The 72,089-nt window shown below is 38.3% G+C and overlaps 1 pseudogene; it reads left to right on the top strand.

The window, feature by feature from the left end:
• The first annotated feature begins 25,611 nt into the window (after positions 1-25,611).
• Positions 25,612-28,401, top strand: LOC150001859 (actin-related protein 2 pseudogene; annotated as a pseudogene).
• Positions 28,402-72,089: the final 43,688 nt, after the last annotated feature.

The following is a 72,089-nucleotide window of genomic DNA, read 5'->3' as shown; positions in this document are numbered from 1 at the left end:
GCAAAGGGGGAAAAATTGGAACTATTGTAACAACATAATCAACAAAATATACTTAAAAAGTTAAAAATGGAACTTCCTTTTGACTCAGCCATCCCACTTCTGGGAATATATCCTAAGAATTCTGAAATACTAATTTGAAAGAATATATTCACCCCATGTTCACTGCAGCATTATTTGTAAAAGGCAAGATCTGGAAATAGTGCAAGTGCCCGTCAGTAGATGAGTGGATAAAATTTTTTTTTGGCAATTTGCACAATGGAATACTACATGGCCAAAAAATAAAAAAAAATCTTACCTTTTGTGAAAACATGGATAGACCTGCGGATTATTCTATATGAAATAAACCAGTCAGTGAGAGACAAGTACCATATGATCTCACTGGTATGTGGAATCTATTGAACAAAATAAACTGATGAACAAAATAGAAACAGAGGCATGGGTACATGGAACAGACACACAGTTGTCAGGGGAAAGGGGGAATGGATGAAAGAAAGTGAAGGGATTAGCTAAAGAACATGTACACATAATTACCAGAGGGATGAGAGGTTGGAGACTGGGTGGAGATTGGAAAAGGTGGGAATGGGGCTATCTGTAATACTGTGAAAAATAAAAATGAAGTTAAAATAAATATATAAATAAAAGTTTTTTAAAAAGAAGAAAAACTAAAGAAAAATATACAAACTAAGATACATAAAAATAAAAAATTATTGCACAGCAAAGAAAACCATCAACACAATAAAAAAGACAATTTATTGACTCGGAGAACATTTTCACCAATAATACATCTGATAAGTGGTTAATACCCAAAATTTATAAATAACTTATAAAACAACACCCAAAACAACAAGCAATTGAATTGAAAAACAGACAAAAGACATGAATAGACACTTCTCCGATAGACATGTGACAAGTTGCTTAACATCACTAATCATCAGAAATGAAAATTTGAAAATTAAAACCACAATAAGATCACCTACCCCTGTCAGAATGACTAACATAAATATACAAATAAACAAGTGTTGGTGAGGATGTGGAGAAAAGGGAACCCTTGTGCACTGTTGGTGAGTATGCTGACTGGTATAGCCAATGTGGAAAGAAATATGTAGTTACCTCAAAAAATTAAAAATGGAACAGACTTGTGACCCAACAATTCCCCTTCTGGGAATATATCTAAAGAAACCTGAAACACTAATTTGAAATAACATATGTGCCCCTATGTTCATTGCAGCTTTATTTACAATAGCCAAGATTTGGAAGTAGTCCAAATGCCAATTGGAAGATGAGTGGATAAAAAAATCTGTGTTACATTTACATAATATTTATAAAATGGAATAATATGCAGCCATAAAAAAAGAAGGAAATCTTACCTTTTGTGATAGCATGGATGGACCTGAAAAGTATTATGCTAAGTAAAATAGGTCAGTCAGAGAAAGACAAGTTCTATATGATTTCACTTATATGTGAAATCTAATGAACAAAATAAACTAATAAAAATATAGAAACAGACCGATAGAAACTGAAAACAGACTGACAGCTGTCAGAGGGGTGCAGGGTTGGAGGCTGATTAAAAAAGGTGAAGCCAGAGAATCTGGTCAAGACGGCAGTGTAAGCAGATATAGCTTGCCTCTATGCACAACCACATCAAAATTACAATTAGCCCTGGCTGGTGTGGCTTAGTGGATTGAGTGTTGACCTGCTAACAAAGGGCTGCTGGTTTGATACCCATTCAGGGCACATGCTTGGGTTGTGGGCTAGGTACCCAGCTGGGGGAATGCAAGAGGCAACCACACACTGATGTTTCTCTCCCTCTTTTTCTTCTTCCCTTCTTTTCTCTCTCTAAAAATAAATAAGTAAAATCTTTTTAAAAATTACAACTAAAATATAGAACAACCATCAGGTGGAACCATCAGAAATCAAGTTGATTGGAAGTCTGACAACTATGGAATTTAAGAAACCACATCCATCAAGATGGGTAGAAGGGACACAGACATGGAATAGGCTGGTCTTACATCCATGTATGGTAAATAAAAATTTGGGAGGGATATCTTGGGAATGAGAAGTCCCAGCTCCACACCAGCCCCCCAAGCCCAGAGTTCCAGTACCAGGAAGATAGTTCTCCACAACTTTTGATTGCAAAAACCAGTGGGGATTGTGTCAGTGGAAGAAACTGTTGGAGCCCAAAGCAGTTCCTCTTGAAGAACCCACACACAGACTCACCGAATCAGACTTACTTCCTCTGAGCTCCAGCACCAGGGTAGCAGTTTGAAAGGCACTAGTGGTATACAGAGAGAAACTGAAGTGTCTGGCATCAAGGTGAGCAGAGGCCACTGTTCCTGTGCTAAAACCTCCCCTCCACAGAGCTGGCAAGCTGGTGCTATGTCTGAGACTCCATCAACCTGGCTAACATTGTTTGACCTGTCTTGGAGATCCCCAGAGACTCTGCCCACCCAACTTAAGGGCCCACCCAAGCTGTTTTTTTCATATGAATGGCAGGTCTTTGTTCATGCTTTACAACTTCCTAAATCATATCAAACAAGCAACAGCTGACCTCAGTGGGCCCTAGTTCCTTGCACTACCAGAAGACAGCTTAAATTCACAGCTTGGCTTTGCCTGGGAATCTCCAAGCCTAGCCCAAGTAGCATCCATCTTAGATTGCTTTATAACTCAGGTAGGGTGCCCTGGGAAAAACACAGGTTGGGGATGACCTTGGTCTACACCACCTGGGAAGCCCCAGAGCCAGCACACCACGTTGGAGTGCCACCAGTCTGCCCCTGTATAGCTGATGCTCCACAGAAAGCAGATGTTGTTGGTGGTCAGTCGTCACAGCTAGTCCTTGCAGCTGAATGGCCTGGGTAAATTCCTTCCATTGATCTGCCAACAGCAACCAAGGTTCAACTACAAAAGGAGGATATACTCAGGCCACACAAAGGGTGCACCTCAAGTACTGAGCTTGGGTGATAGGGGAGGCTGCACCACTGGGCCCTACACAACACTTACTACATGAGACCGTACTACCAAGACATGAAGTCAAAGCAGCTCTACCCAGTACAAAGAAACAAACACAGGGAGGCTGCCAAATTGAGGAGGCAAATAAATATGGCCCAGATGAAAGAACAGAACAAACCCCAGAAAAAGAACTAAACAAAAAATGGAGATAGCCAGCCTATCAGAATGCAGAATTCAAAACACTGGTGATCAGGATGCTCAAAGAACTCATGGAGTATGGCAAAAACATAAAGGAAGAAATGAAGGTTACACAAAGTGAAATAATGAAAAATCCACAGGGAACCTACAGTGAATGGGAGGAAGCTGGGATTCAATCAACAATTTGGAACATAAGGAACAAATAAACATAGAACCAGAACAGAAAGAGGAAACAAGAATTCAAAAAAGTGAGGAGAGGATCAGGAACCTCTGGGACATCTCAAATGTGCCAACATCAAAATCAAAGGGATGCCAGGAGGAGAAGAGGATGAGAAAGAAATTGAAAACATATTTGAAAAAATAATAGAAGATAACTTCCTTAATTTGGCAAAGGAAATAGACATACAAGTCCAAGAAGCACAGACTCACAAACAAGTTATACTTAAAGAAGAACACATCAAGACCCATAATAATTAAAATGCCAATGGTTAAAGATAGAGAGTGAATCTTAAAAGCAGCAAGAGAAAAGCAGAGAGTTACCCTCAAAAGAATTCCCATAAGATCAGCTGATTCCTCAAAAGAAACTTTGCAGGCAAGAACAGGCTGGCAAGAAGTATTCAAAGTTATGAAAAGCAGAAACCTACAACTGAGATTACTCTATCCAGCAAAGCTATTATTTAGAATGGAAGGGCATCACCAAGCCATTATTATAGGAAGTAATAAAGTGACTTATTTAGGAAAAAGAAGAAGATCAAAACCTCGAACATTAAAATGACAACAAACTTACAACTACCAACAACTAAACCTAAAAAAACCAAACTACTATGCAAACGACTAGAACAGAAACAGAGTCACAGGTATGGGGATCATTTAGAGGGTTATCAGCTGGGAAGGGAAATGTGGAGAAAGGGGAAATGGTGCATGGATCAAGAAGCACAATTGATAGGAACAAAATAGATGGGAAATGTTAAGAATAGTATAGGAAAGGGTGAAGCCAAAGAACATACATTCATGACCCATGGACATGAACTAAGGAGGGACTGCTGGAGGGAAGGGGGTACCAGGTGGAGGGGGATAAAGGGAATATAATTGGGACAACTGTAACAGTGTAATCAATAAAGTATTATTTAAAAATGCTGAATGGGTTAAGGAAAAATGTAAAAAACCTCATAGACACAGACAACAGTTTGGTGATTACCAGAGGTAAGAAGGTATGTGGGGAGGTTGAAGAGGGTAAATGGGGGATAAATGGTAATGAAAGGAGACTTGACTTGGGGTGGCGAACACACAATTCAATATACAGATGATGTATTATAAAATTGTACACATGAAATCTATATAATTTTATTAATATACGTCACCCCAATAAATACAATAAAAATAAAAAGGAAGTATAGTACTATTTCCTTCAGCACTCTGAGTTAGGAAAGATAGAAACTGGTCCCTCAAGCAGGACCCTGAAAATCTGGCATATTACATACACACCATTTTTTTCTCCCCCCGCCCCAAGAGAGAAGTAAAACATTCGGAAATTTCTACTGATTAAACTGTTGTGCCAGGGATGAAAGGGTTATAAGAAGCAAATGCAATGAATTTTCTTTCCTGTTCCAATGCAGCTCATCTTGACTTTTTGCTTGCCTGTGGTTTTTCAACCATTTAACTGAATTCTGCAGCTTTTACTAAGGCATTTTTGCCTATATATTAATAATTTTTCCAAGTGTAAATGAGGTCCTGGGACTTATTCCACCACCTTGCTGACATTGCTCCCAAGTTATTCATAACTTTTGCTATCCAAAAGGATACATGTCACATTTAGGTATGCCACATTTAATAAGATTATTAGCCCTAGGTTACAATGTAAATGCTATAGTTTTACAATGTACTTTTAGAAGGAAAGTTAATACTGATTGTTAGCTATAAATATTTGGCAATGTGGGCTCCTCAAGGACAAGGATTATCTTATTGTTATCCTTATCATCATGCACAACAGCTCATACATAAAGTTCACTATCATGTAAACATGCTTAATGAATCTTCTAGTAGGAGTTATGAATACTTGCCTAAAGAATAAAATTATTCATTTTCACTTTTAAAAACTTAAAATAATTTTTAAAAAGCCACTTGTGATCTGTACATACCCAACCAGATTCTGTTTGTTTAAGAAGCAATATTAAGCCTCCAATATAACATGAATTCTTAATATTTTATTACTCTTTTATGCTCATTAAAAAAATTAAAGCCTATATATTTTTCAAATTTTATTAGTTTTTACATGACGTGCTTTTTCTGTTTCAGGATACTACACCATAGTCACCATGTCTCCTTATTTAGTTTCTTCTCAAGTTGGAATATTTATCTAGCTTTCTTGGTTTTAAATAACCTTAGCAGTTCTGAAGAGCTCTGGTGAGTTATATTCTAAAATGAGCCTCAGCTTGGATTTTTCTGATGTTTTACTCATAATTAGATTGGAGTTATGTGTTTATAAAAAGGGTAATGGACCATTTTCATCACATCATATCAAAGGTACATGCTATTAACATGACATCACTATATTATGTTCACTTGGCTTAGGCACTGTCTGTCTGCTTTCTCTAGTGTAAACTTAGTCTTTTCCCCTCCTTTACATTAGAAGAAAGTCACTACGTACAGGACATTGTTATCCTGAAAAACAAAACAACTTAGCTTTTTATCTTATAGAGCATTCTACATTCTAGTTTGTTTGATTTTATTATTTGGTGTCACCTTTATCTCTATATTTCCTGTGAACTGAAAGTTTAATTTATATCTTAATTATATGATTGATGCCATGTACATCATACCAGATAGCTTGATGTCAGAATAATCCATATTAGCAGAGATCTTCATTGTTAAGGGAGTTTTATGTGGGACATACTTTGTAATCTTGTACTTCATCCATGGACATCTATCGCATGAGAAATACTATACAAAGGTGATGACCTCAAAACTCCCCAATCACTTCAATATTCATTCGTCCATCTATACATTCAACAAACATCCACTGAATGCCTAGTAAGTTCTAGGAGTGTTTAGGTTTACTTGTGCTAAAGAAAAGTATCGTGAATTTCAAAAAAGTGTGATCAGTCTACACTGCTGTTAACCATAAGGAGCTTTCTTTGGTGATTTTCATTATAATGTTCACCACACTTTTTTCATATAGTAAATATTTTCCATAGCAAATGTCAATAAAGAGAGTCTATGATTTAAAATTAATTTAAGTCTCTTCTTTCATTTTTAAACATTTTAGTTAATTTTAATTGCTTCCATAGAGGGACTTGTCCAGTTACTATAAAAACATAAAAATCTCTGGCAGGCAAGAACAAATGTGAATGCATCAGAGACCTTAAGAATTGAATTCAAACCTCCATTTCCCATTTAGTAGTCATGTTACCAGCTTTGTGTCCTGGCACAAACAATTTAACTTCTATGAGCTATGGATACCTATCCTTAAGCTACAGAAAATACCTATCTCTTAGGATTTCTAGGGAATTAAGCAAAATAATATATGAAGTGCTTATCAGAGTTCTCAGGTTCCTGGCATATAATAAATATTATAAATGGTGTTCCTCTTAAAAAAACAACAAAATAACAAAGTATGAATATAAAACAATTAATTACTCTAATCTGAACATTTTTCCATTAGTAATATAAATATCACATGAATAAAACTAGAGTATCATGATACTACCATAGGTGAATACTAATTCATATTTTAATTCAAGTAAGAGAAGCTAAGAAGTCTCACACAAAAGTTTGCAAGATGGCCCTTCACACATCCCCTTATATGTGCCTGTATTATTGAGAGAGAAAAGTGTTGAAATCCTATTGGACCAGTAGTATATCTGATATGGGGTTAAACTTTAAAGGCATAAAGATGGTACAATATCATAGAAATCTTAGTGGCAGCAACTCTTAGTAAGATGGTCTGTGTTTTAGACAGAAAGAACATACAACATCTTTCTGCTCAGCCAGCTCCCACAGGTCCTGAGCTGCTGCCCAAGACAGCGTCATAGGATATTCCACAAGGACATGGTTGCCAGCATTAAGGAACTGCCTTTGGAAACAAGAGACAAATACAGAAAAAGGAAAAAACACACACACTTCAAATAAGCTTCACTAAAATGCCTTGTATCACAAAGTACAAAAAGTTATAAATGAGCAAAAGTCTCTGTGTATAAATGTGCCATGGGGATAAGAGTAAAATGAAGTGGATGAGGATTTCTACTACAAAAGAATGACTTTCTAGTTGTGTTAATTTAAACATTAATTTATTCATCTACTCACATACTCAACTAGGTACTATTTACCAGTTATTATGGAAAAGAAATAAAGACACATTAATGGCTAAATTACTTGTAACCACATGATAGCTATAAATGAAGACTACAAAACTCAGCTAGCTCTGTCTGAGGCAGTGTGAAAGGATTTCACTAACAACTGAACTGACTCTTAAATTACGAGTAAACATTTTCCATGTGCAATGCAATGAGCATATTTCACTTTGAGCAGTATGCAGGGACTTGGGCATTTTGTGGGGCTTTGTTCAGTTGAATAATAATAAGAATTTCAGCATAGCAGAGGAGCGGGTTATAGTGAGTGGAGAAAAATGAAGTCACAATAATACTGTGAACCTGAATGTGAAATACTTAGAATGCTGTGCTCAGAAGTTTGTATTTTATTCTCTAGATATTTCTTTTTTTTAATGTGTTTTATTGATTATAATGTTACATTTTCCATTCCCTCCTACCATGCTCCTTAATTCCTATATCACCTCCCTCCCTCTCTCCCTTCCCCCTCCCTGCTGACCTCTTCCCAATATGCTCCCCATACCTACAGTTCTTTTTCCACTCTTGTTGCCTGTTTAGTTTGCCTTTGTTTCAATTCCCTAGCTTCTGTTGTTGGTTCTTGTGATGCAGTTTTCATTTTAGTGTTCGTAGTTTTGATCTTCCTTTTTCTAAACCAGTCCCTTTAACATCTCATATAACAGTGGTTTGGATCTAATGAACTCTTTCAGTTTTATTTTGTCCTGGAAACACTTTCTCTGCCCTTCTATTCTGAATGACAATTTCGCTGGATATAGTATTCGTGGTTGTAGGTTTTGGATTTTCATTACTTTGAATGTTTCTTGCCAGTCCCTTCTTGCCTGCAGGGTCTCCCTTGAGAAGTCAGCTGATAGTCTAATTGGGACCCCTTTGTACATGATTCTTTTCTTCTCTCTTGCTGCTTTTAAGATTCTCTCTTTATCTTTAACTCTTGACATTTTGATTATAATGTGTCTTGGAGTGGTTCTCCCTGGGTCCAGTTTTTTTGGAATTCTCTGTGCTTCCTGGACCTGTACATCTATTTCCTTCCCCAAGTTTGGGAAGTTCTCCTTTATTATATTTTCACTTAATTTTTCAATTTCTAGTTCTTCTTCTTCACCCTCTGGCAATCCGATAATTCGCATGTTCAATCTCTTATAGCTGTCCCAGAGGTTTCTGATCTTCTCATCATTTTCCTTGCTTCCCGTTTTTTCTCTCTGCACTGGTTGACTGTTTGTTCCTTCTTTGTGTTCTGGTTTGTTGATTTGAACTCTGGATTTTATTTCCTCACCATCTGTCTCATATGTAGTTTTGTTCCTTTCATTATGAGTGTTTTTTGATTCTTTCTCATTTTTTCCAGATCTTTTGTTAATTCTGTAAGCCACCTGATAACAATGGCCCTGAACTGAGCATCTGACAGGTTTCTTATTTGTTCATCTGTCAGATTCTTCATCTGTTGCCTGGTGAGCTGTGCTACTGGGATTTCTATAGTTGTCTGCCTCATTTTGATAGATGTGTTTTGTTTTCTTGGGCCGGCTATAGGGGGCGGTGCCTGTGTACTCATCACAACCCAGCGACCAGCGCCAGCGCTTTGTTGTCACTGCCCAGCGACCAGTGGCAATCTGCAACCTATTTCACAGCCCTGTGGCGGTTTGTGTGAGGGCGGGGGTCCAAGATGGATTCACACAATTATTCCACTAGGAGACCGGGATCCATCCTCCCGTCCCCTGGGCCTCACTGTTCGAGGCGATGTGCTGGCTGCTTCTCCCAGCGTTGGGGTCGTGAGCCGCCGGGATTTGACTGCAGCCGGGATTGTCCTCCCTGCCACTGGGATTGCTCTCCCTGCCTCTGGGATTGCTCTCCCTGCCACTGTCCCTGGTGCGACCGCAAACAGCACCGCCCCCTTTCGCTCTTACCTTCCCAAAGAGCGTCGCTGGTTTATAACTTCATACGTTGGGCTTCTGTGTAGTTTTATTCTCTGGAATTTCTAGTTATCTTTAGTTGTATTCCTCTCTAGTTGTAGAGGGAGGCCGAGCATGTCCGTCTAAGCCTCCATCTTGGCCGGAAGTCCTCTGAGCCCTTATTCTCTAGATATTTCAGAGTATAAGCACCTACTGTTGACTCTTGAACAATGCAGTGGTTAAAGGTACCAATTTACCACATAGTCAAAAATCTGTGTATAACTTTTGACTCCCCCAAACTTAACTATTAAAATGTATTCTTACAAAAAATAACTAGAGAAGAAATGTTGAGTGATGTCAGAGGAATGACAGCACAGGAGATCCCCTTGAAATTTCAACAGTTTGAACAGCTATAATTCAATAAAAGATTCTCTGCTTAATGAACAAACACACTTGAGAGATCCACACATTGAAACATCTAGAAGTGGGAAAGTGGGAGCAAACCAGAGAAGCAAAAAGGGGCAAATGCTGTCAGGCACGGATGCAGCCCTATAGCTGGCAGTTCACAAAGGGGCTCAGCCAGGAGAGGGGAAGAATTAGGTTGTGGCTGGCAGTCCATTCAGCAAGGAGGAGCAAAGAGTATTATTGGGCATTCTTACAGAAGTGGGACGTACAAACTGGGTCTGAACCCTGGGCCCTGGGCAGGGACACAGCACACTGGTGTGGCTACAGTTGTCTGGCAGTCAGCATTCTGGACACAGAAAGAAAGCCATATAGCTTGGCTGCCTTTTAACCTCCCAGAGTTCTCCTCTCTTCAGCTAGGTGTCAGGTTGCTGAACATATCTGAAAACCAAAGAAATGGTACTATAGAATCACTTTCTCCTTGAGCTAAGAACACACTCTGTGACTGGTCATAAAATTGGGGTTCACAGGGGACTCTGGAGGTCTGAGGTCACCATTATGGAAAGGACAAATCAACTTAGAAGATGGCCATGTTATGCCAGCCAACCCCATCCCTATTCATCATTGCTACACTGACAGAAGCATCTGCTGCAGAAAACAGCACTGGGAATTCAAGGATTGGAACCCAATTATCTATCATATTCCCCTGCAGGGTTGGTCTCCTGGGGCTGCAGCAACCTCATTTTCATCCACACCAAGGAAATCTGAAAAGCCAGAGAAGTACAAGAGAGAACTAAAATCAAAACAAAAAACAAACAAACAGAAAATTACTTGTGACTTAATGCCATATATGGGAAAATAAAAGAAAGACTTCTTTATATCAATCTACTAGAGAAGTGCTGCTCATACATTGATATGTCTAGACAGAAAATAAATCCATCAAATACCATGAATAACCAAGGTAACCAGGCAGCTCAGAAAGAAAATAAATAATCTCTAGAAATCAAACTTAAAGACATGAAAATATGTGATTTAAATGAGAGAGAATTCAAGATTTCAGTTCTGAAAAATTCAATGAAATGCAAGAATACACATATTGGCAGTTTAATGAACTCAGAAACCAAATCAACAAACAAAATAAGCACTTTACCAAAGAAATTGATATTTACAAAGAATCGAACAGAAATTATGGAGATAAAAGCTCAATAATAAAGATCCAGAAGGAACTAGCAAGCATAGGTAATAGACAAAGGAAAGGATTAGATAGCAAAGACAAACAAATTAGAAATGATGCAGAAGAAAGAAGAGACTTGAGCATAAAAGCAAATGAAAGAGCTCTATGAGATCTGACTCCATCAGAAAGAGCAATATAAAAATAATAAGTATACCAGAAGAGAGGTAGAATAAAACAGCTATTTCAAACAAAGAGTTGATGAGAATTTCTTGAGCCTATGGAAAGAGCTAGATTCTCAAATCAAAAAAGGATAGGGAATATCAAATTACCTCTATCCAAACAGACCTTCTCCAAGGCATATAGTATTAAAATTGATAAATTAATGACAGAAAAAAGTTATCAAGGCTGCTAGGGAAAAAAAAAAACTAACCTTTAAAAGAAAGCCCATTAGATTATAATAAGACTTCTCTACAGAAACTCTACAGGCCAAAAGAGAGTGAAACCAAATATTTAAACTACTGAAAAAAAAGAAATTACCAGCCAAGAATAATATATCCACCAAAGTTATGCTTTAAATGTGAAGAAAAAATAAAGACTTTTACAGACATACAGAAGCTAACAGAATTTATCACCAGAAGGCCTCCATTGCAGAAAATACTCCTGGATGTTATTTTAACTGAAACACAGAACAAAAAAAATCACAAAACTAGGACTAAGATCACCAACAATGTATGGCATAAATAGGGATAATTTGTGACAAAAACTCAAAAAGTGTTGGGGTAGGAATTTGAATTTGCAAAGAATGATAGGGATCGGTCATATTCCAAGGAAAAAAAGACTACTGTATATATTAAATTTTTTTATAATCCTAATGGTAACCAAACACACAAATATGATACTAATAATAACTCAAAATAAGAGGAACCATAAAAAAGAAGTATTGCATACCACCAAATGAAAACAACACACAGAAACACAAAGAAAAAGAACCAGTGGAGGCACAGAGCTACCAGAAACAGAAAAAATAAAATGGTTTTATAAGAAATACTCATACATTCATAATCATCATAAATAAATATGGGCTGAATTCACCAATATAAAGAGAGTAGCAGAATGAAAACAAAAATAAAAACAAACATATGTGGCCTTCAATAGACACATCCAAGCTGCAAAGCCAAAGATAGAATTAAAGCAAAAGGGTAAAAAATGAATCTCCAAGCAATAGCACCCACAGAAAAATAGGTATAGCCATACTTATATCTGACAAATAGATCTCAAGATAAAGGAAAAAATAGACAAAGATGGAAATTTTATAATGATAAACAAGACACTACATCAAGAAGATATAACACTTCTCAATATTTATGCACCCAATAAGGGATCACCAAACTAAGTAAAGCAGCTACAGACAGAAATAAGGGGAGAAACATACAAAAACCCAATCATAGTAGTAAACCTAAATAACCCATTGACAAATATAGATAGATCTTCCAAACAAAAAATCAATTAAGAAAAATATACATAAATGACACATTAGACCAAAGAGACATAATTGACATTTACAGAGCCTTTCATCCTAGAACATCAGATTATACATTCTTCTCCAGTGTACATAGAACATTTTAAAAAATAAGCCTTATGTTGCATCACAAAACTAGCTTCCACAAATTCAAGAAGATCAAAACACAGCAAGTACATTTTGTGGGCATAATGCTTTGAAATTAAAAATCAACTAGAAAAGGAAGTAAAGAAGCCCACAAGTATGTGAAGATTAAACAACTTACTACTAAAAAATGACATGGTCAAAAAAAAATTAAAGGTGAGATTAAAGAATATATAAAGACAAATAAGAATGACAAGATGACATATCAAAATATCTGGGATGCAGCAAAAAGAGTAATAAGAGGGAATTTTATATCATTACAGGCCCATCTCAAGAAACAAGAGAAATTCCAAGTAAATAACCTAACATGACATCTTAAAGAACAAGAAAAAGAAAAACAAAGGCAATCCAAAGTTAGAATAAGAAAATTTACAACAAAATTGAATAAAATATAGAACAAAAGATTATACAGAAAAGTAATACAACAAAGAGCTGGTTCCTTGAAATTATTAGTAAAATTGACAAACCACTGGCTAGACTCACTAATGAAAACAGAGAAAAGACTCATACAAACAAATCAGAAATGAAAAAGGAGAAGTTACCCCAGACGTTACATATATACAAAGGATCATACTAGAATACTACAAAAGATTATATGCCACCAAATTCAATAACCTAGAAAAATTAAGTTCCTAGAAATACTGCAGATAACTTTTCCAAACTGAATCATGATGAATTAGAAAATATAAACAAACCAATCAACATTTAAAAATTAAAACAACCATCAAAAACCTCCCAAAAATAAACTCAAGAACCAGATGGCTTCACTGGTCAATTCTAAGATTTGATATCTATTCTTCTCAAACTCTTCCATAAAAATGAAGAAAGGGTCCTGGCTGCTGTGGCTCAGTGGAGTGAGCATTGGCCTGCAAACGAAGTGTCACTGGTTCAATTCCCAGTTAGGGCACATGACTAGGTTGCACGCCAGGTCCCCAGTTGAGGGTGCATGAGAGGCAACCACACATTGATGTTCCTCTTCCTCTCTTTCTCCTTTCTGCTCTCTCTAAAAACAGATAAATAAAATAAAATAAAGTAACCTTGTTAAAATAAATAAATAAATTTTTTTAGAAAATGAAGAAAGGGCAATATTTCCTAACATTTTATGAAGCCAATATAACCCTGATACCAAAAACTGACAAAGATATCACAAAAAAGGAAACAACAGACCACCATCTCTGATGAATACAGATGCAAAAATCCTAAACAAAACACTAGCAAATTGAAAACAATACCCTAAAAAATTAATACATCACATTCAACTGGGGCTCATTTCAGAGGAAGAAGGATGATTCAACATATGCAAACTGATCAGTGCAATACACTACATTAAGAAAACAAAGAATAGGACTTCTGGCCAAGATGGAGGCCTAGACAGACACACTGGGTCTCCCTCTACAACTAAGAAAAAATACAACTATCTCAAAACCAGAGACAACCAGAAGTTTCAGACAATCAAGTTGCATGGAAGTCCAACACACAAAGATATAAAGAAATATTCATCCAAACAGGTAGGAGGGGCAGAGAGGATGCAGTGGTGTGGTGACAGCAGCAGTGGCAGAGGCAGGCTGGCAGAAAGCGCAGTTACACATTTTAAAAAGTCAGGAGGGACACCTGGGGAGCGTTCCCAGTTCCTGACTAGACCCCACAGGTCACCACCCCAGCACCAGGGAAAATCAAGCCTCGTTGCTTCTGTCTGTGCAAACCAGTGGGAGCTGGGGCAGAGAAAGAAACTGTTAGTCTCTCAGCAAAGTCTGCTTGTTTAAAGGGCCCCCACAGTCCTAGAACATCCTCAGACCCACCCACTCTGGGAACAACAGGCAGGGCAACAGCTAGAGAGGCGCCAGTCCCATACAAAAGTGGGAGAAGTGCCTGGAAAAGGGGCAAATGCGGATCAAGCAGTATTGTCCCCTTTCTGATCCCTCCCCCATATACAGCACCACAATGTGGTGAAATGGGTCACCCTGTACTAATACCTAAGGCTCTGCTCCCTATAACGTAAGAGGTGTGACAGCCCTTGCCCAAATCACAGAGGCAAGCATAGAAAGATGAGGAGACAGAGAAGTACATCCCAGAAGCAGGGGCAGATCAAGATCCCAGTGGCACAACTAAGCAATGAGCAGATAGCACGCCTAATGGATGAGGAGACAGACATCTTAACAGAAGCACAGTTTAAGGCATTGGTGATTAGGATGCTTACAACTCTGACAAGAAAGATTAAACAGGACAGGGAAGAATGAAGGCTATCCTGGCTGAACTGAAGGAAAATCTATATGAAACAAGTGGTGAAGGAAAGGAAAACAGGGTTCAAATCAACAAATTGGAACATAATAAAGAAACAAACAGTCAACCAGTACACAAGGAGAAAGTGAGAATTTTAAAAATTGCGGAGAGGCTTAAAAACCTCTGGGACAGCTATAAATGTGCCAACATCTGAATCATAGGGTTGCCAGAAGATGAAGAGGGAGAGCAGGAAATTGAAAAATTATGTGAAAAAAAAAATGAAGGAAAACTTCCCTAATTTGCGGAAGGAAATGGACATACAGGTCCAGGAAGCAAAGAGAGTCCCAAACAAACTAGATCCAGGGAGGACCACACCAAGACACATCATAATCAAAATGCGAAAGATTAAGAGTAAAGAGAGAATCTAAAAGCAGCAAGAGAGGAGAATTACTTACAAAGGGGTACCTATAAGACTGTCAGCTGATTTCTCAAAAGAAACTTTGCAGGCAAGAAGGGACTGGCAGGAAATATTCAAAGTGATGAAAAGCAAGGCCCTACAACCAAGATTACTCTATCCAGCAAAGAAATCATTCAGAATGGAAGGACAGATCAAGTGCTTCCCAAAGTAAAGCTGAAGGAGTTCATCATCACCAAGCCATTATTATATGAAATGTTAAAGGGACTTATTTAATAAAAAGGATATAAAAACTATGAACATTAAAATGAAAACAATATCAAAACTCCGTCGTCGTCGGCAGCCGTCTGTCTCGAGAGACGATGGCGTAGCTTCTTGAGAGTCTATCTGCACCGCCGAGAATGGCTGTGCAGTCCGACTCGGGAGTGACAATCCCTGCCACACTTGTTACAGGTGAAGGCAGATGGCTGTTGTTGCTGCTGTTGACGCTGCTTCCGCCTCGATCTTTTCTGGACCGCCTCCTCGTTGCGCGCAACTTCTGCGCGTGACGTACCTTGCCTGACCGCGAGCCTCCAGGCTAGGCGGTCGTCTGCTTGAACTTCCCATGTGTTGAGATTGATGGAGCATTGTGTCATATCCTTTTTGCAGATGTCTTTGAACCGCAGTTTTGGGCGCCCTGTCATCCTCTGGCCTTCTGCTAGCTCGCCGTAGAGGAGGGCTTTGGGAATACGGCCTGCATCCATTCTTTTGACATGGCCGAGCCACCTGAGGCGTCTCTCACTAAGAACTGCATGCAAACTGCTCATGTTGGCTCGCTTCAGCACCTCGGTGTTGGGAACCTTATCCTGCCAGGCGACATGCAGGACGCGTCGCAGGCACCTCATGTGGAAGCTGTTGAGTTTCCTTTCGTGCCTTGCGTAGGTGGTCCACGTCTCGCTGCCATAGAGGAGAGTGCTGAGCACGCAGGCTTGGTAGATGCGCAGTCTGGTTTTCTCAGTGAGGCTGGAATTGTTCCACGCTCGCCGGTTCAGTCTGGCCATAACTGTGGCTGCCCTGGCGATTCTCCGATTGACCTCCAAGTCGACTGACAGAGAGCTTGAGATGGTGGACCCGAGGTAAGTGAAATCGTTGACAACCTCCAGGGTGTATCCGTCGATGGTGATGCATGGGGGAGTCCCCGTGCCTTGAGCCATAACGTTCGTCTTCGTCAGGCTGATGGCTAGTCCGAACTCATTGCATGCGTGGGAAAGGCAAGTGACTAACTGCTGGAGTCCCTCTTCGGAGTGTGATGTCAAGGCTATATCAAAACTATCAACAACAGAAGCTAGCGAATGGAAGAAAGGTATAAACTAAGCAGACAACTAGAATGGGAACAGAATCATAGGCATGGGGAGCACGTAGAGGGAGGGAAACTGAGAGGGGGAAGGGGAAGAGGGAGGAAAATGGTGTAGAAATTAAGAAGGAAGGTAGGAGGGTAGGGAATAGACAGGAGTATGTTGAGAAGAGCTTTATGCACAACCCATGGACATGGACTAAGGGTGGAGGACTGCTGGAGGGAGGAGAGCAAAGGGAAGAGAAATTGGGACAACTATAACAGCATAATCAATAAAATATACAAAAAAAGGAATAAAGTTCTAAATCATGGGAAAAAAACAAAGAATAAAAAGCACATTCTTCTCAATAGATGCAGAAAAAGCATTTGATAATATACAACATCCATTTATAAATAAAACACTCAATGAAGTAAGTATAGAATGAAAGTACCTCAACACATATTTGCCAATGACACATTGGACAAGGATTTAATTTCCAAAATATATAAAGAACTTATACAACTCAACACCGGGAAGAGAAACAATCTAATTTAAAAAGGGGAAAGGACCTGAACAGATACTTTTCCAAGGAGGACATACAGAGGGCCCATAGGCATATGAAAAGATGCTCAACATCACTAGCCATCAGAGAGACACAAACTAAAACCACAATGAGATAACACCTCACACCTGCCAAAATGGCATCATTAATAAATCAACAAAGAAATACTTGCGAGACTGTGGAGAAAAGGGAACCTTAGTTAGTAGGAATACAGACTGGTGGAGCCAATGTGTAAAACGCTATGGAATTTCCTCAAAAAATTGAAAATGGAAGTGCTGGACTTCTAGCTAAGATGGAGATGTATGTAGACATGCTGTGTCTCCCTCACAACTAAAAAGAAATTTACAAACATTTCAAAACTAACAACAAAAACAAACAAGCAAACAAATAAACAAAAAACCCCAGAAGATCCAGAAAATAAAACTACATGAAAGTTCAACAAACAAGTAAATAAATAAATATTCAGCCAGACAGGTAGGAGAGACAGAGCTGGGACAGAGAAAATGAGTTGCTGTGCTGCAGCAGCAGCTGTGGAGGTGGTGCTTGGTGGCAGCAGCTGGAGGTATGGCTAGTGGCAGTGATGGCTGATTGCAACAGCAGTGGCACAGAAACTGTAGCTGTGGCAAAAAGCACAGTTATACATTTTATACATGGGAAGCAATCCCAGCCCCAGACCAGACCACGCAGATCATGGTTTCAGCACTGGAGAAATTAAAGCCACATTGCTTCTGACTGTGAAAACCAGTGGGACATTGGGGTAGAGGAAAAAACTGCTGGTCTCTCAACAGAGGCAGCTTGTTTAGTGTGGGGAGGGCAAGGGGGAGTGCCTGGAAAGGGGGCAAGTGCAGGGTAAGTATCACTGTTCCCTCTCAGACTCCTCTCCCAGATATAGCATCACAGTATGGTGAAAGGGGCTATTGGCACTGATGAGTACCTAAGGCTCCGCCCCTTACAACATAATAGTTGTGACAGGTATACCTAAAAGATAGAGGCAAACACAGGAAGCTGTCAAGATGAAGAGACAAGGTATAGGGGCACCAAATAATCCCTGTAAAAAGTTTCAAAGGCCTGCTAAATATGTAAATATGTAGGGGCTTCAAATGTTCTTTGTAAGAAGTAGCAAGGACTTGCTAAAAAGCCTTGGAAAAAGGAATGTGGAAAAAAAGTGTTGTAGCAATTGGTATTTATACAAGCTAAAAGCACCTCAGCCGCTATCACCTTGTGTCTGGTTTATAAAATTTGTGAAAGTTATTCTTTACAGGATATCTAGCCCTTTGAAAATAAATTGCTTCACAAAGAATTTGTCCCTGGCTAAAAAGTTATGCTGCTTCCGGAGATAACCTTATAGCCTTGTGAATTTCTGTTCCTGTTACTGCCAAGACATTCCTACAGTCCTGCCCTGAACCCCCTCTTCCTAAGGCTGTTTCCCACCAAAGAAGAAACAAAGGGGTATTACCAGTATATAAGCCCCTGCTTTAAAAACTCAGGTTGTCAGAGTGTGTTAGAGACCAGCTCAGGGTCTGCCCGACTTGCTGGCAATCATTAAAATCCTTTGCTTACTTTCTACACTGCTTCAGAGTGTTTAATCTTCCCTATTTAGCCATAACAAAAGAAGTACGGCCTAAAATGGGGGCCAGATAAAGGTTCCAGTGGGAGAACTGAGCAAGGAGGAGATAGACAACTAAAGAGGTACAGCTCAAAACGCTGGGGATAATGATGCTCACAGACTTGACAGAAAAGATTAAACATGAAAAGGAAGAAATGAAGGCTATACTAAGAGAAATGAAGGAAAGTACACAAAAACAGCGATGAAGGGAAAGAATCCAGGGTTCAGATCAATGAATTGAAACATAAGGAAGAAATAAACAGTCAACCAGTACAGAAGAAGGAAAAAAGAATTGAAAAAAATGAGGAGACACTTAGAAAACTCTGGGATAACTTTAAACGTGCCAACATCTGAATCACAGTGGTGCCAGAAAAAGAGAAAAAGCAAGAAATTGGAAAATTATATGAAATAATAACGAAGAAAAACTTCCCTAATTTGGGGAAGGAAATAAACATACAGGTCCAGGAAGCACAGAGAGTCCCAAACAAACTAGACCCAGGGAGGACCACACCAAGACACACCATAATTAAAACGCTAAAGGTTGAAGATAAAGAGAGAATATGAAAATCAGCAAGGAAAAAGAAGAGAGTTACCTACAAAGGGATACCTATAAGACTATCAGCTGATTTCTCAGAAACTTTGCAGGCGAGAAGAGACTGGTAGGAAATATTCAAAGTGATGAGAGATAAGAACTTACAACCAAGACTACTCTGGCCAGCAAAGCTATCATATACAATAGAAGGAAATAGGAAGTGCCTCCCAGACAAGTAAAGCTAAAGGAGTACATCATCACCAAGCCATTCTTATATGAAATGTTAAAAGGACTTATTTAATAAAAAGAAGATAAAACTATGAAGATTAAAATGACAAAATTACAACTATCGACACAATAATCTAAACATAAAAACAAAAACAAACTAAGACAATTGGAATGGGAACAGAATCATAGGTATGGGGAGCATGTGGAGGGATATCAGTTGGGAGAGAGAAGGGGAGAGAAGGGGGGAAATGGTGCAGGAATTAAGAAGCATAACAGGAGGGTGCAGAATAGACAGGGGTATGTTAAGAATAGTACAGGAAAGGGTAAAGTCAAATAACTTATATGCACGACCCATGGACATGAACTAAGGGGGTGGGATTGTTGGGTAAAGGGGGGTAATGGGCAGAGGGGAGCAAAGGGGGAAAAACTGGGACAGGGACGGGAGTGTGGAAACAGTGCACAAGAGGGCAAAAACCATGGTCTGCACTCTCCAAGCAGAGCTGCTGGGCTAGCACCTCTACTGCACTGCATAGGGTCAGCTGCTGACCAGCTCATTAGTGGGGATCTGCCTGGAAATGGCGCTCCCATTGTAGGAACCCTGTCCAGTGATGTCTGGAAGGGAGCCAGTGAGAAGGTTTGGATGAAACTGTCAGAGGTGCGGGAAGACAGAGGCCAACCCTTACAAAGAGACTGTGAATTTTGGAGGAGGGGAGAGCACGGAGATCAGGGCCCACAAGGACTGGTGCTGAAGCATGGGGGCTAAACTGACAATCTTTTAGAAGGAAAGCTGTGGCGCGACCGAAGCTTGGTAGTGACACCGGCTTGCCGGTATAGTAGCACTGCTAAACAAAAACAAAGAGGGCTAGAGGATACCACAAGACCAGTTGGGGGTACCCAACCCAATGCAGCACACAGCAGAGGAAAGGTTGGCAGACCCATGAGCAAGAGAGTAACAGTCTCCCTTTTAAAACATACAATGTAAATTTTATTTACCGTTTTGCATTGCCTGACCCTACTTGCTACTATTATTGCTCTTATACCTCCCCTCTCAAAAGTTATTTTTCTTACAATTAGTCAACTCTAATCTGTTTTCCCTTTAGTATAATAGTCTTAATCTCTTCATATCTATATTAATACAAGCTCATTTGCTGTTGATAGTGTGATTGTGGCTGGGGGATATTTTTCAGGGTGTGGGTTTTTTGCCTGGGCTGTGCATTTATGTTTTAACATACTTCCACAAGAGAATTCAAGATGTGCAGGGTAGAGTGACTAAATCAGCTAGCCAAAATAAAAGTCCCACCAAAGAGCAACAAAAAAACAACCAAGACCAAAATACAACCAGACAGCATAATAAATGGCATAAAAGGCATACCAAGAGCATCAAGCTCAGGAGATCAAAGAGACTTCATCACTGAATCCCACAGGTCTCCTATCACAGAAGTTCACACCATGAAGACAAAAAGTCAAAGCAGGCAAATCTAAGAAACAAAAACAAACAAGAAGAGTCACCTTAAATGGAGAGACAAAGAATCAACCTCCCAATGAAAAGAAAGGAGCAATCCCCAGAAAGCATGCTTGATGAAACAGAGGCAAGCAAACAATCAGACATCAAATTCAAAGTAATGCTTATAAGGAAGCTCAATGAACTCACAAACTCAGAGAAAACAAAATTGAACTCCAGGGGAATTACAGAAAACTCCAGGGAAACTACAAAGAACTCCAGGGAAACTTCAAGGAACTTACTTTGAACTACACCAGCATTAAAAAGGACATAGAAAGTATCAATAGGAGCTAGGAATATATGAAGAATACAATTCCTGAACTGAAGAACATGGTAGAAGGAATAAAAAGCAGGCTATATGAAGCTGAGGATCAGATCAGTGATCTGGAGGTTAGCATAAAAAATTTGCAGACAATATAACAAAATGAAAAAAGACTGAAAAAGAATGAAGAGAGCTGCAGGACAACATGAAACATAATAATATCCATATTATAGATACCATAGGGAGAAGAAGGGGAGTAAGAGATAGAAAACCTGTTTGAAAGATGACAGAGATCTTTTTCTCTCCTGACTTGAGGAAAGAAAAAGTCACACAAGTAAAAGAAGCATACAGGGTCCCAATGGAGATAAACCCAAAGAGGCCCACCCTATGACACATCATACTTAAAATGGCAACATTCAAAGACAAAAAGAGGATCCTAAGGGCAGCAAGAGAGAAGTAGCAAATAACATAGAAGGGAGTTCTATAAGGCTATCATCGGATTTTTGAACAAAAACACTACAAGGCAGAAGGGAATGGCAAAAAATGTTTCAAGCAATGAAAAACAAAGGCCTACAACCAAAACATCTCTACTGAGCAAGGATCTCATTCAAAATAGAAGGTGAAATAAAGAGTTTCTCAGACAAATGAAGGCCAAAATAACACATTTCCACCAAACCGTCATTGCAAGAGATGCTAAAGGGACTGCTTTAAGAAAATGAAGAAAAAGAGAGACAGAGAGAACACAGGTACAAAGGGAAAAAGTCACAATGAATAAATACCTATCAATAATAACAAAAAAATGTAAATTGATTACATGCTCCAATAAAAAGGCATAGGGTAGTTCAATGAAAAAGAAAATGTGACCCATATATATGATGTCTACAAGAGACCTACCTCATAACAAAAGATCTACAAAGATTGAAAGCAAAGGAATGTAAAAAAGTATTTCAAGTAAACAGACATGAAAAAAAAAAGCAGGGGTACCAATACTTATATCAGATAAAATAGATTCCACAATGAACTCATTAAAAAAAAGGTAAATAAGGCACTTCATAATACTTAAGGGAACAATCTAGCAAGAAGATATAACCCTTATAAACATATATGCACCCAATATAGGAGCACCCAAATATATAAGGAAAATGTTGGAAGATTTCAAGAAGGATATCAACAGCAACACACTCATAGTAGGGGACTTTAACACCCCATTGTCAACAATGGACAGATCTTCAAAGCAAAGAAACACCAAGAATATGGAGGCATTGAATAACACTCTAGATCAGATGGACTTAGTTAATATATATAGAACCTTTCACCCAAAAGAAGCAAAATATACACTCTTTTCAAGTGCTCATGGAACATTTTCAAAGATAGACCACATGGTAGGACACAAAACAAGCCTTAACAAATTCAAGAAAATTGAAATTATTCCTTCTAGTCAAGGAATTATATGAATGACAAATGGACATGGACAACTAAATGAGGATGGACTGTGGGAGAGGGGTGAAGAGGGTGGAGCAGGGGAGGGCAAAGGGGGAAAATGGGACAACTTAATATAAAAACAATAAAAATAAATTTAAAACAAAAACAAAGAAACATAGACAACCTTCAACAAATTTGCTCCAGCATGTTTCTTATGCATCACCTTCAATGTACCTTTTCCACCATGTAACTATAGGATTCTGATTTTCCAAGCAATTTGAAAGTATGAAGAACACACATGACAGCTTGCTACCTCTATGTCAGCAACACCTGTTCCTTTTCCTGAAATTCACTGCTCCCTACTGTCCACAGGTGGACATCTTCAAAGGTATCAAGACTTGGGCATCTTCTCTAAAAATTCTAGAAAAAAACACAGGCAGTAAAATATTGAACATTTCATATAGCAATATTTTTTCTGATATATATTCTCAGAGAAGAGAAACAAAAGAAAAAGTAAACAACTGGGGCTACATCAAACTAAAAAAAATTTCACTACAAACAAAACAACCAACAAAATGAAAAGACAACACACTGAATAGGAGAATTTACTAAACAATGATACATCTGATAAGGGGTTAATATCCACAATTTATAAAGGACTTATACAACTCAACAACAGTAAAAAATCCAATTAAAAAAATGGGCAAAGGACCTGAATAGACACTTCTTCAAAGAAAACATACATATGACCAATAGGCATATAAAAAAATGCTCCATGTTCAAATCATTAGAGAAATGCATATTAAAGCCACAATGAGATATCAACTCACACCTGCTAATGTGGCTACCATCAATAAATCAATAAACAACAAGTGCTGAAGAAGAAATAGAGAAAAGGGAACCCTCATATACTATTGGTAGGATTACAAATTGGTGCAGCCATTGTGAAAACAGTATGAAGTTTCCTCAGAAAATTAAGACTGAACTGCCTTATGACCCAGCGAATCCACTTCTGGAAATATATCCAAAGAAAGTTGAAACATCAATTTGAAAAAATATATGCATTGCTATGTTCACTGCAGCAGTATTTATAGTAGCCAAGATTTGGAAGCAGCCTAAGACCCCATCAGCAGATGAGTAAATAGTAAAAGCTATAGTGGGAGAATTCAAATATGGCTGCATATTAGGTGGAAACTGTGCCTACTTGCTCCCAGCCCCAAACCAGATTTACAGCTAAATTACAGAACAATCAACCTGAAAAATCAATTGAAGCCTAACTGATCTTAAATATTATAACCAAAGGCTACAGAAGATACACAGAGACTGGCAAGAAGGACAGAGAAACAGAAAGGGAGAGCCCTTGCATGCAGGTGCAGTTGGCAGCTGAGAAGCCAGAGGAACACAGTGGCTAGAAAAGTCCCTCTTCTCAAGAGTAGTGGGTCTCAATCCCATGCAGGGATCCCCAACCCACAGTAACAGGGGAACAGGGACCTGCTTAGCATCTGGCAGTGGAAATAATTTTGGATTCAGTACACCTGGGAGACTCGTCCCACAACCTACCAGGGACAACTATCCTATTGTTATAGCACTAGTCTGGGGAATTCATGGTGTGAACTCCAATTGCTGGGTAGGCCAGGCTGCCATACATGGGTCCTGTGAAAGTGGGTCTGCTGGCTACACCCGGCAATGGCTTTTAGGGACCCTCTATTTTCTGGGAAGGCTTTTGGCAGAGACCCAGATGGTACTAAACTGTGGTTTGGGAAGGAGGACCCACAACCAGTGCACAGCTGGCACCCCTCCCCCCATCTGTTGAGCCACTCAACCTGCCTTGTACTGCGAGTTCGTCAGCACAAGGGAACTGCACAAGGCAGAGACTTTTGGCCTCATCCCGCTTGATTTGGCAATGCAGGGCAGCCAAGCAGGACTGGGGCTTTTAGCTCTGTACTGTTGTGTTTGGATCCTGTGTGGATCTGGAACTTTCTCTCACACCATGCAGAGACCAATCACGGAGAGAAAGTGGAGTGCCAGGCAATGTTGATATTTGGCCCTGTCCTACTTTGTTTCATGGTGTAGTGAGGAGTCACACAGAGCTGAGATTTTTACAGTGTCTCCCAGGAAGGATTCTGTCCGGGAACCAGAAGGGTGAGTGCTGGACTATGTGGCTACATCACAGGGAGACAGATCTATGCTTCCCTGTGAGTTCAGCTTGTACTACACCAGGAAAGGGAAAAAGTGCCCACCCCACCCCCTCTTATAGGCTTGCATCACCTCCAGTGGAAGACTGGATCAACTCTGCCAAATGTTGGATACCACTGCAGGGTGAAGTTCCACATGGGGATGAAACGGGTGCTCACAGTGGAGACATTCAAAGTGTTAAGACCCTCAGATGCTATTGTCTGAGATGAGGATGAAGTGCATAGTCTGCTCCTGCAAGATGGGCCAACATCATCCCCAATGGAGACTTTTTGATTTATTTCCTTGAGATCAAGGCACCTGAGCTTGTTCCTGCAAAGGTGATGGCTGACTATACAAACCCTGAACCAGAAGAGAGCACTCCTAGAAAGAACTAGCACTGGAGACTGTCAGAGACTGAGGGGTTTGGCCTTGAAGCAGGGGCTACTTTCACCTCATTGAGGGCTTGACTGCATGATCCCCAAGTAGGACACCCGCTAGCCCTATCTTGGCTAGCCTGGGCTCATTCTACAGTCTCTCTTGGGAAGGCTCTGGAGAAAGATCAGGCAACCTCAGGGTCAGGCAAAGTACATGACAGGTGAATGTGGACCTCAGAGAGCCTCAGTCCTTTTACAGATGTGCTCCCAACTCTAAGCTAGAAGAAGCTGACTCTTTTACACAGTTTGGCCCCTCCCATGCACACTCAAGTCCAGTAGATGCAGAAACAAACTGTGAAGGGCATGGTAGCTACAGACAAGTTAGCCCTAGTACAGTTATGTCTGACAGCAACCTGTACTTGAATCCCTCCCAAGTGGACCCAGAATTAACACAACCAGTGGTGGATGGACTTCAGACCACACCAGAGCTCAACCCGATTATCCACACAAGCGACAAACCCAAAAGGAGATTCCAGCAGGCACCAGAACCTGCTGGGAACAACTATGTCCTGGGGGAAGCCCCTGCTCATTTCATATAGTATGAATGAGATTTATCCTTACAATCACCTAGCCTAAAGGGTTAACACAACCAACAAAAGGGCCAACAGCATTCAAGCCTCAAATACAATGAAAGGTGCACATAACCCACAATAAACATTTCTTGATCAAAGAAGTCAGGTGATCTGGAGGATTCTGCCACTGAGCCCAACAAGACACCTTCATCATAAAACCATCATAACAAGTTTTGGACTCATAGCAGATCTATCTAATACTCAGAGACAAAATAGGGAGACAAGGAAAAATGCTCAAGAAAGAAGAACAAGAGAGATCACTAGAAAAAGAATGAAATGAAAAGGATAAAATAAAAGCAACCAAAATAGCAGATGCACAGTTTAAAATACAATTATAAGGAAGCTCAAAGACCTGATGGGAAGACTGAATGATCTCAGTGAGAACTTAAAAAAAGAGACAATGAGCATTAAAAATATAAAAAAGAACCACTCAGAAAAGAATTTAATATCTTAAATGAAGAATACATTAGAAGGAATCAACAGTAGGTTAGGTGAAGCAGAGAATCAAATCAGCAAATGAGAGGACAAGATAATAGTAAGAACTCAAGCAGTGCATGAAAAATAAGAAAAGAATTAAGAGAAATGAGGAAAGTCTAAGAGATCTCTGAGACAACATCAAGCATAGCAACATCCACATCATAGGGGTACCAGAAAGAGAAGAGCGTGAGCACAGGATAAAGCACCTGTTTGAAGAAATGACGGCAGAAAATTTTCCTAACATTGTGAAGAAAAATGTCACCCAAGTTCAGGAAGCACAGAGTTCCAATCAAGATGAACCCAAATAGAACCATACAAACACACATCATAATTAAAATGGCAAAGATTAAAGACAGAGAGAGAATCTTAAAGGCAGTAAGAAAGATGGGTAGTTACCTGCAAGGTTATCATAAGGTTATCAGCTGACTTCTCAACAGAAGCACTTCAAGCCAGAAGAGATTGGCATTCAGTATTCAAAGTGATGAAAAAGTAAAACATGCAACCAAGACTACTCTATCCAGCAAGGCTGTCATTTTTTAAAAAAGGCTAAAGAAGTTAATTACCACCAAACTAGTATTGCAAGAAATGTTAAAGAAACACCTTTAGAAAGAAGGAGACAGGGTGATGGAGTCTCAGATATGGCACAAACTTGCTAGTTTTGTGGGGGGTGGGTTTAGAAAAGAGAAAATGCCCTCTGCTCGCCTTGGTGCCAGACACTTCAGTTTCTCCCTGTATACCACTGGTGCCTTTCAAGCTGCTACCCTGGTGCTGGAGCTCAGAAGGAGTGAGTCTGAGTAGCTCTATTCCCTGAAAAGGCCTACAAGCAAGAGCACATGACGCCATGTTCAAAAGTGTGACCCACAAGGACCTCCAAGTTTGCTCCCCATTCCAGCTGGCTTTGCCACATTCCACTGCCATCTTGCAACAGCCCGGTGTCCTGCCTGAGCCTTCTGCAGTGGGTTTGTGGAGTGTGGATGTGCAGGTTCTAAGTTTTCAGAACACATCTTCTCAGCTTTGGCTGGAAGACCTATTATCAGATCAACCACCATAGTGGGAAACATTGAAATCAAGGATCTTATGGTTGATCATGAGGCAAGTGAATTATGCTCAATGTTAGAAGTTAACGATCCTATGCAAAATGAAAACACCTGTGGGACTTTACATTTTGACCAGAGAAACTTAACATAGATACCAGAAATTATAAAATTTTACCCACAGAACCCGCTATGAACCCAACCAAAAACAGACAGAAGATTGTAGAGGTAGTGTCTGAAACTTATCAGTTTTCTAATATGTATGTAGCCATCCAAGCAGTTCTGACTTTATATGCTCAACATTTATTGACTGGAGAAGTAGTGGACTCTGGAAATGGTGTAACTCACATTTGCCCAGTTTATGAAGGCTTTTCTCTCCCTCAGCTTACTGGAAGACTGGATATTGCTGGGAGGGAGATTACCAGGTATCTTATAAGCTGGTTCTGTTGCAAGGATATGACTTCAACCATTCTGCAGATTTTGAAATGGTTCATATGATTAAAGAAAAATTGTGTTATGTGAGATAGAATATTGAGCAAGAGCAGACACTGGCCTTAGAAACCATAGTATTAGTTGAATCTTACACAGTCCCAGATGGCTGCATTATAAAAGTTGGGGTAGAGAGATTTGAAGTACCAGAAGCTTTATTTCAGCCTCACTTGATCAATGTTAAGGGAGTGGTGTGTGGTGCTGCTGAATTGCTTTGTAACACAATCCAAGTGGCTGACATTGATACTGGATCTGAATTCTCTAAGCATGCTGTGCTTTCTGGAGGGTGTACTATGTATCCTAGGCTGCCATCATGGTCAGAACAAGAGCTAAAACAACTTTACTTAGAACAAGTTTTAAAGGGAAATGTGGAAAAACTTTCTTAATTTAAGATCCACATCGAAGACCCATCCTGTAGAAAGCACATGGTATTCCTGAGCATTGCAGTTCTAGCCAATATCATAAAAGACAAAAACAATTTTTGGATGGCCAAACAGGAATACAAGGAAAAGGTGACCGTGTGCTGGAGAAACTTGATGTGACTGATAAATTCTAAAGCTTGTTCCCATCACACCCCTAATGCTTTCTTTCTTCCTTTATTGCCAAGTTTTGAATTCACTGAACTCCAGGACTTGGAAAAGGCCTCTCTTTGCCCTTTGACTGAAAAGGGCAAGTTTTATTCTGGTGTCTTGGGGTAGCTTTGTTAAATTTTGGTTCAATGGGTAAATCTGTTTAATATAACCACTTCCTTAAAAACACAAAATGTTCTGTCTGCTGCTTTGTTTCTTTCTGTAGGCATTTAGATCATTTCTATAGGCTTCCTTTTTTCACTTTACTGCTCTAATGCTGCTAGTTTTAGCAAACTAGGTGGTATGCCTTTATTCGCATAAGAAAAAAACTACCAGGAGCTTTTACATGTTATTGGGCTGGGGGTGGTAAGGCATAGGAAGGCAGCTGCTGAATCCTTTATGGTATTTTCTCTGTAGTGTAGTTACTTGCAACAGTACTGGTACAGATTTAAGTACCTTAAAGCTTTAGTATTAACATTTTAGGGAAATATTGGGTTCAGAACTAAAGTATTTTTTAGATTTGTTGTTCAAATGATGAACTTTATTTACAGTACTTTGATTTGGCAGGTTTTCTTCTACTTTTGGTCTGCCTGGAACTGTTTCCATATGATACAAAATACAAGGATAATATCCCATTGCCATGTGGCTTAGGGATTTGGTTTCTTAACATTAACCATGCTACCTGGAACTAGACTCCCTAAAATCTATCAACGGAAAAGTAACATTTAAAAAATATTATTGGACATATAAATTACAGATTTAAAAAGTGCTAAGAGCTGGTATTTTCTAAGTGCTTCTGCTTAAACCACAAGCATTAAGGTAACCCAATGCCAAATACCATTCTTGCAAATTCTTAGGCATAGACCTGGGTTCCTGGGATTTAGGTCAAATTTTAGCCCGTCCCTGAAGTAACTGCTGGCACCAGTGACTGCCTATGTCCTTCAAAGCTATCCTTATCTGCAGACAGGAATTTAGCAATTTCTCTGCTCTCAGAATCAACTCCTGCTCCTAATCAAATCTCCCACTGGACTATCTGCAGGGAGTCCTGCCAAATTCTTAAAAATCCCTGCCTTGTTGCTGTTTGGGGCTGACGCAGCTTTAGTCTCAGCCCACCTGTTTTCAACTGGCCAAATAAATCTTTTTAACTCATGGCCTGTTCTCCTGTCATTTCTCCTCTTACACTGCTGAACCTAACACAAATAAATTATTCTTTTAGTAGATAACTGACCAGTGCTTATTTAATAAAAACAAGTAGATACATATAAATAATTACTAGCAGTAGGTTATAAAAATAACATTGAAACATAGGACTTGTTGTCAGTTGATTAATTTTCTTAGTTTTCTGTTTGATTTAATTAGAAACTTGGAAGTAGAGTAAAATTTGACTATTTAAAATGACTAGAAAAAAATCAAGATTTAACTTTGTATCTGCCTTGAAAAAACTAATCATAATGACTAAATCTCAGCCATATATCTTATGCTTGAAAGAAAAGAGTTGTTGGTAATTTGTAAATGTTAGCCGGCTTTCTTGCCTATTTCAGAAAATCATATTTATGAATCCTGTCAGAATTACTAGGTATCTGAAAGATATCAAATAGTATTCAGGCTTGAATTCTTTCTAAATTTAAAAAAGAAAGTAATAAGAAATTGTATCACACTAAGTACAAAATGCAGATTTTTGAAAAAATGTTTTGTTTTTTCATGTAAAAATGTTTATTAATATTTTTAAAAGAAAGTGTTGCTTTGAAAAGAGAAGCTTCTTTTTTGGATAATTGAAACGAGAAATAATTGGTTTTAGAAAGTCTCTTGTGAGAAAACTCAAGAAGTCAATTTATATTAAGTAAACAGCAAAAGGAGGTTAGTTTTCATTAGGCAGCCTCTATTAACATAGTGTTTTTCTCTGTTTTACCTCAATTTGAAAAAATAAAATAAATTTGCTGCATGCTAGACATGCTTCAGTTGAAGTGAATAGCCTATGAACAACATTAACTAGATTTTGGGGACCTGAATATCAGAATGCTTAGGAACTCTAACGTGTTCCTAAATCATATTCTTATAAACCCCCCTAGCCTTTTGAGTACTACACTTTCTGAAGGACACATATGTGGGAACAGTAGCTATTAAGCTGTTTATTCCAGGTTAAAAGATTTACTCTTGGCCTTTGGTCCTGGTTTTATAATATGGGGGCAGAAAACAACAAAGAGTGGGATGAGTCCTTTAATAAAACAATAAAAGAGCATTTATCATCCGTTCCTTGAATGTAGAATCTGGCTTTAGTTTTACAATCTGCTAGCAAACATGACATTAAAATGGTGTATTTATATATATATATATATATAATTTAAAATATTCATTTTATAATTTTTCTATTCCAAGATGAAATAATGCACTTAGTAGTTTTGGGCATGGGGGGGTATTGTTTGTAATTGGAATTGTATAGTATGAGTTTCTCAAAACATATTTTTTTAAAAAAGAGATTTGATTCCTTTTTAGCATACCTCTGGTTCTATTTTGCTCGTTTGTTTGTTTTGTTCATTAGGTTCCTCCTATAGGTGAAATCATACAGTATTTATCTTCCACCACCTGACTTATTTTGATCATCACCAGAGGGAAGGGGGGAAGGAGATAAGAGGGAAAAAGAGGGGAAGGGACAAGACAAGGAACAAGTATAAATGACCCATGGAAATGGACAGCAGTGTGGGGATTGACTGTGAGAGCAGGGGAGTGGACAGGGCAGGAAGAGAAATGGGTGAAAAATTGGGACAACTGTAAAACAACAATAGAAAAAGCAAAAATAAAAACAAAAGGTCTGATTTTTAGCTCTTAAACCACTGTCATTTAAATTTCCAAAAATGATTAAAATTCTTTTCTTTGAAAATTAGAATTGCCAATATTTTGACACTATGTTTAAATATTTTTCTTTAAAATGTGGTATTGGATGTTAACTGTAACAGAGTTCTGAGCACTGTTAACAACATCAGGAAAGTGTTTTGAGAGCTCAATGGCAAATTAAACATTCTGAATTTTTGATTCAGAAAATAAAATCAGATTTTACAAAGTTTAAAAAAGAAGAACTAGACTTCCGGTCAAGGTGGAGGTGTAGACAGACATGCTGCGTCTCCCTCCACAACTAAGAAGGAATACAGCTACCTCAAAACCAGAAACAGCCAGAAGTTCCAGAAAATCAAACTACATGGAAGTCCAGCAAACAAAGATATAAAGAAGATACTCATCCAGACAGGTAGGAGGGGCAGAGCCGGGACAGAGATGACTCAGTGTGGTGGTGGCAGCAGCGGCAACAGCAACAGGCCAGCGGAAAGCACAGTTACACACTTTAAAAAGTCAAGAGGGACACCTGAGGAGCATTCCCAGCCCCTCACCAGACTGTGCAGCTCACTGTCCCAGCACCAGAGAAAATAAAGCCTCATTGCTTTTGACTGTGCAAACCAGTGGTGGTTGGAATAGAGGCAGAAAGTGCCGATCTCTCAGCAGAGTCCGCTTTTTTAAAGGGCCACCACAGACCTAGAACATCCACAGACTCACCCACTCTGGGAACGATGGCCAGGACAGCAGCTAGAAGGGCGCCAGTCTGGTGCAGAAGTGGGAGAAGTGCCTGGAAAAGGGGTGAGTGCTGGGCAAGCGGTATTGTTCCTTCTCAGACCCCTCCCCCGCATACAGCACCACAATGTGGTGAAACAGGTCGCTCGTTACTGATGAATACCTAAGGCTTCGCCCCTTACAACATAATAGGAGCGACAGCTCTCCCTGGGACACGGAAGCAAACAAACACAGGAGACTTCCGGCCAAGATGGAGGCCTAGACTGACACGCTTTGTCTTCTTCCACAGCTAAGAAGGAATATGACTACCACAAAACCAGAAATAACCAGAAGTTCCAGAAAATAAATGGAAGTCCAACGTATGAAGTTATAAAGAAGTGGTGCTCATCCAGACAGGTAGGAGGGGCAAAGCTGTGGAGGACAGTTCAAGCTGTGCTGTCCGCTGCAGCAGCAGCAATGGAGGCAGGACAGCGGTAAGCACAGATACTTGTGTTTCGGGAGAGGTGAGAAGTGCCTAGGAAGCACCCCTGACTGCAAACGAGACCTGTGAACTTGTGATTCCAAGGCCAGGGAAGGCAGACCTTCATAGCCTTGGACTGTGAGGCCCGGAGGGAGTGGGGATGGAGGAGAAGGCTCCCAGTCTCTCAATGGAGAGTGAATAGCAGGAAACCATCTTGGACCCCCATCCCAGCAGAAAACGCCACATCATGATGAGACAGGTCACCTGGCTGTGACAAGTGCACAGGGCTCTATCCCCTGTAGCATAGGAGGTGTGACAGCCCTGCCCAGGAAGCAAAGGTAAACACAAAATGGTAAGGATGGCACAGATCATGATAGAAATCCAGGTGACGCACCTGAGCAGACAGCAAATATCTAATCTAATGGCTGAGCAGATAGAAAATCTTTCTGAGGCTCAGTCCAGAGCTTTGGTTATAAAAATGCTTACAGACCTGACAGCAGATCTTAAACAAGATGGGGAAGGAATAAAGGCTAGTCCTGCTAAAATGAACAAAAACACATATGAAACTAGTGGTGAGGGCAAGAAAATCTGGGATCAAATCAACAAATCAGAACACAGGGAAAGAAAAAATAGTCAACCAGTACAGAAACAGGGAATGAGAAGTGAGGAAAATGAGGAGAGGCTCAGAAGCTTATTGGACAGCTATAAACAGGCCAACATCCGAATCATATGGTTGCGAGAAGGTGAAGAAGAAAAACTAGAAATGGAAAAATTAAGTGAAAAAATAATGAAGCAGAACTTCCCTAACTTGGGGAAGGAAATAGATGTACAGGTCCAGGAAGCACAGAGAGTTCCAAAACAACTGGACCCAGGAAGAACCACACCAAAACACATTATAATCAAAATGTCAAAAATTAAGGATAAAGAAAGAATCGTAAAAGCAGCAAGAGAGAAGAAGAGAATTACATACAAAGGGGTCCCAATAAGACTGTCAGCTGATTTCTCAAAAGAAACTCTGCAGGCAAGAAGGGACTGGCAAGAAATATTCAAAGTAATGAAAAGAAAACACCTACAACCACGATTACTCTATCCAATGAAGCATTCATTCAGTATAGAAGGGCAGAAAAAATGCTTCCAGGACAAAGTAAAACTGAAGGAGTTCATCAGATCCAAACCACTGTTATATAAAATGTTAAAGGGACTTGTTCAGGAGAAGGAGGATCAAAATGAAAACTGTATCACAAAAACCAACAACAGAAGCTAGGGAATTGAAACAAAGACAAACTAAGTAGGTAACGAGAGTGTGAACAGAATTATATGTATTGGGAATTATGGGGGGAGGTCAGCAGGGAAGAGGAAGGGGGGAAAGGGAGGGAGATGGTACAGGAATTAAGAAGCATAGTAGGAGGGAGTGGAGTAGATACGATGTTTAGAAGAACTATATGCACAACCAATGGGCATGGACTAAGGGTGGGGAATAACTGAAGGGAGGGCTGTCACTGGGTGGAGGGGAACAAAGGGAAAAGAAATTGGGACAACTGTAATAGCATAATCAATAAAGCATATTTTTTTTTTAAAAAGTAGTGTTGAGAAAATTGGATGGGTACATTTAAAAAAAATGAAACTAGATCAAGAAATTGCACCATACACAAGAATGAACAATTCTACAATACATCACCTGTACGTTGTATTGTGTGTTTACCTCTGCAAGTCATCTCTTTGCATTATTATTTATCCCCCATTCACCCTCTTCTAGGTTCACTCACCATCTTCTCTCTGGCAATCACCCTACTGTGGACTGTGTCTGAGTTTTTTTTTTCTTTGCTCAATCTTTTCACCCAGTCCCTAAACTACTGCCCTCTGAAAGATGCCAGTCCATCATCTGTATTTATTTTGTTCATTAGATTGCACGTATAAGTGAAATCATATTGTACTTGTCTTTCTCTGACTGGCTTATTTCACATAGCATAATACTCTCCAGGTTTTTGCATGCTGTTGCAAAGGTAAGATTTCCTTCTCTCTTACAGCTCAATAGTATTTCATTGTGTCAATATACCACATCTTTTTAGTCCTTTTATTTTATTTTATAGTTGTTCACTAACAGTTATCCCAATTTTTCTTCCATTGCTCTTCCTGGGATGTGGGCTGCTTCTTAATCTTGGCTATTATAAATAACAATGCAATCAACATAAGTTTGCATATATTCATTCAAATTAGTGTTTCGAGTGTTTTTGTGTTTCTTTTTTTTTGGATGTATTTCCAGAGTGAAATTGTTGGGTTAAAATGCAGTTCCATTTTTAGTTTTTTGAGGTAACTCCATACTGCTTTCCACACTATCTGCACCAATTTGCATTCCCACAAACAGTGCACGAAGATTCCTTTTTCTCCACATCCTCATCAACACTTGTTTGTTGATTTATAGATGATAGCCATTCTGACAACTGTGAAATAATATCTCATTATGTTTTCAATTTTCTCTTCCCCATTAATTAATGATATTGAGCATCCTTCCATATGTCTATTGCCATCTGCATGTACTCTTTAGAGAAGTGTCTATCCAGGTCCTCTGGCCATTTCTTAACTGGATATTTTTTTCAGTTTGATATTTGTAAGTTCCTTATAAATTTTAGATATTAAGCTCTTATAAGATATATCATCAAATAGGTTCACCCATTCAGTAGGATGTCTTTTTTCATTTTGTTGATGGTTTGCTCCGCTGTGCAAAACTTTTTAATTTGATGTAGTCCCAGTTGTTTATTTTTTCTTTTGTTTTTCTTGCCTAAGAAGATATATCAGAATAAATATTGCTATGAAAAATGTCCAAGATTTTTGTGGCTTTTAAGTCTTTAATCTATTTTGAATTTATCATTCTGTATGGTATAAGAAAGTGGACTAGTTAAAAAAAATTTGCATGTATTTGTCCATTTATTGAATAGACTATGTTAAGTAATTGTATGTTTTTACATCTCTTTGTAAAATATTAATTGACTGTAAAGTTGTGGATTTATTTCTGGGCTCTGTATGCTGTTTCATTGATGTATACGTCTATTTTTATGCCAGTATTTTTATGCTGCTTTAATTACTATGGCTTCGTAGTATAGTTTGTAATCAGTTAATATGATTTCTTCCACTTTGTTCTTCTTTCTCAAGTTTGTTGTGGCTATTTTGTGGTTCCATATAAATTTTCGGAATATTTGTCTTAGTTCTGTGAAATATGCCATTGGTATCTTTTTTTTCTATCTTGGTAGGAATTGCATTAAATCGATAGATTGCTTTGGGTAGTAAGGATATTTTAATGATGTTGATTTTTTATCTATTAACACAGTATATGCTTCCCATTATTTATATATTCTTAAATTTCCTTCTACAGTGTCTTGTAATTTTCTGAGTACAGGTCTTTTACATCCTTGGTTAAATTTATTCCTGTGTAGCCCTGGATAAGTGGCTCATTTATTTGGAGTGTTGTCCTTTAATCAAAAAGTTGCAAGTTTGATCCTCAGTCAGAGCGCATGCTTAGGTTGTGAGCTCAATCCCCAGTCAGGGTGCATATGAGAAGCAACCAATCAATGTTTCTCTCTCATATCTGTTTCTCTCTCCCTTCCTCTCTCTCTAAAATCAATAAACATAACCTTGGGTGAGGATTAAAATAAAAAATTATTTCTAGGTATTTTTGAAGCAACTGAAAATGGGATTGTTTATTTCCCTGATAGTTTACTATCAGTATATAAAAAAGGAACTGATTTTAAATATTAGTTTTGTATCCTGCTACTTTACTGAGTTGATTGATAGGTTCTAGTACTTTGGGGTGGAATTCTTAGGGTACTCCATATACAATATCATGTCATCTGCAAATAAGATCAATTTTACTTCTTCCTTTCAAATTTGGATGACTTTTATCTTCTTATCTGATTGCTGTGGTGGGGACTTCCAGTACTATGTTGAATAAGAGAGACAAAAGAGAACATCCTTGCACATTTCCTGATCTTAAGGGAAAAGCTTTTAGTTTTTGTCCATTGAGTATGATGTCAAAAATGGGTTTGTCATAGGTGACCTTTATTATGTTGAGGTATGTTCTATTTATTCCCACTTTGTTGAGAGGTGTTATATAAATGCTGGTTCTTATCAAATGCTTTTTCTGCATCTGCTGATACAATCATGTGGTTTTATCTTTCATTTTGTTTATGCGGTGTGTTACATTTATTGATTTGCAGATGTTGAACCAACCTTCCATCCCTGAAATAAATCCCACTTGATCAATGAGCTAGGATTTATCTTTTCTTTTGAATTTTTTGTACTAATTTGAGAAAGATCAGTGTTCATTCTTTGAATGCTTAGTAAAATTCACCTGTGAAGTCATCTTGTTCCAGGACTTTTGTTTGCTGAAAGTTTTTGATTACTGCTTTAATTCCACTTGTTGTAATCTGTCTATTCAGATTCTCTGATTCCACCTTATTCTGTTTTAGAAGACTGTATGTTTCTAAGCATTTATTCATATTTCCCAGATTCTCCAATTTGTTGGAAGATAGTTTTGTAATATTTTCTTATAATTCTTCATGTTTCTTTGGTATCAGTCATTACTTCTCTTCAATTTCTTATTTTATTTTGGTTCTCTCTCTCTCTCTCTCTCTCTCTCTCTCTCTCTCTCTCTCTCTCTCTCTCTCTCTTTCTTGATGAGATTGGTTAAAGTTTGTCAATTTTTTAAAAAAATCAAAATATCAGCTCTTGGCTTCATTGATCTTTTGTATTTCTTTAAACTTGATTTCATTTATTTCCACTCTGATCTTTATTATGTCCTTCAGTCTAATTACTTTCAGATTTTTTGCTCTTTTTTCATTTCCTTTATGTATAAAGTAGATTGTTTATTTGAGATTTTTCTGATATCTTTTAAAAAGTATTTGAAAGCTGATCTTATTGTTCATATGCCAAATATCCTTTTATTAAGAAACAATGTAATTATTTAGAAGACTACTCTTTTCCAAAGTATTTTGGCACTTTTGATGTCATTGGCACTCTTTATAGACACATTATTTTAAAGATTTTATTTGCTGATCTTTAGAGAGAGGGGAAGGGAGGGAGAAAGAGAGGGAGAGAAATGTCAATGTGTGGTTGCCTCTCACACCCCCCCCAACTGGGGACCTGGCCCACAACCCAGGCATGTGCCTTGACAGGGAACCAAACAGGTGATGCTTTGGTTCACAGGCTGGCACTGAACCCACTGAGCCACACCAGCCAGGGCTAGACACATTTTGATTCTTTGATAGAGTGAACTGGGTCTTATAAAATTTGTTAGAATATTTTTTCAAATGAATTCTAGCCCTTGCTTTAACCTCGATACTACCATTTCTCAAGTATATCTATAGAGGATTCAATGAAATCAATATGGGCCTAAATATCTATTTCTTTTCAGATGGGGACAATTCATATGCAACCCATCCCCCACCTCACTCCCAATTATAGTGAAGCTCTGCTGAGTTGGGTAGGTAAACTTTTTCCACTCACTTAATGGATTTTATTGTATGCACTGAGATTATCTTTTGTTCAATATTGCTGATATGTCATTTCACTACCTAGAGGTTATTCTTGTTTCTTGAGGTAGACTTTTATATTATAAATTTCCATTTTAGAGTTGTTGTATTCTCATTCTTATTTGTTTCTAGGTATCCTTTGATTTCTTCTCTAATTTCATTGTTAACCCATACATTGTTTAGTAACATGTTATTTATCCTCTGTGGGTTTTTCAGTTTTTGTTCTTGGGATTGATTTCTAGTTTCTTACAATTGTGGCCAGAGAAGATGCTTGATAATTTCAATCTTAAATATACTGAAACTTGTTTTGTGTCTTCATACGTAGTCTTCCCTAGAAAATGTTCCATGTGCATTTGAAAATAATGTACATTTTCCTACTTTGGGGGGAAAGGCCCTGAAGATATCAAGTAAATCCATCTCATCTCATGAGTTCCTTAAGGCCACTGTTTTCTTTGGGATCTATCCATTGATATCAATGGGGTTTTTAAGTCCCCTACTATGATTATACTGCTGTCTTCTCTCCTTTTAAGTCCATCAAGATTTTCTTTACTTATTTAGGTGCTTATATATTGGATGCACAAATCTTGATAAGGGTTATATTGTCTTGTTAAATTGTTCCTTTTACCAATATGTCGTTTCCTTATTGGTTTCTTTTTTTTTTTTTTTTTAATTACTGTTCTATTTTTTTTTTTTTTAATTTTTTAATTTTGGTTTTTCAATTACAGTTGTCCCCTTTTCCCCCAATTTCTCTCCCCCACCCAACCCACCCCCTCTCCCACAATCATATCCCTCCCCGTTGTCCATGTCCATGAGTCTTTCATACAGGCTCTTTAATTAATCCCTTCCCTTACTTATCCCCCTTCTCTCCCTCTCCCCTCCCCCCTATTGACTGCTATTCTGCTCTTTGTTCTATTTAGTTCCTTTGTTTGTGTTGTTCTTTAGCTTCTTGTATTAGGTGATATCATATGGTATTTTTCTTTCTTTGCCTGGCTTATTTCACTAAGCATAATTCTCTCTAGTTCCATCCATGTTGTTGCAAATGGCAGGAGTTCCTTCTTTCTCTCTGCTACATAGTATTCCATTGTGTAAATGTACCACAGTTTTTTGATCCACTCATCTACAGATGGGCACTTAGGTTGTTTCCAGCACTTAGCTATTGTAAACAGTGCTGCAATGAACATAGGGGTGCATAAGTTAGTTTGAATTGGGGTTTCAAGATTCTTCGGGTATAATCCTAGTAGTGGAGTCATTGGTTCAAAAGGCAGTTCCATTTTTAATCTTTTGAGGTAATTCCATACTGTTCTCCATAGTGGCTGCACCAGTCTGCATTCCCACCAACAGTGCAGTAGGGTTCCTGTTTCTCCACATCCTCGCCAGCACTTGTTGTTTGTTGATTTGTTGATGATGGCCATTCTGACTGGTGTAAAATGGTATCTCATTGTGGTTTTTATTTGCATCTCCCTGATGGCTAATGATGTTGAGCATTTTTTCATGTGTCTATGGACCTTCTGTATGTCCTCTTCGGAGAAGTGTTTGTTCAGGTCCCTTGCCCATTTTTTAATTGGGTTGTTTGTTTTCTGGATGTTGAGTCGTATAAGCTCTTTATATATTTTGGAAATCAGTCCCCTGTCTGTGATGTCATTGGCAAATATGTTTTCCCATATGGTTGGTTTCCTTTTCATCTTGCTGATGTTTTCTTTTGCTGAGCAGAAACTCTTCAGTTTGATGTAATCCCATTTATTTATTTTTTCCTTTATTTCTCTTGCTTTAGGAGATGTATCCGTGAAGAGATTGTTACGTGAGATATCTGATATTTTTTTGCCTATGTTTTCCTCTAGGACTTTTATGGTGTCACAACTTACATTTAAGTCTTTGATCCATCTTGAGTTTATTCTCATGTGTGGTGTAAGTTGGTGGTCTAGTTTCATTTTTTTGCAGGTCCCTATCCAGTTCTCCCAGCACCATTTGTTAAAGAGGCTCTTCTCACTCCATTTTATGTTCCTTCCTCCTTTATCAAAGATTAGTTGACCATAGAGGCCTGGGTTTATTTCTGGACTCTCTATTCTGTTCCACTGATCTATATGTCTGTTCTTATGCCAGTACCAGACTGTTTTGATTACAGTGGCTTTGTAGTATTGTTTGATATCTGGTATTGTGATTCCTCCTGCTGTGTTCTTCTGTCTCAAGATTGCTTCTGCTATTCGGGGTCTTTTTTGGTTCCATATGAATTTATGGAGTATTTGTTCTAGGTCTGTGAAATATGTCATTGGTATTTTAATAGGGATTGCATTGAATTTGTAAATTGCTTTGGGTAGTATGGCCATTTTGATGATGTTGATTCTTCCCATCCAAGAACATGGTATTTGCTTCCATTTATTTGTTTCTTCCTTAATTTCTTTCTTCAATGTTATGTAATTTTCAGAGTACAGGTCTTTTATCTCTTTGGTTAAGTTTACTCCTAGGTACTATATTTTTCTTGTTGCTATAGTAAATGGTATTTTCTTTTTTGTCTCTGTCTCTGCTATTTTATTGTTGGTGTACAGAAATGCCTTAGATTTCTGTATATTTATTTTGTACCCTGCTATTTTGCCAAATTCACTTATTATATTGAGTAGTCTTTTAGTGGAGTTTATAGGATTTTCTAGGTATACTATCATGTCATCTGCATATAATGAAAGTTTCACTTCCTCTTTCCCAATTTGGATGCCTTTTATTTCTTTTTCTTGTCTGATTGCTGTGGCTAGGACTTCCAACACTATGTTGAAAAGGAGTGGAGAGAGTGGACAACCTTGTCTAGTTCCTGAGTTCAGGGGGAATGCTTTCAGTTTTTGTCCATTGAGTATGATGTTGGCCTCAGGTTTCTCATATATAGCCTTAATTATGTTAAGATATGCTCCCTTTATTCCCATTTTGCTGAGTGTTTTCATCATAAATGGGTGTTGTACTTTATCAAATGCTTTTTCTGCATCTATTGATATGATCATGTGATTTTTGTCTTTCATTCTGTTTAGGTGATGTATTATATTTATTGATTTGCGAATATTAAACCATCCTTGCATCCCTGGAATGAAGCCCACTTGATCATGATGTATGATCTTTTTGATGTATTGCTGGATCCTGTTTGCCAATATTTTATTGAGGATTTTAGCATCGATGTTCATCAGTGATATTGGCCTGTAGTTTTCTTTCTTTGTTGTGTCTTGACCTGGTTTGGGGATTAGGATAATACTGGCTTCATAGAAAGAGTTTGGGATTTTCCCCTCTTCTTGGATTTTTTGGAACAGTTTGAGGAGGATAGGAGTTAGTTCTTCCCTGAATGTTTTGTAGAATTCGCCTGTGAAGCCATCCGGTCCAGGGCTTTTGTGTGCCGGGAGATTTTGGATTACTGTTTCAATTTCCTTTTTTGTTATTGGTTTGTTGAGACTTTCCACTTCTTCTTGATTTAGTTTTGGAAGGTTGTATGTTTCTAGAAATTTGTCCATTTCTTCTAGATTGTCAAATTTCTTGTCATACAGTTGTCTGAAGTAATTTCTAACTATCATTTGTATTTCTGAGGTATCAGTCGTGATTTCTCCTCTTTCATTTCTGATTTTGTTTATTTGTGTCTTCTCTCTTTTTTTCTTGATTAGACTGGCTAGAGGCTTGTCGATTTTGTTGATTTTTTTGAAGAACCAGCTCCTAGTTTTGTTGATCTTTTGGATTGTTTGTTTAGTCTCTATGTCATTTAGTTCTGCTCTGATCTTGATGATTTCATTCCTTCTTCTTGCCCTAGGCTTTGTTTGTAGTTGTTGTTCTAGTTCTTGTAGCATTGTGGTTAGGTTTTTTATTTGAGATTCTTCTAGCCTTTTCAGATATGCCTGTATTGCTATAAACTTCCCTCTCAGGACTGCTTTTGCTGTGTCCCACAGGTTTTGGGTTGTTGTGTGCTCATTATCATTAGTTTCTAGAAATTTCTTGATTTCTTCTTTGATGTCATTGTTAACCCATTCATTATTTAATAGCATGTTATTCAATCTCCATGAGTTTGGGTGTCTTCGATTTTTTTCTCTGAGGTTGATTTCTAGTTTCAGGGCATTGTGATCTGAAAAGATGCTTGATATGATTTCAATTTTCTTGAATTTGTTGAGGCTTGTTTTGTGACCTATCATGTGGTCTATCTTTGAAAATGTCCCATGTGCATTTGAAAAGAATGTATATTTTGCTTCTTTGGGGTGAAAAGTTCTATATATATCAGTTATATCCATGTGGTTTAGTGTGTTGTTCAATGCCTGTATATCCTTGGTGTTTCTTTGCTTTGATGATCTGTCTATTGTTGATAATGGAGTGTTGAAGTCCCCTACTATGAGTGTGTTGTTGTTGATATCCTTTTTGTTGTCTTCTAGTATTTGCTTTATGTATTTGGGTGCTCCTATGTTGGGTGCATATATGTTTATCAAAGTCATATCTTCTTGATGGATTGTTCCTTTAAGTATTATGAAGTGTCCTTCTTTGTCTCTTTTTATTGTCCTTGCTTTGAAATCCATTTTGTCTGATATGAGAACTGCTACCCCGGCTTTTTTTTCCGGTCCGTTTGCTTGGAATATTTTTTTATATCCCTTTACTTTCAGTCTGTGTAAATCTTTTGTTTTGAGGTGTGTTTCTTGTAGACAGCAAATATGTGGGTCCTGTTTTCTTATCCATTCCATTACCCTATGTCTTTTAATTGGAGCATTTAATCCATTTACATTTAAGGGTATTATTGACGTGTATTTATTCATTTCCCTTTGTACCTCTGTTCCTCTCCTCTCTTGTTTTTTTCTTCTTTTTTTCTTAGAACAGTCCCTTTAGCAGCTCTTGCAATGCTGGTTTGGTGGAGATGTATTCTTTCAGTCTTCCTTTGTCTGAGAAACTCCTTATTTCACCTTCTATTTTGAATGAGAGCCTTGCTGGGTAGAGTATTCTTGGTTGTAGGCCTTTGTTTTTCATTGCTTGAAATATTTTTGACCATTCCCTTCTGGCTTATAATGTTTCTGTTGAGAAATCAGTTGATAGCCTTATCGGAGCTCCCTTGTATGTTATTTGCTGCTTTTCTCTTGTTGCTTTTAGGATTCTCTCTTTGTCTTGGAATGTTGCCATTTTAACTATGATGTGCCTTGGAGTGGGTTTTTGGGGGTTCCTCTTGATTGGAACTCTCAGTGCTTCTTGGACTTGCATAGCTTTTCCTCTCATCAGGTTCGGAAAATTTTCTGTCACTATTTCTCCTATCAGATTTTCAATTCCATGTTCCTTTTCTTCTCCCTCTCGTATTCCGATGATCCTTAAATTATTTTTCCTAATGCTATCCTGTAATTCCCTTACATCTTGTTCATATTTTTTCAATCGTTTTTCATTTTGCTGTATTGTCTGGGAGTTTTTCTCTACATTATCTTCTAACTCACTAATCCGATCCTCTGCTTCGTTAAGTCTACTTTTGACTGATTCTACTGTGTTTTTCAGTTCAGAGATTGTATTCTTAAGTTCTTCCTGGTTCCTGTTAACAATTTCTATGTCTTTTTTTATGCTGGTATAGTTCTCTGCCAGTTCCCTGTAATTTTCTTGGAGCTGCTGGTAACTTCCTTGAAGGTTGTCATAGTTGATTTTAAGGATGTCGAGTATATTGAGCTTCTTTACCACCATTGTTTTGAATTCCATGTCTGACATTTGGGCTATGTCTATTTCGTCTATCTCTCTTTCTGAGGATTCCTCTTTTCTTTTCATTGAGGGGTTATTTTTGCGTCTTACCATGTTGGATTCTTTTTGTTTTTATTTATTTATTTATTTATTTATTTATTTTGGGGGGGTAGTCTGCTTTGACTTCCCTCCTTTGTGGTGTAATATTCTTTATCGAAGGTCTGGGAGTTTCAGTGGTGCAGTCTCTTTGATATCCTGAACCTGATGGTCTTGAGTTACCCTTTATGTCGTTTGTTTATGCTGTTCGGTTATATTTCAGATGTTCTTTGATAGGATCTTCCTTCTGGCTACTTGGTTGAGAGTCACTGTATCTGCTTTGTCTTGAGTTCTTTTGTGGATATGCTGTTAAAGACATAAACACACAGCCCAGGCAGGAGACCCACACCCTCAGAAAGTATCCCCCACTCTATCCTGCTATCGTTAGCCAACTAGCCCGTATTAATATAAATGTAAAGAGATTTGAGCTTTTATACTATAAGAAGAATAGATAAGAGTTGTTTTGGGGGAGGAAAAATATAATTTTTGATAGAGGTGTTGATAGATTAATAATAGTTGAGACTGTGCAAGCCAGTTAGTAATATTTACATTGTATGTTAATAAAAATAGAAGAAAAGGATAGAAAAATACATAGTATAGTAAGAAAGTGGGATTGTATTGTATTTGGGTTTATATAGTAATTATATTATATTATTTAGAGTGATAGGGGGGCTAAGCTAGACACACAAACGAATAAACCACGATTAAAGAGAAAGGATGAGAAGGAGAGGTTATATGCAACACGTTAGAGATAAAGTTTGTTATTATTGGAAGAGGTGAAGGAAAAACACCCCCCCAAAAAATCCCCAAGAAAATAGAAGAAAGAAAAGAAAGAGAGAAAGAGAAGAAAATAAAAAATTTACCACAAAACCCCTCTAAAAAAAACCCCAAAAGGGAAGAAAGAAAGGAACAAAGAAAGATAGAAAAGAAAGAATAAAGAAGAAAGAAAGAAAGAAAAAAGAGAGAAAAAAAATTTAAAAAAATATATATATACCCCCCAAAAAACCCCCCAAAAAACCCCAGGAAAAGAATAAAGAAAGAAGGAAAGAAAAGAAATAATTAAGAAGAAAGAAAGAACAAGGGAGAAAAAATTTGGGAGAAAAAATTTGGAAAAAAACAAATCGATGTTTTTACTCCGTTTTAGCCTTGGTGTGTTGCCTTCTTTTACTGGGTCCGCAGCTGGTCTAGTGTGGCAGGTCAGAGGTTCTTGTTTTTTGCAGGACTGGTGTGCGCCCCCGGTTGCCGCTATGGTGCGCGCCCCCAGTTGCTGCTATGGTGCGCGCCCGCGGTTGCCGGCACGGCGCGCTCCCTTGCTGCTTGCTGGAGCCAGTTGAGATGCCCTTGCGCGCAAGCCCCTGCGCTCTTGGGCGGCCCGAGAGTTTGCCCCGCGGTTGGAGCCCACTGCTGCCGGGCCGCGGCGGTTCCCAGTTCGCGCCGAGGTGTCCCTGCCCGCGCGGGCGGCCCGAGCTCTTTCCCCGGGATTGGCTCCTGCTTTCGCTGGGCCGCGGCGGTTCCCCGTTCCTTATTGGTTTCTTATTGTAGCCTTTGTTTAAAGTTTATCTTGTCAGATATAAGTAATTCTATCCCAGCTTTTTCATTTCCATTTGATTGAAATATTTTTTCCAACTTTTTACTTTTAGTTCATGTGTATCTTTCATTCTGAGGTGGGTCTTTTATAGACAGCATATGAATGGGTCTTCCTGTCCCATTCATTTAGCAACCCTGTTTCTGTTTATTGGAGCATTTAAGACATTTACACTTAAAGTGATTATTGATATGTACATATTTACTGCCGTTTTATTATTTTTAACTATGTTCTGTTTTTTTTCTCCCTACCATTTCTTAAAGTAGGCCCTTTAACATTTCTTGTAATACTAGATTGGTAGTAATAAACTTCTCAATTTTAAATAATAGTCTTCTTTGGTAAAGTTGTTTTAGTTGTAGGCCCATGCTTTACATCATTTTGGATATTTCATGCCAATCTCTTCTGGTCTGAAATGTTTCTGTTGAGAATCAGCTGACAGGTTGCCAACTGTTTTTATATTGTGGCTTTTATTTATTTATTTATTTAGATTTTAATTTATTTATTTTTAGAGAAAGGAGATGTAGTCTGCAACCCAGGCATGTGCCCTGGCTGGGAATTGAACTTGTGACCTTTTAGTTCACAGACCAGTGCTCAATCTGCCAAGTCATGCCAGCCAGGGTTCTTATGGCTTTTAAAATTCTGTCTTTGTCTTTAACTTTTACCATTTTAACTATTACTTGTCTTAGCGTGCACTTCCTTGGCCTCTTCCTGTTTGGGACACTGCTTCCTAGATGTGTGTGTTTTTCCAACGGAGTCAGATAGTTTCTTGTAGAGTTCTTTCATTAAAAAAAAAAATTCTTGAGTCTCTCTAATCTTCCCTCTGTATCATTTCTATCTTTGCTATCATTAATCCTTTCCTCTATCTGGTCACCTCTATTTTTTGTGCTGGCTATTTCATTCATTCATAACTCTTTTACTGAGTTATTCATTTCTAGAATTTCTTTTGGTTCTTTTTTTAAAGTTTTAATCTCTTTGGTAAAGTACTTATTTTGTTCACTGATTTGTTTTCTGGGTGCATTATATAGCCTGTGTGTATTTTCTTGTATCTCATGGAGTACTTTCAGATCTACAATCTTGAATTATCTGTCATTTATATCACATATTTCCATGACTGTAAGTTTTTGTGGGTTTTTTTGGTGATTTTTCATTTACTTTCTGAACTGCCTCACTACCTTGGTTATTCGTGTTACATACAGTATTTGATAGCTTCTTTCTCTGTCTAGGTTCTCTAGCAGAATATGAAGAGGGTTTTCTCTCATCTTCCAGTAGGTGGCACTAAACCACAAGTTTTTTAGATCTGTGAAATCTCATGGCTGTTCCCTGTGTCAGTGTAGCCAGGATGTGTGGGTCTGGGAGGGGCAGAGGGAACCAGCTAGCTTCTTTGTTGTTTTTCCCTCCTGGTAATGGTGACCTGAGGCCTCCAAGGGGTTTCCCCTGCATCGTGACCCCAAGACTTGTCACAGAGTACACCCTTTGCTCTTGGAAAAACGTGTTTCTGTAGTAACATAGTACAAATTCTTGGATTTGCAAATAATGTGCTCCACAACCCAACACTGAAGGCGAAGTGAGGTGACCTTTGGGACTCTACAAGGTGGCAGGGTTTTTTGTCTTTGTTTCTCTGGCTGGAATGCCAACTGCCCAACAACCACAGCCTTCCCCCAACCCCTAATAACTGTTATTCTGTTCCTTGTTCAATTTTGTTCATTTGTGTTGCTTCTTTTTTAATGTTATTTTTATTGTTTTTCTGTTACAATTGTCCCACTTTTTCCCTCATTTCTACACCCACCCAGCCCACCCCTTCTCCCACAGGCCATTCTGACCCTGTTGTCCACGTTCATGGGTTTATATTAGTTCCTTTGATAAACGTTTCCCCTACTTTGCTCCTTCCCTCCCTCCCCTCTCCCCCCTGATAACTGTTACTTTGTTTTTGTTCAATTTTGTTCATTTATTTGTGTTGTTCATTAGTCTCCTGTATTGGGTGATAGCAAATGGTATTTTTCTTTCATTGCCTGGCTTATTTTGCTAAGCATAATTCTCTCTAGTTCCATCCATGTTGTCGCAAATGACAGGAGTTTCTTCTTTCTTTCTTTCTGCTGCATAGTATTCCATTGTGTAAATGTACCACAGCTTTTTAATCCACTCATCTATAGATGGGCACTTATGCTGTTTCCAGCACTTAGCTATTGTACACAGCACTGCTATGAACATAGAGGTGCATAAGTTCTTTTGAATTTGGGTTTCAGGTTTCTTCAGGTGTAATCGTAGCAGTAGACTCGCTGGTTCAAAAGGCAGTTCCATTATTAGTTTTTTGAGGTAATTCCATACTGTTTTCCTAAGTGGCTGCACCAATCTGCATTCCCACCAACAGTGCAGTAGGGTTCCTGTTTCTCCACATCATGGCCAGCATTTGTTGTTTGTTGATTTGTTGATGATGGCCATTCTGACAGGTGTAAAGTGGTATCTCATTATGGTTTTTATTTGCATCTCTCTGATGGTTAGTGATGTCGAGCATTCTTTCATGTGTCTATCGACTCTCTGTGTATCCTCCCTGGAGAAATGTTTGTTCAGGTCTTTTGCCCATTTTTTAATTGGACTGTCTTCTTGGTGTTGAGACATGTAAGTTCTTTATATTTTTTGGAGATCAATCCCTTCTCTGAGGTATCATTGGCAAATATCTTTTCACATATGGTTGGTTTCCTTTTCATCTTACTAATGTTTTCTTTTGCTGAGCAGAAACTCTTTAATTTGATGTAGTCCAGTTGTTTATTTTTTTCTTTATTTCCCTTGCCTTAGGAGATGTATCCATGAAAATATTGTTACGTGGGATATCTGAAATTTTTCTACCTATGTTTTCCTCTAGGACTTCTGTGGTGTCACATTTACATTTAAGTCTTTGATTCATCTTGAGTTTATTCTGGTGTGTGGTATAGGTTGGTGGTCTAGTTTCATATTTTTGCACATCCCTGTCCAGTTCTCCCAGCATCATCTGTTGAAGAGGCTCTTCTCACTCCATTTTATGCTTCTTCCCCTATCTCAAATATTAGTTGACCATATAGTCCTGGGTTTATTTCTGGGTTCTCTATTCTGTTGCATTGATCTATATGTCTGTTCTTATGCCAGTACCAGACTGTTTTGATTACAGTGGATTGGAGTATAGTTTGATATCAGGAATTGTGATTCCTCCTACTCTATTCTCCTTCCTGAGGATTGCTGTGGCTATTAGGGATCTTTTCTGGGTCCATATGAAGTTTTGAAGCATTTGTTCTAGGTCTGTGAACTATGTCACTGGTATTTTAATAGGGATTGTGCTGAATCTATGAATTGCTTTGAGTAGTATGGACATTTTAATGATGTTGATTCTTCCCATCCATGAACATGGCATTTGCTTCCATTTATTTGCATCTTCCTTAATTTCTTTCTTCAGTGTTCTGTAGTTTTCTGAGTACAGGCCTTTTATTTCTGATTACGTTTATTCCTAGGTACCATATATGTGTTGCTATAGTAAATGGGATTTTTTTTCTAGTTTCTATCTCTTATATTTTATTGCTAATGTACAGAAATGCCGTCAATTTCTGAATATTGACTTTGTACCCTGCTATTTTGCCAAATTCACTTATTAGTTCAAATACTTTTTTTTTTGTGGAGAATGTAGGGTTTTCTATGTACACTACCCTGTCATCTGCAAATAATGACAGTTTTACTTCCTCTTCCAATTTGGATGCCTTTTATTTCTTTTTCTTGTCTGATTGCTGTGGCTAGAACTGCCAAGACTATGTAGAATAGGAGAGGATAGAGTGGATATCCTTGTCTTGTTCCTGATCTCAGGAGAAATGCTTTCAGTTTTTGGCCATTGAGTATGATGTTGGCTTCAGGTTTCTCGTATATGGCCTTTATTATGTTGAGGTATGCTCCCTCTATTCTCATTTTGCTGAGTGTTTTCACCATAAATCGGTGTTGTACTTTATCAAATAGTTTTTCAGCATCTATCAATATGATCATGTGGTTTTTTCTTTCATTTTGTTTATGTGGTGTATTACATTTACTGATTTGCAAATATTAAACCATCCTTGCATCCTTGGGATAAATACCACTTGATCATGATGTATGAATTTTTTTAAAAAATATGTCTTATTGATTATGTTGTTACAGTTGTCCCAATTTCCCTTCTCACTGCTCCCCTCCACTTTGTGGCCCCCCCTCACTCCAGTTGTCCCCCCCTTTTAGTCCATGTCCATTGGTTATGCATATAGTACTTTCCAACATCTTCCTCTCTACTCCCTTCCCTCCTACTATACTTCTTAATTCCTATACCATCTCCCTCCCTCTCCCCCTTCCCCTTCCCTGCTGACCTCCCCCCAGTATGTTCCCCATACCTATAGTTCTTTTCCCACTCTCATTGCCTATTTAGTTTGCCTTTGTTTCGATTCCCTAGCTTCTGTTGTTGGTTCTTGTGATGCAGTTTTCATTTTAATGTTCATAGTTTTGATCTTCCTTGTTCTAAACCAGTCTCTTTAACATCTCATATAATAGTGATTTGAATCTAATAAACTCCTTTAGTTTTATTTTGTCCTGGAAGCACTTTCTCTGCCCTTCTAATCTGAATGACAGCTTCGCTGGATAGAGTATTCGTGGTTGTAGGTTTTTAATTTTCATTACTTTTAATATTTCTTGCTTCTTCCTTCTTGCCTGCAGGGTCTCCCTTGAGAAGTCAGCTGATAGTCTAATTGGGACCCCTTTGTACATGATTCTTTTCTTCTCCCTTGCTTCTTTTAAGATTCTCTCTTTATCTTTAATTTTAGACAATTTGATTATAATGTGTCTTGGAGTGGTTCTCCCTGGGTCCAGTTTTTCTGGAACTCTCTGTGCTTCCTGGACCTGTAAGTCTATTTTTTCCCCCAAGTTTGGGAAGTTCTGCTTCATTATTTTTTCACGTAATTTTTCCATTTCTTGTTCTTCTTCTTCGCCCTCTGGCAATCATATAATCCAAATATTCGATCTCTTATAGCTGTCCCAGAGGTTTCTGATCCTCTCCTCACTTTCTTTTCTTTTGTTTCCTCTTTCTGCACTGGTTGACTATTTGTTCCTTTTCTATGTTCTGGTTTGTTGATTTGATCTCTGGATTTTATTTCCTCACCACTTGTCTTGTATGTGTTTTTGTTCTTTTCAGTATGAGTGGTTTTCTTTCCTTCTCTATCCTGTTCCAAATCTTTTGTTAATTCTGTAAGCCACCTTATAACAATAGCTCTGAACTGAGCCTCTGACAGGTTTCTTATTTGTTCGTCTGTCAGGTTCTTCACCTGCTGCCTTGTGAGCTGAGTCACCGAGATTTCAATCGTTGTCTCCTTCATTTTGACAGATTTGTGTTTTGCTTTGCTTCCTGGGTGGGCTGTGGGGGGGCGGAGCCCCATGTACTCGTCACTACCCAGTGACTGGTGGCAATCCCTACCTTTTTCCCTGCGCTGCAGTGCTCTGTGTGGGGGCGGGAGTCCAAGATAGATTCCTTCCCTTGTTCTCTGTTGGAAGACCAGAATCCGCCCTCCCGCCCTCTGGGCCTCACAGTTCGATGCAATGGGGGGGCTGCCTTTTCCTGCACTGGGGTCGTGAGCTGCTTGGGCTCGACTGCAGCTCGGATTGCTCCCCCTGCCACTCTCCCCGCCGCTACCGCAAACAGCCCCACCCACCCTTTCGGTTCCGGTTCTGATTTCACCGCTCCTATCTGTCCAGGCGAGCACTGCTGGTTTATAACTTTATACATTCGGCTTCCATGTAGTTTTCTGGAATTTCTTGTTATCTTTTGTTTTGAGGTAGTTGTATTTCTTTCTAGTTGTAGAGCGAGACCGAGTGTGTCCATCTAAGCCTCCATCTTGGCCAGAAGTGGGTATATGATCTTTTTAATATGTTCCTGCATCCAGTTTGTTAATATTTTGTTGAGAATTTTAGCATCTTTGTTCATCAGCAATATTGTCCTGTAGTTTTCTTCTTTCGTTGTATCCTGACCTGGTTTTGGAGTAGCTCTATTAATTATTTGAAAAACCTCCATACTGTTTTTTATAGTGGCTATACGCATTTACATTTTCATCAGCAGTGTATGAGGGTTCCTTTTTATCCACATCCTCTCCAGTACTTATTATTTCTTGTATTGTTGATAACAGCCATACTAACAAGTGTGAAGTAATACCTTTTTGTGCTTTTGATTTGCATTTCTCTTTTATCTACTGAAGTTGAGCACCTTTTCATATATCTGTTGGCCATTTTTATGTTTTCTTGAGAAAAGTATCTGTTCAGATCCTCTGCACATTTTTAATTGGGTAGTTTGTTTTTTAATGTTGTTGATCTGTATAGTTTCCTTAAATATTTTGGATATTAGACCCTTGTTTGAGGTATTGTTTGCAATTACCTCTAACATTTGGTAGCTGCCTTTTTGGTTTTGTTTATAGTTTCTTTTGTGTGCAGAAGCTTTTGTTTTATATAGTCCCACTTATTTAATTTTGCTTTTACTTCCCTTGCCTTTGGAGTCAAATTCATAAAATCATCTCTTAAATCCAAGATCTATAAATTTGGTACCCATTTTTTTCTTTTATATATTTAATTGTTTCAAGGCTTATTTTAGCTCTTTGATCAATTTTGAGTTAATTTTTGTGTATTGTGACAAGGGCAATCTTGTTTTATTCTTTGCTTTTGGCTTTTTAATTTTTTTCAGCACCATTCATTTAAGAGGCTTTCTTTTCTCCATTGTGTTTCCAGCTTCTTATTCAAAAATTATTTGCCCATATGCCTGTGGGTTTATTTCTAGGCTCTCAATTCTCTTTTGTCTGTACATCTGTTTTACGGCCTATAGCATATTGTTTGGATTGTTGTAGATTTGTAGTATAATTTGAAGTCAGGAAGTGTATTACCTCCAGAATTGTTCTTTTTTCTCTAGATTATTTTGGCTACTTACTGTCTTTTATGGCTCTATAGAAATTTGGTGATTTTTTGGTTCTTTTTTTTTGAGAAGTTCTACTACAACTTTGATAGAGATTGCATTAAATCTGTATATTGTTTTGGGTAATGGGACCATTTTAATTATATTGACTCTTACAATTCAAGATCATGGAATATCTTTCCATCTCTTTGTGTCTTCAATTTCTTTCTGTAATGTCTTGTAGCTTTCAGTATATAGGAACTTCACATCCTTTGTTAAGTTCATACAGAAGTATTTTTTTCTTCTTTCACAATTGCAAATGAAATTTAAAATTTTTTATGAAATTTTATTGTTAGTTTATAGGAACACAATACATTTTTATACATTGATTTTGTATCCTGCAAATTTACTGCATTGGCTTATTGTATCTACTAACTTTTTTAAAAGTATATTTTATTGATTATGTTGTTACAGTAGTTCCAATTTTTTCCCCCTTTGCTCCCCTCTGCCCAGTAACCCCCTTCCATCCATCAATCCCACCCCCCTTAGTTCATGTCCATGGGTCATGCATGTAAGTTCTTTGGCTTCAACCTTTCCTATATATATTATTTTTAACACCCCCCTATCTATTTCATACCAACCAATTATACTTCTTAGACCCTGCACCACTTCTCCATTTCCCCAGCTGATAACCCTCCAAATGATCCCCATACCTATGATTCTGCTTCTATTCTGGTTTGCTTAGTTGGATTTTGTTTTCATTTTTAAGATTCAGTTGTTGATAGTTGTGAGTTTGTTGTCATTTTAGTATTCATAGTTTTGATCTTCTTTCTCTTAAGTAAGTCCCTTTGACATTTTATATAATAGTTTGGTGATGATGAGCTCCTTTATCTTCACCTTGTCTGGGAAGTACTTCATTTGCCCTTCCATTCAAAATGATAGCTTTGCTGGACAGAGTAACCCTGGTTTCAGGTTGCCTCTCATCACATTGAATACTGCTTGCCAGTCCTTTCCTACCTGCAAAGTGTCCTCTGAGAAATTAGCTGATAGTCCTATAGGCATCCCCCGGTAGGCAACTCTCCACCTCTCTCTTGCTGTCCCCAGGAATCTGTCTTTATCTTTCACCTTTGGCATCTCAATCATGATGCGTCCTGGTGTGGTCCCCTCTGGGTCCAGCTTTCCTGGGACCCTCTGTGCTTCCTGGATCTATATGTCCAACTCCTTTGGAAAATTTGGAAATTTTTCCTCATTTTTTTCAATTCTTGCTTCCTCATTTGGCACTGGTTCACTGTCTTTTTCTTCCTTATGTTCCAAATCATTGATTTGAACCCCGGTTTCCTTCCCTTCACCATTGGTTTGTGGATTTTCCTTCATTTACCTTAGCATTGCATTCACTTCTCTTATGCGTTTGCCATACTCGAGCATATCTGTCAAGCCTGAGAGCATCTTTATCACCAGTGTTTTAAAGTCTGTGTCTGTTAGGGTGTCTATCTCCTCATCTGTGAGGTTAGCTATCTCCTCATCGCTTAGTTCTCCCACTAGAACCTTGATCCGTTTTCCCTTTTGGGCCATAATTCTCTGTCTCCTCATTCTGACAGGCTCCTGTGTTTGTTTGCCTCTGCATCCCAGGTAGAACTGTTACCCCTGTTATGTTGTAAGGGGTGGAGCCTTAGAGATTCGTCAGTACAGGATGACCTGTTTCACCACGTTATGGCGCTGTATGTAGGGGAGGAGTCTAAGAGGAACAATGCTGCCAGCCCAGCACTCACCCCTTTTCCAGGCACCTCTCCCACTTCTGCACCAGACTAGCGCCCCTCTAGCTGCTGCCCTAGCTGTCATTCCCAGAGTAAGTGGGTCTGCAGATGTTCTAGGACCGTGGGGTCCCTTTAAACTAGCGGACTCTTCTGAGATTGGCAGTTTCTGCCTGCACCCCATTTCCCACTGGTCTGCACAGTCAGAAGCAATGAGACTTGATTTTCCCTGGTGCTGGGACTTCACAATTTCAAGGTCTGGTGAGGAGCTGGGAATGTTCCCCAGGTGTCCCTCCTGACTTTTTAAAACCTGTGACTGCACTTTCCTCTGGCCCGCCACTGCTGCCACCACACCGCATCCTCTTCGCCCCAGCTCCGCCCCTCCTACCTGTCTGGATGAGTATTTCTTCTTTATCTCTTTTTTGCTGGACTTCCATGTAGTTTGAATTTCTAGAACTTCTGGTTATTTCTAGTTTTGAGGTAGTTGTATTCTTCTTAGTTGTGGAGGGAGATGCAGCGTGTCTGTCTATGCCTCCATCTTGGCCGGAAGTCTCTACTAACTTTTTGATGGAGTCTTTAGGGTTTTCTATATGAAGAATTATACCATCCACAAAAAGTGACCATTTTATGTCTTCATTCTAAATTTGAATGCCTTTTTTTCTTTCTCTTCCCTGATGGCTCTGGCTAAGACTTCCAGTACTATGTTGAATAACATTGGTGAGAGTGGGCATCTTTCTTGTTCCTAATATTAGAGGAAAAACTTTTAGCTATTTATTATTCAGTATATTGCCTGAGGGCTTAGTATATATAGCCTCTATTATGTTGATGTACTTTTATTCTATACCCGTTCTATTAAGTTTATTTTTAAATATTGTATTTATTTATTTTTAGAGAGAGGGCAAGGGAGAGAGAAAGAGAGGGAGAGAAACATCATTGTGTGGTTGCCTCATTCATACCCCCAAATGGAGACCTGGCCTACAACCTAGGCATTGTGTCCTGATGAAGAATTGAACTGGCAACCCTTTGGGTCACAGGCTGGCACTCAATCCACTGAGTCATACCAGCTACGGCTAAGTGTTTTAATTATAAATGAATGCTGCATCTTTGTCAAATGATTTTTTTGTGTTTATTAGTAAGGTCATATAATTTTTATCCTTTGTTAAGGTCACGACTCACCTTACTTTGTTAAGGTGGAATGAACCCCACTCCATCATAATCTTTTTATTGTTTTGTTAGATTCCATTTGCTGGTATTTTGTTTAGAATTTTGCATCTATATTCATTAGAGATATTAGTCTCTAAATTTTTGTTTTTTAAAAAATAATTTATTAGATATTTTATTGTAGAGCAATGGGGTAAAAATTCAAAGAACTGTAATAGAACAACAATAAAGTGATCTGTAAATTTTTTGTGTGTTGTCCTTGTCACGTTTTAGTATCAGGGTAATTTTGGCCTCATGAAATGAATTGGGAGTTATTGCTTCTTCTTCAATTTTGTGGAAGAGTTTGAGAAAGATAGGTATCAAATCTTCTTTCAATGTTTGGTAGGATTCAATAGTGAAGACATCTGGTCCTGGACTTTTGCTTTTTAAAAGGTTTTTGATGACTTTCAAACTTTTTAAATGTTGATTAATCCATTTATATTTTCCAGTTCTTTATGATTTGTAAGAACTTATCCATTTCTTCTAGGTTAGCAAAGTTGGTGATGTATAGTATTTTTGTATGATGCTTTGCATTTCTGTAGTGTTCATCATAACTTGTCTACTTTCGGTGGGAACAGCAGGCAGCAGCGACTCACAGACATTCACTTCTACTGAGCACAAGTGTCTGCGGCCCTGCCCTAAGAGGCAAGAGACCAACTCCCGGAACACGGTGCTGCAGGCCTGTGGCTAGCTCCCCGGCTGCCTTGGGCACGCTCCAGAGCTCGAGCGAAAAAAACACCTCGAGGGCTTTCCTGGAGCGCGGTGCGGCAGGCCTGAGCTTTGTTCCCCAGCTGCCTTGGGTGCGCACTGATGCTCCAGCGAAAAAAACACCTCGCCGGCTTCCCCGGAGCGCGACGCGGCCTGCTTTCCTGGAGCGGAGCACATGGCATACCTGAGGTGGGCGCTCGGATGCCTTGCATTGCGCCCTGCTGGCCACCTCGTGCACACCGCTGCTGCAAGCAATAGGAATCTCTGACCCGTCACATTAGACCAGCTGTGAACGCAGAAAAAGAAGACGACACACAAGGGATGAACTGAATAAAAACATTCTTTTTTTTTCTTTTTTTCTTTTTCTCTTTTTCCTTTTTCTTTTCTTCCTGAAAGAGGAGGGGAAGGGGGAGGAGAGGAAGGAAGGAGGGAAAAAAAAAACTATATCTCTAATCTGTTTTATATAATCTTTCCTTCTTATCCTTCTTCTTTAATTGTTGTTTATTTGTTTGTGGGCCTAGTTTAGCCTCCCTTTGACTCTAAATAAATAGAATATAACTACTATATGAATCCAATACTATATAATTCCACTTTTCTACTATATTCTCCACTCTTCCCCTTTTTCTCTTCTATAGTTATTAACATACAACGTAAATATTACCTACTGTCTTGCATAGTCTCAACTATTATTAACCTATTAACCCCTCTCTCAAAAATCATATTTTTCCTCCCCTAAAACAACTCTTATCTATTCTTCCTATAGTGTAAAAGCACTAATCTCTCTACATTTATATTAATACTGGCTCGTTGGCTGACGATAGCAGGATAGAGGGTGGGGGATATTTTTGAGGGTGCAGGTCTCCTGCCGGGCTGTGTGTTTATGTTTTTAACAGCATCTCCACAAAAGAACTCAAGACAAAGTGGATACAGTGACTCTCAATCAACTAACCAGAAGGAAGATTCTAACAAAGAGCATCTGAAATATAACCAGACAGCATAAACAAATGACATAAAGGGTAACCCAAGAACATCAGGCTCAGGAGATTTAAGAGACTGAACCACGGAAACCCCCAGATCTCCAATATAGAACCCTATACCACAAAGGTGGGAAGGCAGAGCAGGTAAATCCAAATAACAAAAACAAACAAGAAGAATCCAACACGGTAAGACGCAGAAATAATCTCTCAATGAAAAGAAAAGAGGAATCCCCAGAAAGAGAGGTAGATAGAATAGACATAGTCCAAATGTCAGACATAGAATTCAAAACAATGGTGGTGACGAAGCTCAATATACTCGACAACCTTAAAAACAACTATGACAACCTACAAGGAAGCTACCAACAGCTCCAAGAAAATTACAAGGAACTTGTAGAGAACTACACCAGCATAAAAAGAGACATAGAAACTATCAACAAAAACCAGGAAGAAATGAAGAATGCAATCTCTGAACTGAACAACACAGTAGAATCAGTCAAAAGCAGACTAAATGAAGCAGAGGATCAGATTAGTGAGTTAGAAGATAATGTAGAAAAAAATTCACAGATGATACAACAAAATGAAAAAACATTGAAAAAGTATGACGAAGAGGTAAGGGAATTACCGGATAGCATAAGGAAAAACAATATAAGAGCAATTAGAGTTAAAGAGAGATCAGAAGAACAAGGAATAGATAAACTGATAGGAGAAATAGTGACAGAAAACTTTCCCAACCTGATGAGAGAAAAAGTTATGCAAGTCCAGGAAGCACAGAGAGTTCCAATGAAGAGGAACCCCCCCAAACACACTCCAAGGCACATCATAGTTAAAATGGCAACATTCCAAGACAAAGAGAGAATCCTAAAAGCAGCAAGAGAAAAACAGCAAATAACTTACAAGGGAGCTCAAGAAGGCTATCGACTGATTTCTCAACAGAAACACTACAAGCCAGAAGGGAATGGTCAAAAATATTTCAAGCAATGAAAAACAAAGGCCTACAACCAAGAATACTCTACCCAACAAGGCTCTCATTCAAAATAGAAGGTGAAATAAGGAGCTTCTCAGAAAAAGGAAGACTAAAAGAATACATCTCCAGGAAATTAGCATTGCTTGAGATGCTTAAGGGAGTGTTCTAAGAAAAAAGAAGAAAAAAAAGAGAGAGAGGAGAGGAACAGAGCTACTAAGGGAAATGAATAAATACATGTCAATAATAACCTTAAATGTAAATGGATTAAATGCTCCAATTAAAAGACATAGGGTAACGGAATGGATAAGAAAACAGGACCCACATATTTGCTGTCTACAAGAAACACACCTCAAAACAAAAGATTTGCATAGACTGAAAGTAAAAGGATATAAAAAAATATTTCAAGCAAACGGACCTGAAAAAAAAGCTGGGGTAGCAGTCTTCATATTAGACAAAATGGATTTCAAAGCAAGGGCAATAAAAAGAGACAAAGAAGTACACTTCATAATACTTAAAGGAACAATCCATCAAGAAGATATAACACTGATAAACACATATGCACCCAACATAGGAGCACCCAAATACATAAAGCAAATACTAGAAGACGACAAGAAGGACATTAACAACAACACCCTCATAGTAGGGGACTTCAACACGCCATTATCAAAATAGACAGATCATCTAAACAAAGAAACACCAAGGATATACAGGCATTGAACAACACACTAAACCACATGGACTTAACTGATATATATAGAACTTTTCACCCTAAAGAAGCAAAATATACATTTTTTTCAAGACACACGGGACATTTTCAAAGATAGACCACATAATAGGACTCAAAACAAGCCTCAACAAATTCAAGAAAATTGAAATCATATCAAGCATCAATGCCTTGAAACTAAAAATCAACCTCAGAGAAAAAAATCAAAGACACCCAAACTCATGGAGAATAAATAACATGCCATTAAATAATGAATGGGTTAACAATGACATCAAAGAAGAAATCAAGAAATTTCTAGAAACTAATGACAATGAACACAAAACAGCCCAAAACCTATGGGACACAGCAAAAGCAGTCCTAAGAGAGAAGTTCATAGCAATACAGGCATATCTAAAAAGGACAGAAGAAGCTCAAATAAAAAAAATCTAATCCTAAAGCCACAAGAATTAGAACAACAACAACAAACAAAGACTAAGGCTAGGAGAGGAAAGGAAATCATCAAGATCAAAGCAGAATTAAATGACATAGAGTCTAAACAAACAATCCAAAAAATCAAGAAAACTAGGAGCTGGTTCTTTGAAAAAATAAACAAAATCGACAAGCCTTTAGCCAGGCTCATCAAGAAAAAAAGGGAGAAGACCCAAATAAACAAAATCAGAAATGAAAGAGGAGAAATCACAACTGATACCTCAGAAATACAAACAATTGTAAAAAATTACTACAAACAACTGTATGGCAAAAAATTTGACAACCTGGAAGAAATGAACAAATTTCTAGAAACATACAACCTTCCAAAACTGAATCAAGAAGTGGAAAGTCTCAACAGACCAATAACAAAGAAGGAAATTGAAACAGTAATCCAAAATCTCCCTGCACACAAAAGCCCTGGACCGGATGCCTTCACAGGTGAATTTTACAAAACATTTAGGGAAGAACTAACTCCTATCTTCCTCAAATTATTCCAAAAACTCCAAGAAGAGGGAAAAATCCCAAACTCTTTCTATGAAGCCAGTATTACCCTAATCCCAAAACCAGGTCAAGACACAACAAAGAAAGAAAACTACAGGCCAATATCACTGATGAACATCGATGCTAAAATCCTCAATAAAATATTGGCAAACAGGATCCAGCAATACATCAAAAAGATCATACACCATGATCAAGTGGGATTCATCCCAGGGATGCAAGGATGGTTTAATATTCGCAAGTCAATAAATATAATACTCATCTAAATAAAATAAAAGACAAAAATCACATGATCATATCTATAGATGCAGAAAAAGCATTTGATAAAGTACAACACCCATTTATGTTGAAAACACTCAGCAAAATGGGAATAGAGGGAGCATACCTTAACATCATTAAGGCTATATATGAGAAGCCTGAAGCCAACATCATAATCAATGGACAAAAACTGAAAGCATTCCCCCTGAAATCAGGAACTAGACAAGGCTGTCCACTCTCTCCACTTCTATTCAACATAGTGTTGGAAGTCCTAGCCACAGCAATCAGATAAGAAAAAGAAATAAAAGGCATCCAAATTGGGAAAGAAGAAGTAAAACTATCATTATATGCAGATGATAGTATACCTAGAAAAGCCTATAAACTCCACTAAAAGACTACTCGATATAATAATTGAATTTGGCAAAATAGCAGGGTATAAAATAAATATACAGAAATCTAAGGCATTTCTGTACACCAGCAATAAAATATCAGAGACAAAGACAAAAAAGAAAATACCATTTACTCTAGCAACAAGAAAAATAATGTACTTAGGAATAAACTTAACCAAAGAGATAAAAGACCTGTACACTGAAAATTATGCAACATTGAAGAAAGAAATTAAGGAAGATACAAATAAATGGAAGCAAATACCATGTTCTTGGATAGGAACAATGAACACCGTCAAAATGGCCATACTACCCAAAGCAATTTACAGATTCTATGTAATCCCTATTAAAATACCAATGACATATTTTACAGACCTAGAACAAATACTCCAAAAATTCATATGGAACCAAAAAAGATCCCGAATATCAAAAGCAACCTTGAAACAGAAGAACACAGGAGGAGGAATCATGATACCAGACATCAAACAATACTACAAATGACTGTGATCAAAATAGCCTGGTTCTGACATAAGAACAGGCTTATAGATCAGTGGAACAGAATAGAGAGCCCAGAAAGAAACCCAGGCCTCTATGGTGAACTAATATTTGATAAAGGAGGAAGAAACATAAAATGGAGTGAGAAGAGCCTCTTTAAAAAATGGTGCTGGGAGAACTGGACTGGAACGCGCAAAAAAAAAAATGAAACTAGACCACCAACTTACACCACACACAAGAATAACTCAAGATGGATTAAAGGCTTAAATATAAGCCGTGACACCATAAAAGTCCTAGAGGAAAACATAGGCAGGAAAATTTCAGATATCCCACATAATATCTTCACGGATACGTCTCCTAAGGCAAGAGAAATAAAGGAAAAAAAAAAAACAAATGGGGCTACATCAAACTAAAGAGTTTCTGCTCATCAAAGAAAACATCAGCAAGATGAAAAGGGAACCAACCATATGGAAAAACATATTTGCCAATGATATCACAGACAGGGGACTGATCTCCAAAATATATAAAGAGCTTATACAACTCAACATCGAGAAAACAAACAACCCAATTAAAAAATAGGCAAAGGACCTGAACAAACACTTCTCCGAAGAGGACATACAGAAGGTCCATAGGCACATGAAAAAATGCTCAACATCATTGGCCATCAGAGAGATGCAAGTAAAAACCACAATGAGATACCACTTTACACCTGTCAGAATGGCCATCATCAACAAATCAAGAAACAACAAATGCTGGCCATGATGTGGAGAAACAGGAACCCTACTGCACTGTTGGTGGGAATGCAGACTAGTGCAGCCACTATGGAAAACAATATGGAATTACCTCAAAAAACTAAAAATGGAACTGCCTTTTGAACCAGCGATTCCACTGCTAGGATTACACCCGAAAAATCCTAAAACCCTAATTCAAAAGAATTTATGCACCCCTATGTTCATAACAGCCCTGTTTACAATAGCTAAGTGCTGGAAACAGCCTAAGTGCCCATTTGTTGATGAGTGGATCAAAAAACGGTGGTACATTTACACAATGGAATACTATGTAGCAGAAAGAAAGAAGGAACTCCTGCCATTTGCAACAACGTGGATGGAACTAGAGAGAATTTTGCTTAGTGAAATAAGCCAGGCAAAGAAAGCAAAATACCATATGATATCACCTAATACAGGAAATTAAAGAGCAACACGAACAAACAAACTAAATAGAACAAAGAGTAGAATAGTAGTCAGTAGGCGGGAGGGGGGAGGGAGAAAAGGGGGATAAGTAAGGGAAGGGTCTAGTCAAGGAATGTGTATAAATGACTCATGGACATGGACAATGGAGAGGGATATGATTGTGGGAGAAGGGATGGGCTGGGAGGGGGGAGCAATGGGGGAAAAATGGGACAAGTGTAAATGAAAAACGAAAAAATAAAAGAAATTATATATATATATAAACTTGTCTACTTTCAGTTTTTTTTTCTATATTTAATCTTTTCATATTTTTGCCATTACCATTTACTCTCCTTCTTTTATTTCTGGTTTTATTTGAGGCTTTTTATTTTTTAAAGTGAATCTGGCCAAAGTTTTGTCATCTTTATTGATCTTTTCAAAGACCCAACTATTTTTTAGTATACTTTATTCTCTACACTGTCACAGTTCTCCCAATTTTTTTCCCTTTGCTCCCCTCTACCCAGTACCCTCCTTCCCTCCAGCAGGTTCACCACCCTTAGTTCATGTCATTGGGTTGGGCATATAAATTCTTTGGCTTCACCGTTTCCCATATTATTCTTAACTTCCCCTGTCTATTTTGTACTACCAATTATGCTTCTTAATCCCTGCACCATTTCCTCATTTTCCCCCCTTCCCCCTCACAGCTGATATTCCTCCTAATGATCCCCATACCTATGATTCTATTCCTATTCTTGTTGTTTGTTTAGTTTGTTTTTGTTTTTATTTTTTTAGGTTCTGTTGTTGATAGTTGTGAGTTTGTTATCCTTTTGATGTTCATAGTTTTAATTTTCATTCTCTTAAATAAGTCCCTTTATTATTATATATAATAAGGGCTTGGTGATAATGAACTCCTTTAGCTTTACCTTGTCTTTGAAGCACTTTATCTGCTCTTCCATTTTAAATGATAGCTTTGCTGGATAGAGCAATTTTGGTTGTAGGTCCTTGTTTTTCATCACTTTGAATACTTCTTGCCAGTCCCTTCTTGCCTGCAAAGTTTCTTTTGAGAAATCAGCTGATAGTCTTATAAGAACCTCTTGGTAGGAAACTCTCTTCTTTTCTCTCTGCTTTTAAAGTTCTCTTTATCTTTAACCTTTGGCATTTAAATTATGCTGTCTCTTGGTGTGGTCCTTTTTGGGTCTAGCTTGTTTGGGACTCTCTGTGCTTACTGGATTTGTATGTCTATTTCCTTCACCAAATTTGGGAAGTTTTCCTTTATTATTTTTTCACATAAGCTTTCAATTTTTTGCTCTTCTTCTTCTCCTGACACCTCTATGATTTGGATATTGGCATGTTTAAATTTGTCCCAGAGGTTTATAAGCCTCTCCTCATTATTCTTCAATTCTGTTTCTTTATTCTGGACTAGTTGACTGTTTATTTCCTTCTTATGTTCCAAATCATTTATTTGAATCCCAGTTTTCTTCCCTTCACCATTGGTTTCATGTGGATTTTCCTTTGTTTCACTTAGCATAGCCTTCACTTTTTCCCTTATGTGCTTGCCATACTCAAGCATGTCTGTCAAGTCTATGACCATTTTTATCATCAGTGTTTTGAACTCTGTGTCCATTAGGTTGGCTATCTGTTCATCACTTCGCTCTCTCATTGAAACCTTGATCTATTCCCTATTTTAAGCCATACTTCTCTGTCTCCTCAATTTGACAGGCTCCTGTGTTTGTCTCTGTGTCTTAAGTAGAGCTGTCACGCCTGCTACATTGTAAGAGTCAGAGCCTTATATATTTGTCAGTATGAGGTGACCTGTTTCACCATGTTGTGGTGCTGTATGTGGGGAATGGATATGAGAGGTAACAATGCTGCTTGCTCAGCACTTGCCTCTTTTCCAAGCACTTCTCCCACTTCCCATAGGGAATTGGCACCTCTCTACCTGTTGCCCTGTTGATGGTTCCCAGAGTGGGTGGATCTGCAGATGTTCTAGGGCCATGGGGGTCCTCTAAACAGACCGACTCTGCTAAGAGACCACGAGTTTCTTCCTGTGCCTTAACCCCCACTGGTTTTCACAGTCAGAAGCAACGAGGCTTTATTTTCCCCTGCACTGGAACCGTGAGCTCTGTGGTCTGGTCTGGGGCTGGTATTGTTCCCCTGGTGTCTCTTCCTACTTTTTTAAATGTGTGACTATGCTTTCCACTGGCCAGCCACAGCTTCTGTCACCTGCACTGCAGCAGACTCCACACCACATTCTCTCTGCCCTGGCTTCACCCCTTCTATCTGTCTTGATGAGCATTTCTTCTTCATATCTTTGTTTGCTGTACTTCCATGCAGCCTGTTTTTCTGGAACTTCTGGTTGTCTCCAGTTTTGAAGTAGTTGTATTCCCTCTTAGTTGTGAGTGGAGACACAGCATTTCTACCTATGCCTACACCTTGGCTGGAAGTCCTCGAAGACCCAACTCTTTATTTCATTAAATATTTCTATTGCCTTTTCTCCATTTTGTTGCATTCTGTTTTAATTTTTATTATTTTCTTTTTCTTACTTTGGGCTTTGTTTTTTTTTTCAAGTGCTTCAGGGGAATGTTGTTATTTATTTAAAATCCTACTTGTTTCTTGAGATGGGCTTTTAGTGATATAAACTTCCCTCTAACTACTGCTTTTGCTGTATCCCCCAATTTAATATATTATTATTCTCATTTTTCTCTATGTATCTTTTGATTTCTTATTTATTTTTTCTTTGACCCTGTCATTGTTTAGTAGCATGCTTTTTAATCTTCATATACTTGAGGGGTTTTTGCTTTCTTTTTGCAGTTGATTTCCAGTTTTAAAACATTGTATTCAGATAATGTGCTTGGTATGATTACAATCTTCTTAAACTAGTAGAGGCTAGCTTCCCATTTAATATATGGACTATAGAGAATGCTCCATTTGTGCTAAATAATTTATATTTTCATGTTCTGGGTTGAAAAATTCTGTAAATATCAATTCTGTCCATTTGGTCTTATGTGTCATTTAAGGCTAATATTTTCTTATTTATTTTTTGTTCAGATGATCAATCTGTGGATGACATTTGGGTATATTGGTCCCCTAGTATGTTTGTCCTCTAATATGATTGTGTTTTTGTTCAGTTCTCCATTTAGTTCTGTTAGTACTTGTTTTATATATTTTGGTTCTCTCAGGTTGGGTGCATATATGTTGATACGTGTTACATCTTCTTGATGTATTTTCTATTTCCCTCTTTATCATTATAAAAAATATTCATCTTTGTCGCTTTTTATCCCTTTTTATTTTGAAACCTATTTTGTCAGACATAAGTATTACTACACCTGCTATTGTTGAATGCCATTTTCTTGGAGTATTATTTAACAGTACCACCCTCTACCCTCCCCAAGTCAATCCCCATTTCATTGTCCATGTCCTTGGGTTATGCATAAATGTTCTTTGATTAATCCCTTCACAATCTTTCATCCAGTCCCCACCCCCTCTGGTCAGTCTGTTCTATGTACCTTTGCTTCTGTTTCTACACTGCTCCTTAGTTTACTATGTTCATTAGACTCCACATATCAGTGATATAAGGTAGTATTTATCTTTCACTGACTGGCTTATTTCACTTAGTATAGTATCCTCTAGGTCCATTCATGCTGTTGAAAAAGGTAAGAGTTTCTTCTTTTTTACTGTTGCATAGTATTCTATTGTATAAAGGTACCACAGCATTTTTATCCACTCATCTACCAAGAGCACTTGGGCTGTATGCATATCTTGGCTATTATAAAAAACACAGCTATTAATATAAGAGTGCATATACATCTTGTATTGATGTTTTGAATTCTTAGGGTGCATTCTTAAGAGTGGAATCGATGGTTCAAAACGGAGTTCCATTTCGAATTTTTTGAGGAAACTCCATATTGTTTTCCACAGTGGCTATACCATACTTCATTACCACCGACAGTGCACTAGGGTTACTTTTTCTCCATGTCCTTGCCAACACTTGTTGTTTGTTGATTTACTGATAGCAATGTTTTATGATATGTGTGAAATGATACCTTACTGTGGTTTTAATATACATCTCTCAGATACAAGATGGCAGAGGAGTAAATGGAAGCTACACTAACCTCCTCACAGGACCAGTCTGGACTTACAACTTAATTGTGGAGAAATCATCTGGAATAACCAACTGAACATTAGCTGGAGAGAAATCCTATAACCATGAAGAGACAAAAAAATCCACTTCATTACAACGTAACCGGTAAGAAATGCAGAGATGCAAAATGGCTGGCTGGGCTCCCACAGGTGGAAGCTGAAGGGACTGAGAAACAGCTCAGCAGCTTGGAGTTCCCACTGAGAAGGGCATGGTCTAAACCCCCACCTTGGCTTCCCTGCCTACAGCAACAGAGCAGAAAGCTAAATAGCATCCAGCTGTGAAAAGCGAAAAGCTACAGGGTTTTTTGCTGGCCTGAAAGAAACAGCTGAAGAAAAAGAGCTCTTAAGCAGATCACATATGAAAATACTTTGGCACCCACTTACCCTGGGCTCAAGTAGAGCAAAGGCATAGAGGACTAGAGATGCTTTGGTAAATTGGGGGGGTGGCATTGAGGGGAGAACTGCGGGAGCAGCCAACTGGGTCCCAGTGCTGACTCATTCCCCATACTGCAGGCAGACCATTCCCCTCCAAGGGGCATCAGCCTGAGGGGAAGCAAAAGCTCCACCTACAGGAATTAAGCTGCCCACCCTCAGTCCTTAAGGCTGATGGCTGATCACAGATTGACTAGATTAACAACCAAAAGAGACAGACAAAGGCAGTAGATCTCTGGTAGTTTCCAACAGGCTGCCTAGGTCTAGACTGGTACATGATCTGGCGCCACCGGGAGCAGATCCAGGAAGTACAGATTAATCTAAGAACAAATAACAAACAAAAAGAGTCACAAATATGGTGACAGAGAAACAACCAACCATCGAAAGGAAAGAAGGAATCCCAAGAAATACTGCTAAATGAAATAGAAAAAAGCAAACTTTCAGAAATGGAATTCAAAAGATGAATTATAGGGAAGCTCGATGAGATCAGCAAGCTCAAATAAAACTTCAAGAAACTCCAGGGAAACTACAAGGAACTTACTGAAAATTACACCAGATTGGAAAAGGACATAGAAGCTATTAATAAGAGCCAGGAGGAAATGAAGAATACAATTTATGAATTAAAGAACACAGTAGAAGGAAATAAACGCGGCCTAGGAGAAGCAGATCAGATCAACGAGTTGGAAGACAACGTGGAAAAAAATTCCCAGACATTGAAACAAAATGAAAAAAAGACTGAAAAAGAATGAAGGGGATTTAAGACAGCTGCAGGACAACATAAAACATAATAATATTTATATCATAGGAATTCCAGAAGGAGAAGAAGAGGCGCAAAGGATAGAAAACCTGTTTGAAAAACTAATGATGTAAAACTTCCATAACTTGATGAGAGAGAGTGTGACACAAGTCCAGGAAGCACAGAGGGTACCAATGAAGATGAACCCCAACAGACCCACTTCAAAATACATCATACTTAAAATGGTAACGTTCAAAGACAAAGAGAGAATCCTAAAAGCAGCAAGAGAGAAACAGCTAATCACGTACAAGGGAGCTCCAATAAGGTTCTCATCAGATTTCACAGCAGAAACACTACAAGCCAGAAGGGAATGGCAAAAAATATTCCAAAAATGAAAAACAAAGGCCTACAACCAAGAATACTCTACCAAGCAAGGCTCTTTCAAAATGGAAGGTGAAATAAAGAGTTTCCTAGATTAAAAAAAAAAAATTAAAAGAATATATCTCCACCAAACCAGCATTGCAAGAGATGCTAAAGGGTCTACTTTAAGAAGATGAAAAAACAGAGAGACACACAGAGGAACACAAGTACAAAATGGGGAAAATGACAATGAATAACTATCTATCGATAATAACCTTAAATGTAAATGGAGTAAATGCAGCAATAAAAAGAATAGGATAGCTCAATTGATTAGAAAGCATGACCCACATATATGCTGTCTACAAGAGACCCTAATTGAAAAAATGATCTACACAGACTGAAAGTAAAGAGATGGAAAAAAAAACACAAAACTTCAAGCAAATGGACATGAAAAAAAAAAGCTGGGGTAGAAATACTTATAGCAGACAAAAGAGATTTCACAGTAAAGGCCATTAAAAGACACAAAGAAGGATATTTCATAATACTTAAGAGAACAATCCATCAAGAAGATATAACCCTTGTAAACATATATGCACCCAACATAGGAGCAGCCAAATATGTAAGGACAATTTTGAAAGACTTCAGGAAGAAGATAGACAGCAACACACTCATAGTAGGGTACTTTAACACCCCATTGTAAACAATGGACAGACCTGCAAAGCAAAGAAACAGCAAGGACAATGAGGCATTGAACAACACTCTAGTTCAAACGGACTTAGATAATATATATAAAATTTTTCACCCCAAAGAAGCAAAATATACATTCTTTTCAAGTGTACACGGGACATTTTCAAAGATAGACCACATGGTAGGACACAAAGCAAGCCTCAACAAATTCAAGAAAATTCAAATTATATTAAGCATCTTCTCAAATCACAATGGCTTGCAACTGGAAATCAACCTCAAGGAAAAAACTCAAAAACATTCAAACTCAGGGAGAATGAAAAATGTGCTATTAAATAATGAATGGGTTAACAAAAAAGAAATCAAAAAGTTTTTGGAAACAAATGATAGTGAACACACAACAACCCAAAATCTATGGGATACAGCAAAAGCAGTCATGAGCAGAAAGTTCATAGCAATACAGGCCTACCTAAAAAGGATTGAATAATTTCTAATAAATAATCTTACCCTGCAAGAACAAGAGGAACAACAACAAACAAAGCCCACGGCGAGTAAAAGAAAGAAAATCATCAAGATCAGAGTAGAATTAAGTGACATAGAGACTAAACAAACAATTCAGAAGATCAACAAGAGTAGGAGTTGGTCTTTGAAAAGATAAACAAAATTGACAAGCCTTTAACCAGGCTCATCAGAAAAAAAGAGAGAGAACCCAAATAAAATCAGAAATCAGAGAAGAAATCACAACTAATATCACAGAAATACAAAGGATTGTAAGAAATTATTACAAACAAATGTATCACAAGAAATTTGGTAACCTAGATGAAATGGACAAATTTCTTGAAACATATAATCTTCCAAAACTGAATCAAGAAGAGGCAGAAAGCCTGACGAGACCAATAACAACTACTGAAATTGAAGCAAAAATTAAAAAACTTCTGACATACAAAACTCCTGGACTGGACGGCTTCACAGGTGAATTTTACAAAACATTTAGGAAAGAATAACTCCTATCCTTCTCAGACTATTCCAAAAAATCCAAGAAGAGTGAAGACTCCCAAAACCATTCTATGAAGCCAGTATTACCCTAATTCCAAAACCAGGTCAAGACACAACAAAGAAAGAAAACTACAGGTCAATATCGCTGATGAACATAGATGCTAAAATCCTCAAAAAATATTGGCAATCTGGATCCAGCAACACATAAAAAAAATCACACACCACGATCAAGTGTGATTCATCCCAAGGATCCAAGGATGGTTTTATATTCACAAATCAATAAATGTAATACACCACATAAACAAAATGAAAGGAAAAAATCACATAATCATATCAATAGATGCATAAAAATCATTTCATGAAGTGCAACACCCATTTACAATGAAAACTTCACAAAATGGGAATAGAGGGAGCATACTTAAACATAATCAAGGGCATATATGAGAATCCCGAAGCCAACATCATACTAAATGGGAAAAAACTGACAGCATTCCCCCTGAGGTCAGGAACAAGACAAGGATGTCCACTCTTTTCACTCCTTTTAAACATAGTTTTGGAAGTTCTAGACACAGCAGTCAGACAAGAAAAGAAATAAAAGGCATCCAAATTGGAAAAAAGGAAGGAAAACTGTCATTATTTGCAGACGATATGATAGTGTACATACAAAACCCTATAGACTCCACAAAAAAACTACTCAACCTAATAAGTGAATTTTGCAAAATAGCAGGGTACAAAGTCAATATTCAGAAATCGAAGAAATTTCTGTACACCAATAGTAAAATATCAGAGATAGAAATGAGGGGAAAAAAATCTCATTTGCCATAGCAAAAGGAAAAATAAAGTACCCAGGAATAAACTTAACCAAGGAAGTAAAAGACCTGTACTTAGAAAACCAAATAACACTGAAGAAAGAAATTAAAGAAAATACAAATAAATGGAATCATATACCATGTTCATGGATGGGAAAAATCAACATCATTAAAATGTCCATACCACCCAGAGCAATTTATAGATTCAATGCAATCTCTATTAAAATACCAATGACATATTTCACAGACCTAGAATAAATACTTCAAAAATTTATATGGAACCTAAAAAGAGCCCCATAGCCACAGCAATCTTGAGGAAAAAGAACACAGTAGGAGGAATCACAATACCTGATACCAAACTATATTACAAGGCCACAGTAATCAAAACAGTCTGGTACTGGCATAAGAATAGACATATAGACCAGTGGAACAGAATAGAGAGCCCATAAATAAACCCAGGTCTATATGGTCAAGTAATATTTGCAAAGGGGGAAGGAACATCAAACGGAGTGAAAAGAGCCTCTTCAAAAATTGTGTTGGGAGAACTGGACAAGAACATGCAAAAAAATGAAACTAGACAACCAACTTACACCATACACCAGAATAAACTCAAGATGGATCAAAGACTTAAATGTAAGCTGTGGCACCATATAAGTCCTAGAGGAAAAACGTGAGCAGGAAAATTTGAGACATCTTGTGTAGCAACATTTTCACTGATATATCTCCTAAGGCAAGGGAAGTAAAGAAAAGAATAAACAAATGGGACTACATCAAACTCAAAAGTTTCTGTTCAGCAAAAGAAAACATCAGCAAGATGAAAAGTGGATCAACTATATGGGAAAATATATTTGCCAATGATACCTCAGACAAGGAATTGATATCCAAAATATATAAAGAACTTACAAGACTCAACACCAAGAAGACAATCGACACAATTCAAAAATGGGCAAAGGACCGGAACAAACACATCTTCAAGGAGGATTTACAGAGGGTCCCTAGACATATGAAAGAATGCTCAACATCACTAGCCATCAGAGAGATGCAAATTGAACCACAATGAGATATCACCTCACACCATTCAGAATGGCCATCATCAACAACTCAACAAACAACATGTGCTGACAAGGATGTGGAGAAAAGGGAACCCTGGTGCACTGCTGGTGGGAATGCAGACTGGTGCAGCCACTATGGGAAGCGGTATGCAATTTCCTCAAATACCTAAAAATGAAGCTGCCTTTTGAACCAGCGAAAGGATTATATCCTAAGAATCCTGAAATACCAATTCAAAAAACCTATGCACCCCTATGTTCATAGAAGCACTATTTACAATAGCCAAGTGCTGGAAACAACCTAAGTGCCCATCTGTAGATGAGTGGATCAAAGAACAGTGGTACACTTACAAATGGAGTACAATGCAGCAGAAAGTAAGAAGGAAATTCTACCATTTGCAACAACATGGATAGAACTAGAGATAATTATGTTTAGTGAAATAAGCCAGGCATTGAAAGAAAAATACCTTACGCTATCACCTATTACAGGAGACTAATGAACACCACACACAAACGAGCCAAATTGAACCAGATAGGATGAGTCTATGATCTCATTACCTGAGTGATTTTCTGTACCTATAGGCCTAACTTAATTCTGTCTGCATTGCTGCTTCCTGAGACGCAATGGTTTGGCTAAACTAAGCGGCTGGAATACAAGAAGGATGCCAGCCTGTTAAGCCAAGCACGCTGTTATCTGAGGACAACCAACAGACCTGGAGTCTGCAAGATCCTTCCCTATGTGAGAATGCCACCCTCCCCTTCACACCCCCACTCTTACTAGGGATTTCTGGAACCAAGGGTAGGTAGGACGCCGACCATGCACAGGTTGAAGCAGCTAGAGGAGCACAAGACCTTTGCCTATTGTCCTTTATAAGACCCTTTATAAAGGGTCTTAAGTCTGAGAGTGGGGGATTATGTTTTTTGTTATTAAAAATTAATTAATTAATCATTAAAAAAATATTGGAAAGGGTGAAGCCAGAAGCTTGTATGCACGACCCATGGACATGAACTATGGGTGGTGGTTTTGCTGGGGGAGGGCAGTTGCTGGGCGGAGGGGAGCAAAGGGGAAAATAATTAAAACTATTGTAACAATATAA

The sequence above is a fragment of the Furipterus horrens genome, unplaced genomic scaffold (assembly GCF_987537825.1).
Source record: "Furipterus horrens unplaced genomic scaffold, mFurHor1.1.pri manual_scaffold_9, whole genome shotgun sequence".
Taxonomy (NCBI): domain Eukaryota; kingdom Metazoa; phylum Chordata; class Mammalia; order Chiroptera; family Furipteridae; genus Furipterus; species Furipterus horrens.
The sequence above is the reverse complement of the archived record's forward strand: the minus strand, read 5'-3'. Positions and strand labels throughout refer to the sequence as shown.